Below are 69,357 nucleotides of genomic sequence, written 5' to 3'. Positions count from 1 at the left end.
CTCTCAATTTGGCTTCTTAAAATATGGGTGACAGCAAGCTGGCTTCTTGACCATTGACTGTGACAAAGGGAGTGGTTTCCTGGACAAAAGCTCAGGCTGTGGGGCAGAGTTCTACTTTACATATTGGGTTTTGTTTTTGTTTTTTTCAAGACAGGGTTTCTCTGGTAGCCCTGTCTGTCCTGAAACTCACTTTGTAGACCAGGCTGGCCTTGAACTTAGAAATCCGCCTGCCCCTGCCTCCAAAGTGCTGGGATTAAAGGCTTGTGCCACCACTGCCGGCTACATTTTGTTTTTTGTTCTCCCCAGAGCATTTTCAGAACCCCCCCCCAGGAAACACCCTGGGGCCTCCCATGCTCCCCTGACCTTGTCCCATTTCCCCTCCAGCCTCACCTACCACTTTCTGCCTCTTTCCAGTCTAACTCTGCATAGTCCCTGCTGCTCTGAAATGCACCAGGCCCTCTTCCAGGACACACTCAGCCTTTTTTTTTTTTTTTTTTTTTTGGTTTTAATGACAGGGTTTCTCTGTGTAGCCCTGGCTGTCCTGGAACTCACTCTGTAGACCAGGCTGGCCTCGAACGCAGAAATCTGCCTGCCTCTGCCTCCTGAGTGCTGGGATTAAAGGCGTGTGCCACCACGCCCGGCTACGCTCAGCCTTTAATACTATTCATGTCTACTTTTCCCAGCTACAAGGAAACTTCCACAGGATTTACATTTTAGTTGAGTTGGTTCACTGTTTTAACAGTGCCACCTAGAGCACTAAAACTGCCTTACCTAGCAAAAGTCAGTGCCTAGTAAAACATTTCATTTTTTAAAGTATAAACTAATTAAAAATAGTGAGTTTCGCTGGGTGTGGTGACGCAGGCCTTTAATCCCAGCACTTGGGAGGCAGAGGCAGGTGAATTTCTGAGTTCGAGGCCAGCCTGGTCTACAAAGTGACTTCCAGGACAGCCAGGGCTACACAGAGAAACCCTGTCTCGAAAAACCTAAATAAATAAATAAATAATCCCTGTCTTGAAAAAAAAAAACAAACAACCAAAAAAAAAAAACCTGAGTTTCACTATGACACTTTCATATATATAAATAGAGTACTTCAATCACAGTCACCCTCCATTACCCTCTTGTCCTGTTCCCACTTCCTCTAATCTTTCTGGTTTTCAGAACTAACACTCCTTTCACTTTCGTGTGTGTGTGTGTGTGTGTGTGTGTGTGTGTGTGTGTGTGTGCATGTGTGTGTGAGAGTATGTGTGTGAACAAACAGAGAATAAGGTTAGGTTACCTCAGAGTTATTTATAAGACGGTAAGTAAAAAGTAGGGTCCCATGAGTCCCTTCCTCTCCCATGACAGGGTGCTGACAGGTGATCATGCTGCTGTGTGTTCAAGCTTGCGAAGAAGCCCTGACACCACAACAAGTGATTGTCCCACGTCTCACTTTACCCCTCCTCCAGCACTCGCATCCTTCCAAGCCCTTCTTCCTGGAAGTTCCCTGAGCATTGAATAGGGATGATTTTTTTTTTTTTCGAGACATGGTTTCTCTGTGTAGCTCTGGCTGACCTGTAACTCACTCTGGAGACCAGGCTGGCCTCGAACTCAGAAATCCTCCTGCCTCTGCCTCCCAAGTGCTGGGATTAAAGGCGTGCGCCACCACTGCCCGGCAGAAGGGGGATGATTTTATTGTTCCATGTATGGCGGAGCGTTCAGCGGTCACTTTATTTTCTGCACTTTGACCAACCATCAGTCTGTACAGTCACTCCTGACCAGTGCACTCCTGACCAGTGTAAAGAGAGGTTTTCTGACCAAGCTGACAGCAGCACCATTCCGTGGACATCAGCAGAGTTCTTTGGAAGGGCATCTGACAGGCTCCTCGTATCCATTTAGCAAAATCACAGCAGTTTGCCCAGCCATCTGCCCAAACGGGTAGTGAACGACTGAGTGAATGAATGTGCCCTGGATATGTTTAATGAAACAACTGCTTTTTATGGGGTGCTTAAGAGTACACCAGGCACCAAGCTGTTCTCATCTGGTATCTACTTTTATTTTTTCTTATTTTTACCTTTAAAGATTTATTTATTTTTATGTGATGCTTATATGTGCACGTCTGTGGACATCAAATGCAGGCAGGAGCCCAGGAGGCTAGAGAGGGTGTCAGAGCCGCTGGGATAGGAGCTCATAGGCAGTTGTGTGTTGCCATGTGGTTGCTGGGGAACCAAACCAGGTTCTTTACAAGTTGTAAGCACTCTTAACTGCTCAGCCACTTTTATTCCCGAGACTTTTACTTAGACTGGGTCTCACCACATAGCTCTGGATAGCCTAGAACTTGCTATGTAAACCAGGCTGGCCTCACAAATCTGAGAATCATCTGCTTCTGTCTCCTGAGTGCTGGAATTAAAGGCATACACAACTATAATCTGCCTCACTTTTATTTTTCATGGCTTTCGGAAGGGATCCTCCCCCGGGGACATGCACAGAGCGCTTGGGGATGTCAGGGACACAAATAAATAGTTAAAACCTAAGATAAAGATTTGATTGTAAAATGGAAAAACTAAAGAATAATACAAGTTAATTAATATTTAATCAAGTGTTTATAAAATGTCATCCATTATTAATGTATGTCATTAATTTCATGTCAGCGTCTTTCATTATTAAATGTAGCAATCCCGAGTTGCGCTGTATTTGGAAATGATTTGTAGGATTAGAAGATTCTTTTAAAACTCTGTGAACACATCAGGAGAGGAGGGAGAACGTAAGGAGGCTGAGAACTGCTCTTAGCCTGATCACTCCCACAGAAAACCCTATGACAATCACATTGTATTGTCTTCTAGGTTGTTACATTTGGTGGAGAAATCCTCACAATACATAGGGATATGGTCTTTGTTATAAATAGCCCACTTCTCAGATTTAATCCACAACCTGCAGTTGTACTAGTCAGCAGTGCCCAATATCTCCTGGCTAGCCTCCTTCCTGGTCACTTCCCTTTTTACCCTCAGCCCCACCAAACCCATCCAGGTCCATGTATAGCAGGGAGGTTTGTTTGGTATTAAGATGGGAAGTAGCCGGGCGGTGGTGACGCACGCCTTTAATCCTAGCACTTGGGAGGCAGAGGCAGGCAGGCAGATTTCTGAGTTCGAGGTCAGCCTGGTCTACAAAGTGAATTCCATCACAGCCAGGGCTACACAGAGAAACCCTGTCTCAAAAAAAAAAAAAAAAAAAAAAAAAAGATGGGAAGGTTAACAGGTTAACTCTCCTGTGTTCCTACATCTTCCTGGCACAGGAGTGCCTCTTTATCCTTAAAACCTTGATCCTCCAAAGCCGATCGAAAAGAAAATATGTTGTTACCCAGGCACCACTAGATGGCGACACACACGAAGACTGGTTTCTTCAGGTTTCCTTTGGCAATCAGACCCTAAAGCAGAAGGCAGGGGGACCTCTGGGTGTCCCTCCCTAGTTTTTTCTCTTCTAGGTGACTCTAGTCCCTCCCAGAAACCACATGGTGGCTCACAACCACCTGTAATGAGATCTGGTGCCCTCTTCTGGTGTGTCTGAAGACAGCTACAGTGTACTCATATAAATAAAATAAATAAATCTTAAAAAAAAAAAAAAAAAAAGGAAGGAAGGAAGGAAGGCTGGTGAGATGGCTCAGTTCAGTGGGTAAGAGCACCCAACTGCTCTTCCGAAGGTCTGGAGTTCAAATCCCAGCAGCCACATGGTGGCTCACAACCATCCGTAACGAGATCTGAATGCTAGAATAAAGCACTAGAATGCTTTATTTTCATCTCCGTTGCAAGCCTAGTGGTTTGGGTACCCACAGGGTCTAAAGCCAGTTAGATGCTACAAGGCCAGTTTTCTCGTTCCCAGCTACAAAGTCAAAGGTAGGATACAGTCTGTGTGCGGACAGCTGTGCCTCTAGAGCAACTCTGAGAGCACCTGGCTCCTCCCACTTCTAGGCTCCTGCTCCTGTCCACAGTCTGCCCTTTCCTCCGCTGCCCTGTTCCTGTTCTCTTCCTCCTCCTTCATTTTTCTTCTGTGCTACCTCCGTACTTCTCTGTCCCCCTTTTTCTCTTCTCTTCTCTTCTCTTCTCTTCTCTTCTCTTCTCTTCTCTTCTCTTCTCTTCTCTTCTCTTCTCTTCTCTTCTCTTCTCTTTTCTGAGACAGGGTTTCTCTGTATAGCCCTGGCTGTCCTGGAACTAACTCTGTAGACCAGGCTGGCCTCGAACTCAGAAATCTGCCTGCCTCTGTCTCTGCCTCCAAAGTGCTGGGATTAAAAGTGTGCACCACCATCACCCAGCCCTTCCTTCCTTCCTTTTTTTTTTTAAGGATTTATTTATTTATATGTAAGTACACTGTAGCTGCCTTCAGACACTCCAAAATTGGGAGTCAGATCTCATTACGGATGGTTGTGAGCCACCATGTGGTTGCTGGGATTTGAACTCCAGACCTTCGGAAGCGCAGTCGGGTGCTCTTACCCACTGAGCCATCTCACCAGCCCCCTTCCTTACTTTTTTTTTTTTTTTTTAAGGATTTATTTATTTTATTTATATGAGTACACTGTAGCTGTCTTCAGACACACCAGAAGAGGGCGCCAGATCTCATTACAAGTGGTTGTGAGCCACCATGTGGTTGCAGGGAATTGAACTCAGGACCTTCGGAAGAGCAGTCAGTGCTCTTACCCCCTAAGACATCTCTCTAGCCCCTTCCTTCCTTTCTTAACGCATTCAAATTACTCTTTTGCATATGAATGTATGTGGGGGCAAATACTTGAGCATATGCATACACATGGAAGTCAACACTGGGTGTCTTCCTAAATCTTTATTTATTGAAGCAGGGATTCACGGAGCCCGAAATTTGCCAAATCTGGCTGGTCTAAGGATCCTGTTTCTATAATTATAGATGGTCTCCACCCATACTTGCCCAGTTTTTTTGTTTTTTGTTTGTTTGTTTGTTTGTTTGTTTCCTTGGTTTTTCGAATCAGCCCTGGCTGTCCTGGAGCTCACTCTGTAGACCAGGCTGGCCTCAAACTCAGAAATCTGCCTGCCTCTGCCTCCCAAGTGCGCCACCACCGCCCGGCTCTTGCCCAGTTTTTAAATGACTCTGGAGACTCAAATTCCTGTCCTCGTGATTGTATGACAGAAATTATCCACTAAGCCATCTCTCCAGTCACAAGACTTTTTTTCATTTTATTCAATAAGCTAACTTTCAAAGGCAGCTGCTGGTGTCCATTAATGATAGACAGTGGTCGTTGCTAGACATCCCATGAATGTGGGCTGAGTTCCAACTCCTACTAGCAGGAGACTGTGAGGGGTGACCCCTCAGTCTCTCTGCTCTTCAGTCTCCTTCCCCTCTATCCAGTCTCCCCTCTCTGCCTCAGTCTCTTTGTCTCTCCCTTGCTTCTCTTGTGCTATGGAGGGTCTGGGTCCAAAGGATGGGTCTCTGTCTGTCCCACCTCCAAGTCTTTATCCAGCCTTTACAATAGAGTCAGGCCAGACAGGACCAGAAACCTCAGGGTCTTGAAACACTCGGTTCTGAGATAACCCTTATCCCCTCGTGCATAGTAGCCAGGAGACACAGTAAAGCAGCTCTGTTACAAGCCCTCAGGGAAACAAGCACTCTGGGCCTACCTGCCTCGGTCTCCACATCTAGGAAGTGAGCTGGTAGGATCTATACTCCCTCCCCCACCCCCTTTCCTTGTTCAGCACCCTGAGGTTTTCTTTCTGTCCTCACCCTAGCCAGATACCAGGTGTCTCCTTCCAGCTTTGAAAATACTGAAAAAGAATTGCTGTTGTGGAGGGACTCCACTGGACTCTCAAAACAGGAACTGAGAAGTAGCCACAAGAAGCAGCTGGCACTGTCTCCCTGCAGTCTCCACCCATCTAAGAAATCTCCCCCCTCCCCCCGCTCCCCCCACTTTCCTGTATAAAGTTTGGTCTGGAGGCTGGGATGCAAATGACTCAGTGGCCAACTTAACCTGCTGCTGACAGGGTTAGAGCCTGGGAGAGGGGCTGCCTGCAAATATTTTCCAGCCTGCCCTCAAGCCCCCAGCCCCCAACTTCCTATATTTCCTCCCCCCCTTCTCTGTTCCTCCACTGTTCCTCCAACTACAGATTTTTTTTTTCTTTCTTTCTCTAGAAACTACCACCAATCCCAGGCTCTTTCTTCTGGGTACAGAAACCTCTTAAACTGCAGGATGGGGGGTTGAGGCTCAGTCTGGGATGCACATTGAGTTGTTAGTCAGTTGGGGCTATGAACCCAGTCTTACCATACAACACACACACACACACACACACACACACACACAGGCACACACAGGCACACACACAAAAACCTACACAGAAAGACCTACTTAAAAATGACACCAAAGTACCACATTATGTTTACATATCAATTATCAAGGAAGGTCCATTAGCATTTTTCTGGGTTATTTTGATAGGATAAACAGAAATGTCATGCCAGTGCACACCAGGATATAGAAGGCGCACAATAATAGCTATGATTTCTATCTGCTCGGAATCCCCACACACAGCCCTCACATTTCAATTCCATCTACTCAAATTAGAGGCTGTCTCTTCCACTTGCGCTCTAATGGGGTGTCTCCTTGTCCTGTCTTTCCCTCTTTAGAGCTCTACCCACTGGCAGTCTCAGGGAAGATTTCTGACTGACCCTTTAGGTACTTTTGTGCTCCCTCCCATGTGGACTGCCCATTTTGCCCTGTCTTCCTAGCCCAGGGATGCTAGAGCCTGTGAGGTATGCCTCTGGTGTGCTGACCACACCTAGAGAGGTGCCCACTTAGGTTACAATAATTGGTTGGTGTAGGCCTTACCTACATCTACACAGACACCCACTGAAGTTTCCATTTCCCAGAACAGGTAGACTAATCTGAAGTTCATAAAGAATAGGGGGTTTCAGTTCTTCTTAAGCTATGAGCTCATCTTTCCTGCAGACACCTTCCCAGGCTATTGTGCCAGCTACCACGGGACTGAGCATGAACACGGAAATAGACCTGGGTTCCTTGGGTAAAGCAGCCCTGCAGGGCACTGGCAGCTGAATGCTTAGTGGTAGCTCGTGGCCCAGTGGGAAAGTGGGGTAACATAGAAAAGAGATGTTCACTGTTGCTCTATTTATGATAGCCAGAAATTGGAAACAACCCAGATGTCCCTCAACAGCAGAACAGATAAGGAAAATGTGGTACATTTATACAATGGAGAATTATTCAGCTCTTTAAAAATATGACATTGTTGGCCTTTCATCCCAGAACTCAGGAGGCAAAGGTAGGAGGGTCTCTGTGAGTTTGAGGTCAACCTGGTCTTACCAAATGAGTTTCAGAGACAACAGGGCTGTTACAGAGACACCCTGTCTTGAAACCCATCCCTCAAATAAAATAAGTAAATACAACTTTTTAAATTACATCATGAAGTTTGCAGGCAAATGGAGGGAGCTAGAAAAAAATTATCCTCAGTGAGGTAACCAGACCCAGAAAGATAAATAAGGTATGAATCTACTTATATCTGGATACTAGTCATTAAATAAATGATAACCAAGTCACAATTCAGAGAGGTAAGGCATAGAGGAAGGGACCAGGGTGAACACACACATTCCCTGGGACGGGAAAATAGACTTTATGGGTGGACTGGAGTAGGGGGTTGAGGGGAAGAGAATGAGAGGATCAGGTGGGAAGGGGCAAGAGAGATGGTACTGAAGAAGAGAGCAAGGGGAGAGACAGCTAGAATTGAAGGCACCTGAGGAGTGGTATGGAAACACGTGCAGTGGAAACTTCCTATAATATATGAAGGCGACTCTAATGAAGTCTCTAGATAACAAGGAAGATGGAACCCATACTTGCCACCTCTTGTCACCAAGCAAACCTTCTAGTGACAGGACCAGGTTTCATCCAATTGAGTTGGCCAGAGGGGCTCCATGGTGTGGTGGTTTGAAGAGGAATGGCCCTCATAGATTCATGTGCTTGGCCATAGGGAGCGGCAAGGTTAGGGTGTGTGTGTGTGTGTTTGTGTGTGTGTGTGTGTGTGTGTGTGTGTGTGTGAGACGTTGTTGTAGGAAGTATCATTGTGAAGGAAAACTTTGAGGTCTTATTTATGCAAACTATGCCTATGGTTGTCTCCTTCTGTTACCTGCAGATCCAGATGTAGAACTCTAAGCTCCTTCTCCAGCATCATCTCTGCCTACATGCTGCCCTGCTTCTCACCATGACTATAATAGACTAAACCTCTGCACTGTAAGCCAGCCCCAATTAAATATTTTCCTTTATAAGAATTGTCATGATCGCTGGGTATGGTGGCGCATGCCTTTAATCCCAGCACTCGGGAGGCAGAGGCAGACAGATTTCTGAGTTCGAGGCCAGCCTGGTCTACAGAGTGAGTTCCAGGACAGCCAGGGCTACACAGAGAAACCCTGTCTCAAAAAAAAAAACAAAAAAACAAACAAACAAAAAATATATTGTCATGATCACGGTGTCTCTTCACAGCAATGAAACCCAAACCAAGACACATGGAAATCCCCAAATAATCCAAGCTGTTGCCAAGACAATAGGTTGCTCTCTACAAACTGATAACCAGCCCCCATTGCTGAAGACAATATCCACATTACTCCTTGAACATGGAGAGGACAAGCTGGTGCCTACATAGAACCTTCACCCCCTCCCCCACAAGTTCTAAAGTGTATTGTACTGGCTAGTTTTGAGTCAACTTGACACAGCTGGAGTTATCACAGAGAAAGGAGCTTCAGTTGAGGAAATGCCTCCATGAGATCCAACTGTAAAGCATTTTCTCAATTAGTGATCAAGGGGGAAAGGCCCCTTGTGGGTGGGACCATCTCTGGGCTGGTAGTCTTGGGTTCTATAAGAGAGCAGGCTGAACAAGCCAGAGGAAGCAAGCCAGTAAAGAACATCTTTCCATGGCCTTTGCATCAGCTCCTGCTTTCTGACCTGTTTGAGTTCCAGTCCAGACTTCCTTTAGTGATGAACAGCAATGTGGAAATGTAAGCTGAATAAACCCTTTCCTCCCCAACTGCTTCTTGGTCATGATATTTGTGCAGGAATAGAAACCCTGACTAAGGGCTGGTGAGATGGCTCAGTGTGTAAGAGTACCCGACTGCTCTTCCAAAGGTCCGGAGTTCAAATCCCAGCAACCACATGGGTGGCTCACAACCATCTGTAACGAGATCTGACGCCCTCTTCTGGTGTGTCTGAAGACAGCTACAGTGTACTTACATATAATAAATAAATAAATCAAAAAAATTAAAAAAAAAAAAAAAGAAATTAAAAAAAAAAAAAAAAAAAAAAAGAAACCCTGACTAAGACATGTATAATAACATGAAAGGGTGCCAACCAATTCACCAAACCATCGTGGGGCCCATACTGGCCCTGAAGGAAGTACCCAGGCTACAGCAATATGAGTCAGTACCTGGCATCAGAAAAGACAGAGGAACACACTATAGGCCTGGTACCAGTAAAAGGGCCCTGAAGAAAGCAGAATACAAGCCGAGGACTATGGGCTTGCCAGTCGGTTTGGATTTTCTGTACAAGCCTCTCTGGGATGGGAGATTCACTTTCTAGCCTTGAGTTGGGGTCTATAGGTAGAGCAGAAGCCAGCTGAGCCCAGCCTCAGGCTTCCAGCTGTCTCTCTCTCCTCATCTGAGAAGCAATAGTATCCGAGAGCAGCAAGAAGTTGCTTGCTCACAGTGGTTCTGACTCCTCTCTTGCACACGTTAAGAGCCCCCTCACCTTACTCTTCAGTAAGTTAGTATTTGTAGTCATGCCCTACTTCCCTGGAAAATCTGTTCCCCCACTATAAAAAGAAGCATAGAGCAGCCCACAGCTACCTCACCGTGACTTCCAGGGCTGTAAGACACCCCAGAGGAAGAGCTCCACACGCTCTGAGGGCCTGTGCCAGCCTCTAGCATTGGCCCTTGGCTGGGCAAGGTGCCTTGCAGACCCTCCATGGCCCACCATACCCCACAGCCAGCTGCACTTCTCCATTCCACACCGTAAATGTCACATTTATTTGTTGGAGGCTCCAAGCCTCTATAAGCACGGAACAGCAGGGCTCTCCCACATGCTGCCCTGAGCCCAGCTCCTTAAACATGCAGGATGGAGCCAGAGGATAGGACCCGGTGTCTTCAGGAGCAGACCCATAAGAAAAGCAAATTGTTCTATCACATGCCCTCCCCACCCAGCCTGTTCTGGCAGGGCCGCCTGGATCAGCTGCAGTAACCCTTTCTTGAGGGCCACCCTTCCTCACCTTCCCTTCCCTGTGATCTCCCTGAATGTCAGAGCCATGATCCATGTGCTTTGACCCTTCACATGCTGCCATTCAGAAGCTTCTGGGCTTCTCGTCTCTCCGGTCGGTCAGGTTATCAGCTGGGTAGGGCAGGCCAGGCTCTCTGTCTTCACTCTGTGTTCCGACTCAGCACTAAGCATTTGTTGGGGATTGAACGAGCAAAGGCCTGTCCAGAGGACTACCACAGGCTAAGGGGTGGTACACCCGACTCAGCTGTGACCAGCAGTAGATGTCTCCCAGCCTCCCGGGCTCCTCGTTGGGACTGAAACATCTTCAGGCCTCAGTTTTCCATGGCCCAAACCAACGCCTCCTATTCCAAGAGGCTTCTCTGGGTTGGCACCAGGTTCAGGGCTAGGTGTCTGATGGACAACCAACACGGCTACTTCAAGGCCTTGAGTACAGCCTCCAGCTTCATGACCACGGCCAGGTCACCCTTCACCTTCAGCCGCCCACTCATGTAGGCCCCTAAGGGCCGAAGTTCTTTGCTCAACAAGGCCTGCAAGTCTGCTTCAGCCATCTCCACCACCACGTCAGGGATGCCATCAGGCTCTCCATGTCCCACGCGGCCTTGTCCTGTTGAGAGGTAGTGTCAGCATCAGTAGGGGAATGCTATGTAGGGATGCCCCGGCACAGTAGGTGCGCCAGGTTATAGTGGCTTTAAGCCTAACTGACTGCCACTGCTTGTTGCTTCTGTTTGCAAATTTATGAATGACAAAGATATTAGGCCTGCCTTACAGGTTCACACTGGCAAGTAGGTAGTGTGCTCAGGGCAGAGCCCAGCATGTGACAGGTCCTGCTGTAAATGAGGGCTCCTGGCTATCAAACAGAGCTGTCTTAGTCGGTGTTAAGAGCACCGACTACTCTTCCGAAGGTCCTGAGTTCAAATCCCAGCAACCACATGGTGGCTCACAACCATCCGTAATGAGATCTGACGTCCTCTTCTGGTGCATCTGAAGACAGCTACAGTGTACTTAGATATAATAATAAATAAATCTTAAAAAAAAAAAAAAGACCATGGGGGAGGGCACAAGCAACCTGAGTGGGAAGGGAAAGGAAGGGAAGGGGAAGGGAAGGGAAGGGGAAGGGGAAGGGAAGGGAAGGGAAGGGAAGGGAAGGGAAGGGAAGGGAAGGGAAGGGAAGGGAAGGGAAGGGAAGGGAAGGGAAGGGAAGGGAAGGGAAGGGAAAGACAGAGAGGACAGCCACACCTGTAGTAAGGTCCAGGAAGTAGATACTCTGGGTGCCACTGGGCAAGATGACATTGAACTGGTAGCAGGCCCCAACCTGGCTGACCAGTGCCTCTGACAGGAAGGGTTGCAGGGCTGTGAGGAGCCCCTCAGCCACGGGCTGCTTCGGGCTGGGCTCAGGCCCGGCCCCAGCAAGAGAGGCAGGAGGTTCCACTTCATTTATCATCTCCAAGGTGTCTACACAGGAGGCCAACAGGGTTGGGAGTGGGGTGGAGGTGACAGAGACTAGGTCAGTGCTCTGCATGAGGTCGGGATCACTCTATCCCTTTGTGAAGTGTCTTCTTACAGCCCTTCATCCTCTGTGAAATTGCCTTCTCCCAAGAAGCTGCCTCTTGATTCCCAGCAAACAGCCCAAACCCATGTCGAACACACAGCCCTCCTTCCAGCTACCCTTCCAAGACTGTGGCTTCTTCTCACAGAGGCGACCTAGGGCCTCTACACACTTGCACACTTGGGCTCTTCTCTAAGCCCTCACTCTGGTCAGCTCTAGGCATGGGATAGACTGTATCAGCTAAGAAAAGCTGGAAGAAAAGAGCATGCCACACTCCTTACCTGGCCCTGGGGATGGAACATGTCCGACCGCTGAGTTCATACTTCCCCCTAGCAAGTGGAGGGCCAGCTGTTGGAGGGTGCTGTCCAGGCTGGGCACAGTCAGGCTGTCTTGCGGTGGCTGCAACACAGCCTCTACTGCCAGCTCTACACGGTCGACCTCCAGTCCCCAAGCTCTGGTCACGTCATTGATCTCCAGCTGAGGGCAGTGAGGGAAGAGGGGAGAGCACCCCCCTGAACATCTTCTCCGGACAACTCACTGTAGCCACACATGGACACGGAGGTCCCATATCCATGCTGGAGAAGCTTCCGGCTGAGGAGTCAGCAAGAAGCGCTGACCATTTGGCTAGGTGAGTGCAGGGTCAGGGAGGGAGGTGGGAACTCTTAATTAGAAGGAAATGGAACCTTCGCAGCAAATGCCAGACAGTAGGCTCTAGAACTTTCTACTTAGATTCTCAAGTATGGATTGGGGCACTGGGGAGAACTGAGGGTTCCGGGGAGCCTCTTCCTGCTCAGCTGGGTTTGTTCTAACAAGGAACCCCAGAGGGGAGTCTATAGACATGGTGGTGACCAACCAAGCAGACTCCCCTTTTGGAGAGAGATCCTGCTGGCTGCTGTGTAGAGACGGTGTTGGAGAAGGTTGGGAGTAGAGGAATGGTTTCACACTGCAGGCAAGAAGTGAGGAGGGACTGGGCAGAGGGCAGAGGGCAGAGGGCAGAGGACAGAGGGTGTGTGGTGAGGCAGATGCAGCAAGGGAGGCCTGCCTTGAAAACTCTTGTAAAAGTCACGGGAGGGGCTGGTGAGATGGCTCAGTGGGTAAGAGCACCCGACTGCTCTCCCGAAGGTCAGGAGTTCAAATCCCAGCAACCACATGGTGGCTCACAACCATCTGTAACAAGATCTGACGCCCTCTTCTGGAGTATCTGAAGACAGCTACAGTGTACTTACATATAATAAATAAATAAATCTTTAAAAAAAAAAAAGTCACGGGAGAAGGGAACAACAGGCTGTGCCATGGGTATGCATGGCACAGGGGTGGAGGAAGGCGGGCTCCTGGCATGGGCTTCTAGACATTCACCTGGAGAGGACACACAGGGGTGGACAGGGAAGGGGAACAGCTATTTTAAAACTGTTGGTTTAGTAAAGACGATTTACTAAGTTTCCAAAGGATAGAGGGGAGCAGGGTACATAAGCACCAGACTAGAGCAGTATTGCTGAGTGCCCTGGACTGAACTCTCCCGAGGCAGGGGACTGTCAAAAAATAGGAAGGCCAATGACAGAAACCTGGAGACTGGACAAACCTGGACAAAGCAGGGTTGGGAGGGAGGGAGGGAGGGGGCAGAGAGAGCCAAAGTAGAATGTTGTTACTAGACTGAAGTAAGGAGGGGCTGAGAAACACCCACTGCTCAGACCAGACAGGGGACACTGTGGTGACAGCAGAGCTACCTCATACATCGGAGGGAGAGGGCCAGAACCTTCTGGAAGATAGAGGAGAAGGGGTGAGAGCTTGAGTGAGGAGGTAGAGAGATTCCTTGGGATCCCTGGGGGAGAGGTGGACCAGGCACAGGCACAGGGAAGAGCTCCCAGGAGGGAAGCAGGAAGCGCAGTTAAATAGAGATGCAGAGGGTATGAAAGCTCTGCCTGGAGTCTCTTCTGACAGTGAAGAAGTAAGGCAGAGCACAGAGCAAGGGCTGGGGAGCCCGCAGAGGAGCAGTGGGGGGCCGAAAAGCTGTAGGCTGGAATGCAACTGGGGAGGAAGAGGGGAATTGCCTGCTAGGGATGCTCAAGTCCTGAGAATATAAAATAGAATACAGCTCCCGAGATTTCCTTTCTGCTCTGTTGGACCAGGAGCCAACTCATCCTGGCAACGGACCCTGGTGACTCTCATAGCCTAGATGGACTTTCTCCTCACTGACCGTTTCACACCAAAGCAACACAACTTCATTTAAGATCCATTTTATCAAAAAAAAAAAAAAAATCCATTTTATCTTCCTTTTTGGGGGTGGTGGTGGAGGGGAAATCTGAGACAGGGTTTCTCTGTGTAGCCCTGGCTGTCCTGAAACTTACTCTGTAGACCAGGCTGGCCTCAAACTCAGATATCTGCCTGCCTCTGCCTCCCAAGTGCTGGGATTAAAGGTATGCACCACCATTGCCCGGCGCATTTTTATCTTCCTAAAGATGAGTTAAAATGGGCTGTGCTTGTATGAAGGAAATTTGGTAGCACTGTCTTACCTGAGCTTGTACTGGCTAACACTGGATTAAAGGTAGGAGCCAATGTTGGGCTCTGGCCCAGCACTGTCCTTTCCCATGAATGGTTCTCAGAACCAAGTGGAATAATTTCTGAGCCTCAGTCCCCCTCCTCTACTAAAATGACAAATTTGGGCCCTCTCACAATGAAAATGGGAAGCTGAGCTGCCGCTGGGCAGGTACAGGGACTCCGTAAGGCATAAATCGCCAGCCTGGGACCAGAGGGCTCACTGATAGAATCTAGGATGCTCACAGCCTGGGGTTCCATCCCCAACTGCCATTGCCACAAAACAACAAAACAAAACAACCACTGTGCTATGAGGAGCACTGCTAAGGGCTGAACCCTGCTCAGGGCGGGTGCTCGCTGCAGGTGGATAAATGCTAGGCTATGCAGCAGACAGAACACAAGCTGGATATGGGCAGGACATACTACCACATGTGTAGCACACAGGAAAGATGAATTCCAGTGTACCTAATTTCTCATACACAGAGCAGGGACAGGAAAAAGACTCAAATGTTCCCATGTCTCTGTTCTGTTCCAAACAAGGAGAAGGAGAAGAAGAAGAAAAAAAAGCCAATCGAACCACATGTACAGGAATACCAAGCATTTGGCTGTACTCAGAGGGCTCTGTTCCTGCCACCCACCAGAACAGAAACTGTGGAGGGCTCAAGGCCCAGGGCGGTGATTGCAGTGGCAGTGTAGTGTAAAACAAAGCAGTCAGAGGCAGCGACCCAGGAGTTTCCACTAGAGACACATGCTCAAAATGTGCATGACCCAGGCCATCCTCTGCTCTTCAACTTGGGGTCTCACCTAGATTCTTTTCAGGTGGTTACAGTGTTGAGACGTAGTGAGCCAAGGCCCAGCTTAATCTGGCCCTCATTCAAAGAGACCTGGCAGAGAGAGCCAGGCCCTGCTGCCAGACCCTGGGCCCCACCTTGTGAGAAGCCACCTACCAGGAGCTGGTCACCGATCTTGAGCTTCTCCATCTGGATCTCCTGCAGTGGCCTTCTGAGCAGGGCCTTAGTCATGGCGTTGTGGGCTGTCATGCGAGTAGCTGTGTTCAGGTCCTTCACAGCCATCACGGATAGCACTGGGTCCCAGATGCGGAACTGGACATCAGCTCCCACCGACAGCACAGCCCCATCCTTAGAGGCCAGCTGTTTCAGAAGACCATGATAGAGATAACATTAAGAGGGCTGGAGGCTACTGGGAGGTCGTACACACCCAGACTATTCACCTCCCCCCCCCACCTGTCAGTCAGCTCCTCAAATGCAAAATGTTACCTCCAAGAAGGCAGAGCCAGGCACAGGTCAGTGCCCTGGTCTGCCCACAGTTCACTATGCACAGGCCTCATTTCTTTTGTGCAGTGCAGCTGAGAAGCCTCTCACCTTGCAAGGAGGAACGTTGAAGGCTCGGGTCCTCAAATCTACCCTCTGGAAGGAGTCAATAAAGGGCAGGAGAAGAACCATGCCAGGCCCCTGGGGGTTACGGATCCGGCCCAGTCGAAACACAATCATCCTCTCATAGGTGGGCACAATCTGGTCAGGACGGCAAAGGAAAGGGTTTGGAAGTGGTCAGCCTTGGCTGGCTGATGTCATTAGCCAGGTCTGCCCTCTCCACTCAGCCAGTCAAATGCCCTTCGGTGGGTGTGTGTAGTGTAGGCCAGAAGTCAACCCAGGCCACTTCCTATTTTTTTTTTTCCTCTGCCATGAGGTGAAGGACTTCCTGTGGTATACCCTCACCACTCTGATGCTCTGATGGAACACACTGGCTCAAGCCACCAAAGGCTGACACTCGTGAAGCTGAGAGCCAGACCAAGCTCACTCTCTAGACTCTCACAGTGACAAGAACACTAACACACTTAGCTGTGTTTAGATGAGAGACACCAAGCTCAGAGACAGACTTGCCCGTCAGTGAAAGGGGCGTGATCTGAAGACAGAGCTCAGTGATGGGCCAGCCATGTCTTAGTCCCCACAAGTACTGACTTGATCAGGGAAACTTCACCTCTGGGGCCTGAAGCTACACATGACTCATTCAACAGAACTGTTTGCTCTTGGATTGGCTGAGGAAAAGGCTAGGCTGCTCTAAGGAATGCCCTGAGGTTTCACTACTATCAGATCCCTGGATCGCTTTGATAAGAGGGGCCAGGTCTCACATCCCTGGTTACAGGACATTTGCTTCAGTGGCACTGTAGAGGTAGGACCTGGCTTCACCTCAGCGCTCCTTTCTAGACTCAACAAACACAGAGGCTTTCTAGGGACTTCACTGCCTAGGGCTATGCAAAGGGGAAAGCCTGCTTGGGCTTCACCTACCCTGAAGCAGTCAGATGTGTTGTTCAACTACATCTGTATCTTTCACCCTTACCTATTAAGCAACCGTTATGCAAAGCAAGACCTGAGTTTCATTATTCCATGCTTGCTGGGTATGCTGGGTGCTTTTCTTTTGATTGGATCTGAGCCAAAGGGAGGATGATTTTGCAAAGGAATATATATGTCCAGATTCCAGGACCTAGAAAACAATTTCTGCTCCTTCCTGGCTCCCGAGATGCCGTTGGTTCAGTCTGGGCTTCAGTTTATCCATCTGAAGGATGGGAACTGCCCTAGTTTCTCATGTTACTGGGAGAAACATCATGATCAAAAGAAACCTGGGGAGAAAAGAGTTTATTTGGCATCTAGGTTACAGACTATCACTGAGGGAAGAAACTAAAGCAGAAACTCAAGCAGGAAACTGGGGGCAGAAGTGAAGCAGAGACCACAAGAAGGATGATTAGTGCCACCACCCCCCACCTCCCCCATCCCCCCCCCCCCCACCTGACCTGCACCATCTGTGCATTTGCTCAGCTAGCTCAGGCCCAACTCTCTGCACCACAGGGGGTAGGGGTAGGCCCTCCTACACTAATCAAGCAATCAAAATGCCCCCAAAGACGTGGCCACAGGACTGAGCAATCCCTTAGTTGAAGTTCCCTCTTCACAGGCATGTCAAGTTGACAACCAGGATGAGCCATTATAAAATGAACAACCCTTGCCTTACCTATTTCCTAGAGGTGTGATAGCAGTTAGAGGCCAAATACGGGGAATCCACTCATCAACACCTTCGTTGTGCCTCCCCACTCCCCCACAGCATCCAGCCAGCCCTACCTTCAGAGCAAACCAGCCGGAAATGGGGAAGGTGAGCAGCAGCAGCAAGAACCCCAGGACACTGACGAGGCCATGGCAGAGACAGGAGGGCCAGCTCTCCGGCGCGTCTGGGGGCAAAAGAGCAGAAGCAACCACAGAACACCAGCTGGGCCTGGCAGGACAATTTCAGGCACCGTGTCCCAGAGTACAGTGGGCCATGTGTATGTTTTGCCTGTGTTCTGCCCCAAAAGCTCCCCATAGCGAGTTAGGGACCTCCACCATAACTAACCGGTACAACACCCTACAGGAGACTTTTCTCTCCCAGGTGAGAGCCACAGAATCTGAGAACATGATCCATTCGATTTCTCATTGCTGGACATAGCATGGACCAACAAGCCCTTGCCTAATGAGTACCGCCCACCCAAACCTGGAATAGAGAGCACTCATGCTGGGTGGAGTGGACACTGCTGGTGTTAACACATTCTACTGGCCACACCACAAGTATGCTTTCAAGGGGTCATTACAGAGGAAAGGCTTCAGCTACTAAGGATAAAACTAATGCTCACAAGTAACAGTCACAGTGGGACTAAAGTGCTAGTTTAGTATTTATTCCCACTTTAATGCCCTGAAAGAACTATATCTATATCTATATCTATATCTATCTATCTATCTATCTATATCTATAGTGTACTTCAATTCAAGCCTTTTGGCAGGAAGAACTAAGAATCCTGAATGGGTGTTGAGCAAACAGGCCCAGAATCTGGGGATGAGCTTGCTATCTGTTCTCTCCTCCCCAGCCCTAGACAGGAAGGTGACAAGAGACGTCTGTTCTATCCTTCAAGAAGCCCCTGCCTGCAGGACAGTCTAAGTCATAAACTAATTCCTGACCTCTTCAGGGAAGGAGGAATCCTAAGAACCGGGCAGAAGAGCCGGGCGTGGTGGTGCACGCTTTTAATCGCAGCACTTGGGAGGCAGAGGCAGGCAGATTTCTGAGTTCAAGGCCAGCCTGGTCTACAAAGTGAGTTCCAGGAGAGCCAGGGCTATACAGAGAAACCCTGTCTCAAAAAAAAAAAAAAAAAAAAAAAAAAAAAAAAAACCACAAACAAACAAAAACAACAACAACAAAAAAGAACGGGGCAGAAAATGGAGGATTCGTTCAGCATTGCCAAAGCTTTCAATGCACCGTCAATACAGGAGAACCACAGAGGACCAGAATACTCCAAGGACAGTCAGGCTTTGGAGAGAGGAAGCCAAAGCAAACAAGCCAGGCAGCTTGCAGGCCCAGCTTTCTGTTCTGTGCATCTTCACCAGGACACAGGAGACTCCTGCTCCCTGCGCTGCTACCCTAGGGCGACTCTTTTTCCATTTCTCTACAAATGCCTTGTGGGTTATGGCTCCCTCTGCCTAGGGCTCTGTTTTCTTTCTATGCATGATGGGCTATCCTGGAAATAGTAACGGGATGGGCTAAGATTAGGGAAGATGGGGCTGCGCGGCTTCCAAAGCTACAGCTGGTGCCGTAGGGAGAACAAATCGGTGGTAGCATCCCCACACCTTGTCTGGCACCCACTTCATATCCTATCCCCTTCACTCTCCTTCCTCCTAGAGGCAGAGAGTACAGGTCTTGGGGTGCCCCTCTGTCCGCGGTGCTGGGTAGCCACTCACCGGCCCCCGGCCCCACGCTGCCCGGCTCTGGGGACAAGCAGCCCTTCTGCGAACCCAGAAAGCCGAAGCTCGACTGCTGGAAACGATCAAAATCCCCTAAGGGCAGTGCCCGGTAGCCAGACCTTCCAAGCATGACTTCTAACCGGGACACGCCCCGATCCTCTGCTGGGAGACTGCCCTGCCCAGCCTGTGGCAGCTCCGCCCCTCCTCGTTCCCACTGCTTCCGGCTTTACTCCGTCACTAACAACAGTGGCTGAGTAGGATCAGGAATCAGGCCGGGTCCACCATGCCTGCCGCTCCACAGCACCCCCTGCGCTGGGAGGACCGAACGGCGGGAGCACAGTTTGGGGATGTGGCCTTGGTTCTAAGGTTGAGGCTTCCTGACCACCTCCTACCTGGCCTTAGGAAAGGAGGCAAGGAAGTTTGGCTTTAAAGGAGCATTGCAGGAGCGTTTTCTCCAGAAGCAGAGAAATGTTTTTGGCCTCAAACCATTCCTCCAAACTCAACACACTTATGAGTTATGGGTGTGCTTATCCAGATGTAGGATTTCTTCTGGTGTGGTCAGCAAACTGGTATTTTTTGTTTGTTTGTTTCCCCACAGCCAAGAAAACAGAGCCTGCCATACAGAGTCCTGTTCTTATTTGCTTAATGATGGCAGATCCAAGTCACTGTGGACAAGTTGAAGTCAGAAGGCCCCAACTTTGGTATAAAAGAAAAATTTCACATGCAGACACCCCAGGAATCCTGGCAGTGGATGGTGGTGGTGGTGGCTGCAGCAGCAGCAGCAAAGCATTACATGAGACTCCTTGATCCAGGCACTTGAGGTAACTTTGTCTTTCCGTGGCTTCAGAAAGCCCAAATGAAGGTAGAAAATATACCCCAGTAGGATGCTGGGAGGCTGGCAGGAGGCCATTTTACAAAGCAAGAAAAGACGAATCTTTCCCAGTCTTGCCTCCCTGGATCCTTGCCATAGCTCATTTCTAAGTTCCCCTGCCTATGACTGCTAGCCTGGCTAATTTTATGTCAACTTGACACAAGCTAGAATAATCTGAAAAGAGGGATCTCCAATTGAGAAAATGGTTGTGCTGTAGGCAAGCCTGAAGAGCATTTTCCTAATTTATGATTGACGTTGCAGGGCCCATTCCATTGTGGGTGGGGCCAACCCTGGGCTGCTGGTCCTGGGTTCATTAAGAAAGCAGGCTGAACAAGCCAGTAAGCAGCATCCTCCATGGCCTTTGCAGCAGCTCCTGCATCCAGGTTCCTGCCCTATTTGAGTCCTGGCTTCCCTCATTGATGGACCACCATATGGAAATGTAAGCAAAATAAAGCCTTTCCTACCCAACTTGCTCTTTACTCACGGTGTTTTGTCACAGCAATAAAAACCCTAAGATGAGTTGGTACCGGGAGTGAGGTTTTAATTAATTTCAAATGTAGTCAAGTTGACAACCCAGAATTGCCATACAAGTCCACCCCTTGCCAACTTGACACACAATCATATCTTCTTATCAATTTCCAAGTGAAAACATTAAGCAAATCATAATAATACCTAAACATGATATAACTATCTGACATACAATTACAAACACATTATATTTAACCATGTTATAATTACACCTAACCAGATAAAACTATCCCTCATACAACTGCAAATGCATTGCAAATTTAGAGTAGATGCCAGGCGTGACGGTGCACGCCTTTAATCCCAGCACTCGGAGGCAGAGGCAGGCAGATTTCTGAGTTTAAGACCAGGCTGGTCTACAAAGTGAGTTCCAGGACAGCCAGGGCTGTACAGGGAAACCCTGTCTTGAAAAACCAAAAAAAAAACAAAAAACAAAAAACAAACAAACCAAACCAAACAAACAAACAAAAACAAACGAACAAACAAAAAATTTAGAGTAGATGACAATGTCCCTTGAGGGACATTCTTTTTTTTTTTTTTTTGAATTAATTAATTTATTTCATGTATGTGAGTACACTGTCGATGTCTTCAGACACACCAGAAGAGGGCATCAGATCCCATTACAGATGGTTGTAGCCACCATGTGGTTGCTGGGAATTGAGCTCAGGACCTCTGGAAGAGCAGTCAGTGCTCTTAACCCCTGAGCCATCTCACCAGCCCCCTAGAAACATTCTATTAGTATCTCAGACTTCAATATGATAACCATTGACATTCTATTAATAGATGTTACATCACATAATTTAAAAAATTGAGGAAAGAAAACACAAATATTTGTACACAATATAACTGATCTTGGCCTAATTTTTTAAAATATTTACTCAAAATATTTATATGAGTACACTGTAGCTGTTTTCAGACACACCAGAAGAGGGAATCAGATTCTATTACAGATGCTTGTGAGCCACCATGTGGCTGCTGGGAATTGAACTCAGGACCTCAGGAAGAACAGTCAGTGCTCTTAACCGCTGAGCCATCTCTCCAGCCCTTGATGGGCTAATTTTAAAGGCCAAGGGATACTGGTCAGCTTAGATGTATGGCCTCCACAGTCTCCAGGATGTTGGGTCTCCCTTTAGAACCCATCTCACCACAACTCTAAGTTTACAAAAGCAGGAACCTGTTACCATCCCTTTTAATCAGTTTCACATAGGAACAGAGAATAGGCACATAGGGGCCAGAAAAGTGGGTGGGAACAGACTGAAGTTAGAAGCCAAAGGCACTGGCCAATGAGAGTGTCAGCAGGTGTGTGTTTTCCTCACCCACTAGTTTCTGGATTGCTTTTTCTTGGTCAAAAAGCTAACTTTGTATCTCTTGTTTTCTTCACCACTGCTGGCCAGCTCTCCCCTTGCCTCCCTGTTGTCTACCTCTGTACGATGCACAGTCATCAGACCCATTCAACGCTGTTCTGTCACCACGGTCCTTCCACTGACTCAGAACTAACTCTGTGTCCCACAGTTACTTCTCATAGGCCACCTGCCTCAAGGTCATTCAAGAGACGCAGCTGACACGCTGTAAGAAACCCTTCACCAACTCTCAGATCATATGTAGAATCGGTCCATTTCTCACCGTATGATTCATCTCATCTTCTCTGGTATCACTTCGCAGGAGCCCCATCTTAAATCTGAAAATGGCCCTGACTACTTCCCAAACTGGCTCTCCTGTTTCAGACCTCCACTCCTTTCCAAGTGTTTGTCTCTCTTTAAAATGTCTGAGCAGCTCTGAATTCCTGGTCATTTTCTATCTCATGCTCCATTCTCAGCTGAGGGATGCCTTTCCAGGCAAACCCATCCCAGTACTGAGTCGAAGTCTCCACTAGGGTGCACTTGGGAGGCTCTCTCAAAGAGGAGTTTATTTCTCTACCTGGCTTTTAACTAGAAAGACATATAGCTGTGGAATGAGTCCAATAGCTCACAGACAGGGAAAAGCCTGTCAGCTCTGTTTCTCTCCTGGTGTGCATGCTGCGTACGTGGCCGGATCTTTCCTTGTTCTGCTAATGAGCCATGCCCGCATGCCGGGCTTGTTTACTTGCTTGTTTGGTTAACCTTTCTGACTCTACCAGAGTTACTTCCATAGCTCCCTAGTCTTTCTCTTAACTTTGGAAGGGAGATTATAGAACCAGCCTCTCCGCCCCTAGACCCGCCCAGCCCTGTCTCACTTCCTCTCGGGAGGCGGGCTCTCCTCGGGCAATCTCTCGCTCAGTTTTCTGGCTCAGATCTGAGACCCATTTCCCGCCTTCACAGACCTAATCAAGAAATGGAAACTGAACCAGTTTCCGTGCAGAAGGTACCTGCACCCCCTGGATCTCCCTGTCGACAACAGGACTCTGCCCTGACCCCCACGCCCACCATGCCTCCCCCAGAGGAACCCTCCGAAGACTATGAACACAGCCAAAGCCCTGCAGAGGTACTACTGGGTTAGAAGGTGTAGGGCTATTAGGTTTTTTTATTCGTTTACTTTGGTCGAGGAGTTGAGGATGAAGAAGGTCGTTATAGAGAAGTAAGTTAATGGGTTAGTGTCCTAAAGAGACACCAAGGTCCTGACCCTCCTGGCTGGGCAGAGGTAGAACTGATAGCCTAGAGTAAAATAGGAACAGGGGCCCGGCGGTGTGGGGCACACCTCTAATCCCAACACTTGGGAGGCAGAGGCAGGTGGATTTCTGAGTTCAAGGCCAGCCTGGTCTCTACAGAGTGAGTTCCAGGACAGCCAGGGCTACACAGAGAAACCCTGTCTAAAAAAAAAAAAAAAAAAACCGGGATGAGTTGGATTGTAACTGGGGATAGTTGGATTGTAACTCCTACTCCCTGAAGCCTTGCCTGAAGCGCCTACCTCAGATGAAAGACTATAGTCCTGTGGAAGGCCTGGCCAGGAGTCTTATTTGCTCTGGCCTGGAGCTAAAGGCATGTCCCAGACTTGGCAAAACTATAGTCGCCCTCCCTGACCCCCACACCAACACTTCCCGTTTTTCAGCTGTGGTTGCACATCCCAGGAGCAATAGTGCTTGGGATGGTAGGGCTGGAGGGAGGATGACAAGTTCCAGGCCAGCCTAGGCCACAAAGAGAGTTCAAGACCGCTGAGGGCATCACAGCAAGACCTGTTTCAAAACAAAACAAACAAACAGACAGAACCTGGCTCAGACCAAAGTGCCTGCTAAGACCAACAGGATTCACACAGCTGCTTTCTCTTTTGATTTTCATCAATTTATTTTATGTGTATGAGGTTTAGGGATTTATTTTATTTTATCTTTTGGAACACAGGGTCTCACTCTGTAGCCTTGGCCGGGCTGGAGCTTGCTTTGTAAGCCAGGCTGGTCTCAAATTCATAGAAACCACCTGCCTGCCTTCTGAGCTCTGGGATTAATGTATGCGCCACCAAGCTCATTTTCCTAAGGAAGCCTAGTTCATGGCCTTCCTGGGAGTATTGCCTCAACCTTCCATACTCACCCTGGAAGGAACTACCTCCATCCCATTATTCTTCACTCATTTTTCCCTTCACAAAAAACACAAATAAGGTCACATTGCCCTAACTTTTTATTATTAGCATTATATAGCTAAGGATTAAAAATACTAGTTGACATTTATGGGTACTTCTCTCTCTCTCTCAATCTCTCTCTCTTTTTTTTTTTTTTTTTGGTTTTTCGAGACAGGGTTTCTCTGTATAGCCCTGGCTGTCCTGGAACTCACTTTGTGAACCAGGCTGGCCTCGAAATCGCCTGCCTCTGCCTCCTGAGTGCTGGGATTAGACTTATGGGTATTTCTCATGTGCCAGGCACCATGGTATTGAGCTCTTTGAACAGTAGCTCCACCTTCTATACCTATGAACTAACTATTATTATTTTATATGACATGACTGGAATTACACAATATTTCTAATTTTATGGCAGGCATATTATTTCACCATGTCTTCAAGGTTCATCCAGGTTGTTGAATGTATCAGGATTTCATTCCTCTTTCAGGGTGAATACTATTTTGTTACATTTGCAGACACATTTTGTTCATGCGTTCATGTGCTAAGGACACTTGGGTCACTGTGACTTTTGTGGGGGTGTTGCTAGGCACATTAGTATATAATTATATGCTTGGATATTTTTTCCAGTTCTTTTGAGTATATATATGGAAAGTGGAAGCTTGGTCATACGGTAGTTTAAGTCTAACTTTTTGAGGGTCATCCTGCCAATTGTGTTAAGCACTTTATATGAAGTTGATACTTTTCCAAACTTGAGTCCCTTAAATGCAAAGATGTATCTATCCTATCTTGTATCTCAGGACCTACTAGTGAGTCTAATGATAAGCAGATGGGTGCCCGGTAAATTGTGCAGTGAGAGCTGCAAGGCTCGAAGTAAATGAGGAACTGGGGTGCCGATAAGCCAGGACATGATCCAATGACTCCCAGGAATGGAATGTGAGGTCCTACCCTCTCCAATCTCCAGCTGAAGGGATGGGCGGCCAGTGGAGGGGACAAGACGTCTGGGCTTTCTGTAGGCCTCACTTCTCTCCTTGGTTCACTAGCAAGCCATACAGGAGGAATTTCAGTTTCTGCGCTGCCCGAGCTGCCAGGCCCAAGCCAAGTGCCCCAAACTGCTGCCTTGCCTGCACACGCTGTGCTCCGGATGCCTGGAGGCGCCTGGCCTGCAGTGCCCCATCTGCAAGGCTCCTGGGCAGGCCGATGCTAATGGGGAGGCCCTGGATAACGTGTTCTTCGAGAGCCTGCAGCGGCGCCTGGCGGTGTTCCGGCAGATCGTGGATGCTCAGGCTGCGTGCACCCGCTGCAAAGGCTTGGCCGACTTCTGGTGTTTCGAGTGTGAACAGCTCATTTGCAGCAAGTGCTTCGAAGCACACCAGTGGTACCTCAAGCATGAGGCCCGGCCCCTGGCTGATCTCCGCGACAATTCAGTGAGCAGCTTCCTCGACAGTACGCGCAAGTCCAATATCTTCTGCTCCAATACCAACCACCGCAACCCTGCGCTGACTGAGTAAGTGGAGCATCCTGGAGTCAGGGGGTGAAAGCTTCAGGGAATTGTCACTCAAAATGGGCTCCGCTGGTTTATAGTCGTTTCTAATGACCCTTTGAAATATTATATATAGCTTCAGAGTCATCTTTGCACCCATACCTAGTTTGTCTTTAGGATGAAAAAATTTCAGAGTGCCATTGCAAGTGATATGTGAAAACAGTAGGTTTTAGTATGTGTCACCACCGAACTTTAGATGTCTTAATAGTGGACATTTCCTTCGGAGGCCCCAGGGAATCTCAGTAAGGCTGGATGTTATTATTGGGGCAGGAAAATAGTGTTTGAAAAGTTGAAACTATGGCATCAGGGAGTGCTATCTGAAAATGACTATATGCAAAGAACAAAGAAAGTCACTTATAATTATTTTTGTTAAGCAACATATTTTCTATTTATGTAGGGAATATATTTATATGGCTCACAAACAAAATTTATACTAAAGAAAAGAGAGTGCCATCTCCATTCCATTCCTACCTGCTTAGTTTTCAACACTTTACCTCCATTCTCAGGGCAGCTGCCATGGCTAATTTGGAATGCTTCTTTTAAGTTTCTTTGTGAATAAAATGCAGGTCGGGTAACCTTATCAGGACTTGTATCCACCCTTTTAGCCAATATGGTAGTGTATGATAAAGGAACTTTTGACCACTCAGAAGCAGATTGCTTGAATAGGAACTAGTAGTTTTTGAGGAATCAATGGGAACCAAACCGCTTCCTCTTTTGGGGCACTCCTTGACCGACCGAGCTTCCTGCCAGCTTCATCAGAGGAGTCCTGCCCCCACCCCATTCCTCTGCAGCAGGTACAGCTGCTGAATTTGCATTTCATGGCACACTGTTAAGATCAAATGGCTTCTCTCTCTTTATTAGCCCTGGAGTTCTCAATCCTTTGTGAATTGTCTGTTTGGTGCCTTCTTTTCTTTTCCTTTGAGGAGTTCTTCCAGGTCCCTCTGTAAGAATCTATTGTGGTAATATTTCACTTAGTATGTGGTATCATATTTAAAATAACTCTTTAGTTTTAGGGGATCAAATGTGTCAGTTTTCTGTCTTACAGTGTATGACTTTGAATCAGTCCAAGAAAGAGCTCACACCTATGTATAAAATAATCTCTTATATGATCTTTGGTCTTTTAATATGATGAATTAAAATCAGTGTCTTTTCTTTGAACTAGATTTTGGTTCCTAGGAGGAAAAACTCAACTTGAATTATGAAAATTAATTAATTAATTATTAATTTTGTTCCTAGCTGGGTTATGTTTTGAAATATTTTAATTAGGCTACTCTCTGAAACAATAAGTACAATCAATTTCTAATGTAGTTTGTATGGGCTTTGCATTAGGTTTTCCTGTCTGCTTTATACTCTATATCTCTTTAATTTGAAATCTTCCATTTTTTTGAGCATGATAATGCAGTTCTCCATCTTAATAGAGGAGATGATTGACACCACCTCCCTCCCAACATCACCACAGAGAAGTGATCGGCTTTCCACAAATGCTAAGCCACTTCAAGATTACTCATAAGTCAGGATGCCTTCAATACTAGCATTGGGGTAGCAGAGGCAGGCAGATTTTTGTGAGTTTGAGGACACTCTAGTCTACACAGCAAGTTCTGGACCAGCCAGTACTATATAGTGAGACCCTGCCTTTAAACAAATTACTTATAATGCTAAAAAAATTAATGGGGGGGATGGGGGGCAGGGAAAAAAGAAAAAAAATTTGTAAATAGCTTTTGTTTGTTTGTTTTGTTTTTGTTTTTTTGTTTTTCGAGACAGGTTTTCTCAGTGTAGTCCTGGCTGTCCTGGAACTCACTTTGTAGACCAGGCTGGCCTCGAACTCAGAAATCCGTCTGCCTCTGCCTCCCTGTAAATAGTTTTTATACTTTAATATTTGGGAATACTGTCTGTACAGGTACAATATAGACTGTGTGTATGTGTGTGTGTGCATGTGTGCACTTGAGTGCACATACAAGTGCATGTGTGTGCTCATATGTAGAGGCCAAAGAACTATTTTGGCTGTTGTTCCTTTGTCACTATCTTGGGTTTTGTTAGTTTGTTTGTTTTGTTTTTAAACTGGTGGTTATGAAAAACGTTATTTTTTCCACCAACCTCAGTGCCATAAATAACCCACAATTTGGGCTGGAGAGATGGCTCAGCAGGTAAGAGCATTAACTGCTCTTCCAAAGGTCATGAGTTCAACTCCCAGCAACCACATGGTGGCTCACAACCACCCCAATGAGATCTGATGTCCTCTTCTGGTGTGTCTGAAGTCAGCTACAGTGTACTTATGAATAATAATAAATAAATCTTAAAAAAAAAAGACCCCACAATTTGCTTTTGGCCACAAGTCAAAATAAACCACTCTGGCCTTTGTCATTGAGCTGACATGCCGCTTATGCTGGAGAGTGGCACAAGAGCTGGTTTTAACCTGGGGTCTGCCTTCAGGTTCTTGGCATTTGATTACCATGCCTTTGGCATGGGTTGCTTCAGCCCACCATCCTGTCATACCTGTAGTGAGCAGTGTTCTCTATTAAGTGTTGGAATGTGAGAACTTATAGAACCAGCCTTGCCCTTTTGGGAACCCTGTGGCAGACCAGCAGGAAGCAGCTAAGGTCACAGAGTGACAAGGTAGGAGCCTGTCTTACTAACCACCCAACTGTGTTTTCACAGTGACTCTGATTACACTGCCTCTTTTGTTGTGTTTCCCTTGACACAGTCACCTGCTTAGGACACTGATAGCTACTGTGTGGGCAGAAGGAAGAAGGAAGGAAGGCACATAGGTCTAGATTTTAGAAAACCACCTTCCCAGCCTGGACAAACAGGGAGAAGCTTCTAAGAGGGTGTCATATTGACATAAAGTAGCAGTGCTCCGTGGAAGGAAAGGCGAGCTGAACAGGGACAGGAAAGGCGAACAGGGTTTGCAAGAAGTTACTATTTCTTTTTCCCTTTTATGATTTTTCTAGACAGTGTTTCTTCGTGTAGCCCTGGCTGTCCCGGAACTGGCTCAGATTGTTCAGGCTGACCTTGAACTCACAGAGATCCTCTGGCCTCTGCTGGGTTTAAAGGTGTGACCACCACGCCCAGTGAAGTGATGATTTTATTCCACTCTTTCTGGAGCACTGAACCTTTTCTCTGCTTGCTCCTTGTTTTCATGCACACACAGAGGTCTTGTCATTGAATAGCTATAGTGTGTTAATGAGACAGGGGACTACACTGTGCTTGAATTTATGGGTCCCTGTACTCTGATTCTTTGTCTAAAGTGGGCAATGCTGGCAGCTCCAAAGCCAATATTTATTCATTTAGCTGCATTCTTATCTCTATTTTACTCCTGTTCATAAAGATTTTGGCAGGACATAATACCATATGTTGGATATCTTCAGAAACTAAATAAAGTGTAGGATCTGGAGGGAAAAGGAAATCGCTTAGGAAATCAAGGTCTGTGAGAGGTGGCCGAGGGCTTGGGGGGACAGGACATGACTGGGTCTCACACTGTCAGAGCCCGAAGGAGCTGGAGGCTCACCTGAGAGACCTTCCACCCATGAGTGATAGGGATCTAGGGCTGTCTGGATATCAGAGCTTAAAGTTTGGGTGGGCTTGGGCGGGAATTCATTCAGGGCCATCAACGTCTATAGCCGTATGGAGAAAAATGAAAGACTTGCTAATCACATTAAAGAAGTGTGTGGGATGGAAGACCCAGGGGAAAGTCTTCCAGATGAGAACCTGAGATGGTTGGCAACAGGTGACAGACAACAAGCCAGCCCCCGGCAGGAACCAGTGACATACAGAAGCAAAGCTATGACAAAGCTGAGAAGAGTTGGTTGCTGTTGAAGGGAGATGTGCGGATGGTACTGCTTAGGGACTATAGTGCGGTAAGCAGGTGCCAGAGGTATGCCAGAGGTACGAACTTGAAGGAGACTCCCTTCCTTGCCTGGCCTGAATTAACCCTCTGGGAGAATCTACCCCAGCTTTGTACCCTGGGTACCTAGCAGCCACTTCCTTCCAGCCCTGCCTGTCCCCACCCTATGTCCCCACCCACTCACACCCTGTGCAATTTTTAGTGCGTTGCAGCTCAGTGGTGTTACTAAGTTTGGTTTCAGGCAACATAACAGAAAAGATAGGAAAATGATTCCTTTCTCGGGTTTTATATGCAGTTACCCAGGAGACTTGTTTCAGACCCAGTAATAACCATGGTCCATTTGGTAGGATGCGATGTGTATAAGAGAGATCCCCCTGCACATCTGGCCCTTGTGGTGTTTCAGAGAAGAAACAAGGATTTTAAAATAACTCAAGGAAGATCAGGGTTGGCTTGTAAGCCCCTGGGGAGGCTGCTCTCTCCCCTCCAGCAGCGGTATTGGACTTAGCTGCTCAGCAGAGATGGGACGTGAGACCTTGGCCAGTGTAGAAGGGTGGTTAACAGTGAGACTTACTGTTAATTAAGTTTATGAGTTAGGAATCAATGTTGAACCATAAAGTGAAACTAACTGGAACCATATCTGTCTCTCTGTCTATGCAACCAGTAAACAATCAATTAGGGAGGCATCAGTTTACTTTGCGCTAGGCACGGAAACTGCTATTGCGGAGCAAATGAGAACTGGTGTCTGAACACACAGCTTTTGATCCAAAGGTTGTGCTAGGTCCACACTGTGCAGGGCTCCCTGGCAAGGAACCTAGGCTCCGGAGATAGCTTTTCAGATACTGTGCTGGGCAGTTTGAAGTGGGGAGGCAGGGGTTCCTTGTATCTCTTTGTGAGGAGGATTAAGGAAGCCTTGATAAAAGAGTCTGTCTTTAAATGGTACTTTGGAGAAGTATGTTGAGTTCTATGAGTTTCATGAAAAACAATTTGTAAAAATGAGCGAGAACTGTTTACTTAGCTTCTGGAGTGTAAAATGGCTAATAGCCCACTTAAGCCAGGAAGGTGGTCTGGCTCAGGCCTGATCTGGGCCTGGTTATACACACATAGATCTGCCACCAGGACGGCTTTGTATTCCTGTGGGCTGGCTTTCTGCCAAGGCCACTCCATTTACAGAAGGCTCACTCCTCAGGGTTGCCCGGGGATTGCAGGTGCTGAGAAAGTTACACATAGCCTCGAGTCCTGGGGGTGGGGGTGGGGGTGGAGCGGGATGGACAAGAAACTGTTGTGCAAATTCAAAGCTGAGTCTGAGTGTTATCTCCTGTGGGTCCAATTCTCTCCTTGAAAAGCTGCTATGCTAAGTCGTTCTTACTCAAAGCTTGAAGCTGTTTCCTCCTCAAAAGGAAGTCTGATTCCATCCTTTTCTCAGAAGGAGAAACACCTTAAATGTGTCTCAGGAAAATGGCTACTGCAAAGAAATCAAAGAAAATAAAGTGCCAGATATGATCAGAAATGAGGGCAAAGGAATGAGGGCAGAATGGGGTGTTGTGATTCGATTCCACCTTCTTCCCTTCCTCATTAGAGCACCCGCCCATCTTCTGAATCCCTGACCCTCAGCTAAGACTGTTTCCACTGCCCAAAGGAGATTGAAATGGGAGGTTATAGGAGCTAACTTAGATGGAGGCCAATCCCACCCAGGCACAGACCAGGATGAAAGGTTCCTGACTGCAGAGGTTGGGCTCTCCTGCCCTGCCAGCCTGCAGCTAGCCGAAGGATCCTGCAGGTTGCTTGTTTAGAACTCAGACTGGTTTCCCTTTAGAACTGAACTGTAAAAAGGAAGCCTGCTGCTAAAGCAACGTAGAGTTTCATTTTCCCTGAATTTAACAGAAAAGCAAATTAGAGTTGCCAACTTCAAAGTATGTATGTTTAGGGGCTGGGGACATAGCTCAGTAGTAGAGTGAGTAGCTACTGAGTTGCATGAGCCTTGGTTTCAATTCCCAGTAACCAGAAAGGGGAGAAAGGATGGATGGAAGGAGGGAGGGAGGGAGGCCACCCTTCCATAAAGATTCCTCCAAGATCACCTATTTTAAACTTCAATGCCTAGATTTTAAAAAATTATTGGAGAGGCTTTGAAGATGGCCCAGTGGGTCAGAGCACTTGCTCCCAAGCCTAATGATCTGAGCTGATCCAGAGGCCTCAAGGCACAGAGAAGTGGGTCCTGCACATTGTCTTTTGATCTCCACACACAAAGTGTGTCCTCTGACCTACACACACACACACAGACACACACAGACACACACACACACACACAGACACACAGACACACACACACACACACTGGAGATGGATGGAACTCAGGGCAGGTGATCTCTGCCTCTGAGCTACAGGCCGTCCACGCCCAGATTCTTTGTTTCAGTTGGGCTCCCCAATGAAGGGATGCTGTCAGTAAATATTTTCTTACAAGGAGGACTTTTGTGTTCCTAGTTGTTTGAGTTTCTTGATTTTGAGAATATTGATAGCCGCTCTTAGACTTGAGCGTTGTCTAGATGTGGTGTTCACGGGTCACACTCTCTTTCCTTGTGAATGTACACACTGCTGCATTTTATGCGTCAAAGAAAGCAGAAGTCTAAGGGAAAATCGATTTTCTTTTTCTGTTTTTGTGCGTGTAAGCGTGTGTGCAAATGTATGTGTGTTGGGGGTGAGTGTGCTCAGACGTGTACACGTGGAGGCCAGAGGTTAGCGCTGGCTGGCTCCCCTCGATCTTCACCTTACTTTTTGGGGCGTGGAGCTCAGCCTCTGCATAACTTGTTCTGAGCTTTTCCCACAGGTGCTGGGGGAAACTCAGGTCCTCATGCAGCAGCAAGTTCCAAGCCATCTCCCCAGCACCCCCTTTTCTGTCCTAGTGCCCAAAGGTGTTTCTTATTCTTGGAAGTTATTAGTTAACGAATGTGCTGGCTAGTATGTTGACTTGACGTAAGCACTCATTGCTGGAGAGGAGGGAGCCTCAATTGAGAAAATGCCTTTATAACACTGGGCTGTAGGCAAGCCTGTAGGACATTTTCTTGTTTAGTGGTTGATGCAGGAGGGCCCCGTCCATTGCAGATGGTTCCATCCCTGGGCTGGTGGGCCTGGATTCTATAAGAAAGCAGGCTGAGCAAGCCACAGGAACAAGCTGTAGGCAGCATCCCTCCATGGCTTTTGCATCAGCTCTGGCCTCCAGGTTCCTATCCTGTTTGAGTTCCTGCCCTGACTTCCTTCAGTGAGGAAAGTGCTGTGGAAGTGTAAGCCGAATAAACCCTTTCCTCCCCGAGTTACTTTGGTCATGGAGGTTCATCGCAGCAATAGAGTCCTGGCTAAGACATCCAAGATGTCTTGTATCAAATTATTCTAGAACGTGACAGACTCCATGTGTCTAAAACTTTCTGCTTATTTCAGTGACATTACCCTCCATTACTGGATTTCCTCCGTTTCTTCCCTACCTTTTTTTTTTTTTTTTTTTTTTTGCTTTGCTGCCACAAATACCACACCTCTTACTTTATTATTTTTAAGTGTTTTCTTATTAATAACCTAACAATATCATCACTATGCTTTGAAGGGAATTTTCTTAACATCATTTGCATGGGTAACAAAGATTAGAACTACCATATATAGGTAAAGCCACATAATAATCATTTTTCTATCTTATTTGATAATTCCAGACTTGCTTCTGTCACAGGGAACCACTGACTATTTTGTATATCACCAGATTCTGTTAACGTTTAATGATAAATTTTGGTCATTGAATTTTGTAACAAATTCCTGGCATAACATACCTTATATTTTGGACATATTTTGCCAAAGCTGTTAAGATTAGCATGATAATTCAAGATGGGCATAAATAAATGGCGATACATGCTATCATTATTATCTTAGTCTCTTACTGAATATCCATCCAGCTTTTTTTAAGAAAACAAAAACTTGGGCTGGGGAGCCATTTTACTATGGCTCAGCAGGTAAGAGCACTCACTAACTGCTTTTCTGGAGGTTCTGAGTTCAAATCCCAGCAACCACATGGTGGCTCACAACCACCCATAATGAGATCTGATGCCCTCTTCTGGTGCGTCTGAAGACAGCTACAGTGTACGTATTTATAATAATAAATAAATCTTTTGGCCAGAGCCAGCTGGGACTGAGCGAGCGGGGCCGACCAGAGTGAGCAGGGTTGACCAGAGTAAGCAGAGGTCCAAAATTCAATTCCCAATAGCCAGATGAAGGCTCACAACCATCCAGTGTGTACTCATATACATAAAATAAATAAATAAATCTTAAAAAGAAAGAAAAAAAAAAACTCATGGCCTTAACTAATTATTTGGATATTCTATTTTGCTATCTTTGTTTAGTGGGAATAGAATAGATTTAAGAAAAACAATTTAAGCCGGACGTGGTGGCGCACGCCTTTAATCCCAGCACTCGGGAGGCAGAGGCAGGTGGATTTCTGAGTTCAAGGCCAGCCTGGTCTACAAAGTGAGTTCCAGGACAGCCAGGGCTACACAGAGAAACCCTGTCTCGAAAAACCAAAAAAAAAAAAAAAAAAAAAGAAAGAAAAAAAGAAAAAATTTAATCACTATTATTGTCTATAGAGTAAAACGTGTCTTATCTTTTGTGTGTATGACCATGTGAGTGTATACATGATTGTGTGTGTGTATGTGTGTGACTGTGTGTGTGTGCATGACTTTGTATGTGTATGTGTGTGTGACTGTGTGTGTATGACTGTGTGTGTGTACATGATTCTGTGTGTGAATGACTCCGTATGTGTATGTGTGTGTGACTGTGTGTGTGTGTGTGTGTGTGTGTGTGTGTGTACATGATTCTGTGTGTGTGCATGACTCGGTATGTGTATGTGTGTGTGACTGTGTGTGTGTGTGTGTGTGTGTGTGTGTGTGCATGACTCGGTATGTGTATGTGTGTGTGACTATGTGGTTGCATGACTGTGTATGTTTTTGTTGGCTGGAAGTTGATGTTACTGTCTTCTCAGTAGCTTATTGTTTGAGACAGAGCTCACTAATTCAGCCAGCCTGACAGGCTGCAAACTCCAGAAATCCGTTTGTCTCTGCCTCCTCAGCACTGGGATTACTGCTGTGGACCATCATGATCATGTTCTTCCCCCCTCCCCAAACCCCTCCTGGATCCTCCTCTTCTCCCTAGGCACCTGATAGCTTGTTCTCTCTCTCTCTCCCTCTCTCGCTCTCTCTCTCTCTATCCCTCCCTCTCCCTCCTTTTGTCCTACCCCTCTCCCTCTGCTTTCTCAATTCTGGGGTAATTTAGTCATTTTTGCTGAACAATTTCTTGTTGGCTCAGTAGTGTTTTAGTTCATTCTTTTGCATATTTGGGGAGCAAATAACTGTCCTTTTGCCCTTCTGGAGACCCAGCACTCTGCCTTGACTGAATCTAGATTCTTGGCACAGGCCTCCCCGGGTAGGTGCCCATCTCACCTCTGCCTTTTTCATGGTGCCAAGCACATAGTATGTGCTCAATGAGTGTCCCCCCCCCCCTCCAGCCCCAGGAAGAGAACATCACTCTAGCCTGTGCTCCCAGGTCCTCTCTCAACCCCCACCTCTCTTCTTTCTCCTTCTACAACTCTTGATAACACCCAGATAACTCAGAACAATCTCTCAATCGTAAAATTCTTTTAAAACATTTTTAAAGACTTGCTTATTTATTTATTTATTTATTTAATGTGTTTCACCTGCATGCATATATGTATGTATACCACATGTGTACTTGGGGCCCACAGAGATAAGAAGAGAACATCAGGTCTTCTGGAACTGGAGTTACAGACCATTGTGAGCCACAGTGTAGGTGCTGGAAATCAAACTGGGGACCTGTACGAGAGTACCAAGTGCTCTAAACTGTGGAGCCATCTCTGCAGCTCCTACAATCTCATGATCCTTAATTAATCACACATGTATAGTCCCTTGACCTTGTAACATATTTAAAAACTAGATAGAATGATTACAATAGATGCTGTTAGCCTATATGTATACTAAATTGACTAGTAAAAATTACATATATTTATCATGTACATTATGATGTTGTGAAATACATTGTAGAACTAGAAAAAAAATCAAACTAATTAGCATATTCACGACTTCACATTATTAATATTTTACATGCATAAAATATTAAGAGATACATTCATTGATCTAGCAGTCTATTATTTGTACTATATTTCATAGAGAGAAAGGCATCCATATATTAGGCTGCCTACCATGGATGTTAAGTTATTAAATGACTGTTCATATCAGTCAAAAAATAAGAGAGGAAAGAAATTTCACAAACAGAAAGTTACGTGAGTGTTTAAAGGAAGCCTGTTGAACTAAACAGTTGTCTATGTAGCTGTAATGGAGCTCTTAAAAAGAATACATTAGGGCTGGAGAGATGGCTCAGCAGTTAAGAGCATTGACTGCTCTTCCAGAGGTCCTGAGTTCAATTCCCAGCAACCACATGGTGGCTCACAGTCATCTGTAATGGAATCCAATGCCCTCTTCTGGTGTGTCTGAAGACCGCTACAGTGTACTCATATAAATAAAATAAATAACTCTTTAAAAAAAAAAAAGAGGGGGCTGGCAAGATGGCTCAGTGGTTAAGAGTGCCGACTGCTCTTCCGAAGGTCCCAAGTTCAAATCCCAGCAAACCACATGGTGGCTCACAACCATCCGTAATGAAATCTGATGCCCTCTTCTCGAGTGCCTGAAGACAGCTACAGTGTACTTACATATAATAAATAAATAAATCTTAAAAAAAAAAAAGAATTCTTAAAAAAGGAAAAAGTACACTGTAACTGTCTTCAGACACACCAGAAGAGGACATCAGATCTTATTACAGCTGGTTGTGAGCTACCATGTGGTTGCTGGGAATTGATCTCACAACCTCTGGAAGAGCAGTCAGTGCTCTTTTTGTTTGTTTCTCATTAAGGATGGTTGTAGCCACCATATGGTTGCTAGGATTTGAACTCATGACCTCCAGAAGAGCAGTCAGTGCTCTTAACTGCTGAGCCATCTCTCCAACCCCTACAGAGTACTTAAAATAAATAAATAAATAAATAAATAAATCTTTTAAAAGAAAAAAGAAAAAAAAGAATACATTAAGTTTGTCCCTGTGGACCTAAAGGGATGTCCTGAATGAAAGATTAGAGAGGGAAGTTACCTGGTGATTGTACTTTGATTTTTATTTATTCATTCATTCATTTTATTTTATTTTATTTTATTTATTTTGTTTTTTGATACAGGGTTTCTCTGTATAGCCCTGGCTGTCCTGGAACTCACTCTGTAGACCAGGCTGGTCTTGAACTCAGAAATCTACCTGCCTCTGCCTCCCAAGTGCTGGGATTAAAGGCATGTGCTACCACTGCCTGGTCATTTATTTATTTTAAATATTATTTATTTAATGTATATGAGTACACTGTAGCTGTCTTCAGACAGACCAGAAGAGGGCATCAGATCCCATTACAGATGGTCATGAGCCACCAGTGGTTGCTGGGAATTGAATTCAGGACCTCTGGACAAGCAGTCAGTGCTCTTAAATACTAGGCCATCTCTCCAGCCCTAATTTTATTTTTTAAGATCAAACATTAGCCCTTCGTATTTTTGAGCTGTAAGTCTTAGCTTCTTCATCTGTGAAAGAGAATGATAAAAGTATTCGACCAGTGTGACATGTACGTCAGGTACTTGAGAGTTTGGATGTGGACAAAGCCACACCATACTCATCCAGGGCCTAAGTGGGCAGAGTAGGATCAGAGCTGGGGTTAAGGGATGTTGAGAAGTGGTTATCTCTCTTGTATGTGTCTGCATTGCTGCAGCGGTGGAGGAATCGTTAACTGTAGTAGTTTTTTCTAACGTGTATTTTTTTTTTAATGTATGTATGTGTGTGTGTGTAGGTGCACATGTGCTGTGGCACACTTGTAGGGCTCGGAGGACAGCTTGCAGAAGTTTGTTGTCTCCTTCCACCATATAGGTTTTGGAGATCCAACTCAGGTTGTCAGACTTGGCTGTGAGCATCTTTACTTGTTGAACCATCTCTTTGTACTGTCTGGTATTTTATGGATAGATCTGGTACTATAACCAAATCTATAGACACTGAATGGGGGAAAGCAACAACTGAGAAACAGTCTATTGGCCTTATGTCTCCGCAGCATCTACTGCCGAGGCTGCGCCAAGCCTCTGTGTTGCACATGCGCGCTCCTGGACCGCAACCACAGCCATCTCCATTGCGATATTGGTGAGGAGATTCAGCAGTGGCATGAGGAACTAGGCACCATGACACAGACTCTGGAGGAGCAGGGCAGAACCTTCGACAGTGCCCATGCACAGATGTGCTCAGCTATAGGACAGCTGGACCACGCACGCGCAGACATTGAGAAGCAGATCCGCGCACGCGTGCGCCAGGTGGTAGACTACGTGCAGGCTCAGGAGCGCGAGCTGCTCGAGGCGGTGAATGACCGCTACCAGCGCGACTACCAGGAAATAGCTGGCCAGCTGAGCTGCCTGGAAGCTGTGCTGCAGCGCATCCGCACTAGTGGGGCGCTGGTCAAGAGGATGAAGCTCTATGCCTCCGACCAGGAGGTGCTGGATATGCACAGCTTTCTGCGCAAGGCACTCTGTAGCTTGCGCCAGGAGGAGCCCCAGAACCAGAAAGTCCAGCTGCTCACCAGAGGTTTCGAGGAGTTCAAGCTGTGCCTGCAGGACTTCATCTCCTGCATCACCCAGAGGATAAGTAAGGGTTGAGGCCATGCTCATAGGCAGCTAGTTTGCCATTTAAAGGCCCCATGCTTCACTGCTGCCCCCAAGAAGGCAAAGCTGAAAAGATGATCTCTATTTGATAGATGAAAGTGTCAGGTCTGAGGATCCAGGGGACAGAATAAGAGGGTATGCTGATCTGGTGTGGCAGGCACCTGGAGGAGGCACTTTGCAAACTTATAGGACTATGGAGTAGATGTGACTTTGTGAGCCTTGGGGAACAGGTGGAAACTGAGAAGCTGAGAACCAGATGTGGTATCATTGCAGCCCACTCTTGGCATCAGCCTTCTATGCCCAGGAAAAGAGAACTCAACCAGTCTGTAGGGTTAGGAGAGGAGGAAGCACAGAAAACCTAACTGTGAGGTATTTGGTCAGACACTGAAAGGAAGAGTTCCCCTAGAAGAAAGTAGCCATCTGCCAGCCTCTAGGTCCTAGAGCCTCCTTTACTGGGCTTTTATGATGTACAGAAGTGGTGGGCCAGTTCCTGACCACAAGTTCTGTCTTGCCCAACTGGAAGAGGATCCTGGGCCACATCGCATATCCAGAGACATGCTTGGATCTGAATCAAAATCCAGGAGCTGTGTCCCGAATGAGTGGGTGGTATCAAGTGGCTTTCCAGACAAAGACCATGAGTGCACATTTATTCCTTCAGAGTTTTTGTTTAAATCTTTAAGCTGAGACGTCATTTCTGAGCAGCTGTTGAGGGATGCCCCTTTTGACTCTAGGCAGGCTCCAAGGATAGGAGGACTCCCCCACTGGACCACATGAGCCATGGGCTTATAAAGATATGGTCCTAGAATGGAGATGGACTTCTATCTTCTCCATGTAGGCAGTGAATGATTCCCCAGAGATGCAAAGATGTGCATTTGGGGTTTAGAGCCAAAGGTAGAACCCAGTGCTACTGCCCCCCGCCCCCCATTCTATTTGGGTTCATGCCTTCAGCAGTCAACTCCAGCCCCTCTTGGAGGTGTGTTCAATAATAAATAGCCAAGAAAAGCATCAAGGACCTCCTCCCTGTCACTGTCCCAGCTAAGAGTTCTTAGTAGAGTGCTCTTGTGTTCTCCGTTGTGTTTTCCTCCCAGATGCAGCTGTAGCCAGCCCAGAGGCAGCCAGCAATCAACCAGAGGCAGCCAGCACTCACCCAGTGACAACCAGCACGCCTGAGGACCTTGAGCAGGTGAGAAGGGTTTGATGTGGGAGGAGAGGTGGCAGGGCACAGCAGGTAAATGCCTGGGAGTTTTGATATCCTGATGGAGGGAGAGTAGAGTGCCTGAAAGAGGACAGCAGGTCTGGAGCTCGAAAGAGGAGAGGGTCAGGGAAGGGTTGGCTGTCTGGTGCAAGGTTCCTAAATGCCCAACTAGCTCTTGATGGGCCACTAGCCAGTTCAGGAGGGGTCAGACCCAGGGGTGGGCAGGCGGTGAATGTAAAGAGTATAAGCAGTGGCCCTGTTGGATGTGACACAGGATGTACCTGATGCTCACACGGACTGCCAGAGCTGTTTTCTGGGGCTGGCATAGGTGGATCTCCACTCCCATGCACATAATTCTTGGACTTAACACTAAGAGTCAGAGCTCAACCCCACAGATTCCAGGGCCATCATATACCTAATAAACTAGTTGCTTAGGGTTGGAAAACACCCTTAGATAATCTCATGCTGGCATTACTTCTGCCGTATCCTTAGCTCAGCAGCTTTCATATCCAGGCCGTTGGGAACAGGAAGTGCATTGGTTCCTGTTTTGATTGCTCTGACTGAGCACTTCTCAGAGGAGAAACACACGGGTATCCTTTTCATTCTCCTTCATCCACGCTCATAGGCATGGCTCCCCTGCAACAGGATAAGCTCTCTCAGTTCCTTTCTGTGCCTGGCATCTTTCCCTCCCCAGCTTGGTCACTCTGTTACGTGTGACTGCATGTCAAGATGTGGGCCCAGAACCAGGCAGATCTTCTGGTGGGGAGCAAGGGTATTAAACCTTTTCTAGCTTTGCCTTGGGGCAAGCCATGGAAAAGAGATTGCTGTGGGTTACAGCAGTGGGGAAAGGCTTCATGGGGGAGGCAGGACTTTTGAGAATTTTAGAGCTACAAGAGAGCGTGGAGTGTAAAGCCTCTTGCAGGGATGTAGTTAAGACCCAGAGAGACTCAGATGTGAGGAAGTTTAACTTGGGCAGGGTCTTTTTCCATAAAAGTTCCTCGTTTTTACTGTGGTCGTCACCTGGGGGCTGAAGCTAGGACTCGGGAAAGACGTGGGTAGCAGTGTGTGGGAGCAAAGGTCCTGTGAGGCTAAACTATAGCTGCATAGCCAGTGCTGACAGGAGAGGCAGCTCAGGCTGACACAGCACTGCCCCATCCCCCACCTTAATGTCTCCTGCTTCTTCAACGCTAGTGAGAGTTGTATTGAGGAAACAGAAGTAGAGGCACCCAGCCTTGCCTGCAGGGATTTCCTGGCCTAAGTAGAACAAGAGCCTTTTATACGCCAGCAACTGCAGAGCCATAAAGGCAAAGATAAAATGGTGAAAATTCCTGCTCCTGCTCTGAGGATTGAATATATGGGGCTTGGAACATGGCAGGCAGGTGCCTAACCACTGGGCTTCCTGCCCAGCCCCATGCATAGTTTGCAGTTGAATATCTACCTTCAGTGCTTTTGAGGTAGTACCTAGGAGTGTAGAGTTGGTAAGCCATGTGGTGATTCTTCCATTAAAAGAGATTTATTTACTTATTTTATGTATATGAATGTTTTGCTTGCATGTGAGTGTACCATATGTGTACAGTACCTGCAGAAAGGTCAGCTGTCGTGTGGGTTCTGGGAACTGAACAACTGAACCCGGCTGCTTTGCAAGAGCAGCCATCTCTCTCTCTCTCTCTCTCTTTTTAAAGATCTATTTATTTATTTATTATATGTAAGTACACTGTAGCTGTCTTCAGACACACCAGAAGAGGGCGTCAGATCTCATTACGGATGGTTGTGAACCACCATGTGGTTGCTGGGATTTGAACTCAGGACCTTTGGAAGAGCAGTCAGTGCTCTTACCCACTGAGCCATCTCGCCAGCCCAGAGCTGCCATCTCTTGAGCTCCCTTTTCACTATTTGAGGAGTTGTTCCTGCTTCATTTAGCAGGACCCTGAACACCAACTCGGACATGGAATAGTAATCAAACTAGTATTATATTCATTAGCCATCCTTGTCACCCTCACTACTGGGTACTAGATACTCTTCAAGACATTTTGATGGCGTTCAGCAAGTGTCATTATTCCATTTTATGGAGGGAGACTGAGACCCAGTGAGTTTTAAGTAATTCCAATGCATGCAGTAGCTACTAGAGTTTAAGACTCGGGTAAGGCAAGCTCCCAGGAGGCTGGCCTCCAAGTTCCCGACTGCTGCAACTCTGTTGCTGCTGAGGGAAGTGTTGCTTTCAGCAGCAAGCAACCTGTCTGTAGAGGCAGGCAAGCTAGGCTGGTTGTCAAGCATATTCTGAGGATAGGCACCATGGTCCCGGAGGTGTCGTCCTGCCCTGTCAGGACACACACAGATTGAAGCAGTGCCTGGGTGCCAGCAGCCCAAGGTCAGAGGAGGTGACATCATGGAGACTTTTGGGAGAAATTACTTGTCCCAGTGAGCTCTTTGATTGGGACCAAGCTTACACCTGAGGCAGGTTGTAGGCCCAGGGTCATTGCATTTCTAACTTTTCTGTTACCTGCTTTTACAGCCCAAAGAAGTGCAGAGTGTACAGGCTCAGGCCCTAGAGCTGTCTAAGACCCAACCTGTGGCTATGGTAAAAACAGTGCCTGGAGCACACCCTGTACCAGTGTATGCCTTTTCAATGCAAGGCCCCACCTACAGAGAGGTAAGCCCCCACTATTCAGCACTGCCTCAATCTAAAAGGCTTAGACTCCAGCCAACAGTGAGGTGTAATTGGAGAATCTGGGCTTTCTCAGGCCTATATTTGCTCCGTATTCTCCATTGCTCTCAGATGCTCCCCATGGAAGCTCGAAATAATCTTAAGCCACTCTCAGCCCAGCTGGGATGCTGAGACAGCCAAAGCTATGAGATCAACCGAGACTGTTGGTCAGTGGCCATGACCAGTGCACATGGCGACCTGAGAGAGCCTCCTGTTTGCAGAGATATGCTCAGCATGGCCAAAAGAAGGAGAGTGAAAACATGCCACAAACCCCCTGTCACTCAGCTCAGTGTCTCAGCCCAGCACCACTAGAGGCACCCCAGTCACCCCTCTAACTTCCCACTCTTCAGGAGGCTTCTCAGACAGTCGGCTCCATGAAGAGGAAGTGCTCCCACGAAGATTGCTCCAGGAAGATCATCAAGATGGAGTCCACAGAGGAGAACGAGGACAGGTTGGCCACAAGCTCCCCCGAGCAGTCCTGGCCCAGCACTTTCAAGGCCACCTCCCCTCCCCATCTGGATGGGACTTCCAACCCTGAGAGCACCGTCCCTGAAAAAAAGATCCTCCTGCCCAACAACAATCATGTTACCAGTGACACAGGGGAAACAGGTAGGAGGATTAGGCAGGGAACACCTGTGTAAGACTGTCATGCCCTCAGATATCTGGAACACCCCAGGCCCCACCTCCACATTCTAATCCCACCTGGGCACTCAGAGCCATCAGGACTCCCATGCCCGAGCTGCTCTGAGCAGCCATTGAATATGGCACTGGTGGTTTACCCTGTGCTTGCTATGATTTCAGTGTGGGACACTGGAGGGGCTATGCCTTAGCCCTGCCTCCTTCCCTCCGAAAACTGCTAGTGCCAATCTCTGTGCTCTGGGGACATAAACACTCCATCTCCTCCTAGCACACACAGGACAGGGTATCTGTCATCCCCAGCCCATTGGACAAGGATTCTCCTGGATGTCTCACCCTAGCCAGTGGCCATTCCAGGAAGGATTTAATGCTGCCACCCCCTCTCCTTTTCAGAGGAGCGAGTTGTGGTGATCAGCAGCTCAGAGGATTCGGACACCGAGAATCTGGTGAGTAACACGGACTTCAGCCTAGGACTTCTGCCTCCCCTTGTTCAAGGTCCCAAAGGCCACAGCCACAGCAGGTGACTCTCAGGCTCACCTGGCACCTGGAAAATTTCCCAGCCAGGCAATAAAACCTAAGTCATACCAAGGACAGTCTGCAGGCACTAGCTGCATGCTTATTGCGTTCTGACCCTCTTTCTGCATCAGGCAAGAACACCTCTACAATGCTTGCTAGGCTGCTTTCTCCAGGCCATGTCCATCCTCTGTAATATCTTCTAGATCTGGAAGCGTCTCTAGAGTTTCTCTAGAGCTTCCTTGTGTACTTTCTATCTGCTAAGTACTCATGAGGAAAGGTAGACAAGAGTTCATTCCCTGGTTAATCAGTGAGCCGGGCATTGTGGTGACACACACCTTTAATTCCCACACTTGGAGGCAGAGGCGGATATAGATCTCTGTGAGTTCAAGGCCAACCTGGTCTACAGAGTGAGTTCCAGGACAGCCAGGGCTATGTAGAAGATTCTGACTGAAAAACAACAAAGTCAGTCGATGAAGGTTGGTGATAGGTAGAATGTGCCCATGGGTGACAAATAGTGGACATCTTAGAGTAGAAAGAGCTTATTTGGATTTGTAGTTTCAGAGGGTCAGTCCATGATCATCATGGTAGGGAGCTAGGCAGCAGGCAGCAGGCAGCAGGCATGGTGCTGCAGCTGGAGCTGAGAACTCACATCTGATCCACAAACACAAGTTATAGAGAGAGATGGCTAACTGGGAATGACATAGACTTTTTTTTCTAAAGATTTATTTATTTTATATATATGTGAACACTCTGTAGCTACCTTCAGACACACCAGAAGAGGCCAGCCATCAGATCCCATTACAGATGGTTGTGAGCTACCATGTGGTTGCTGGGAATTGAACTCAGTACCTCTGGAAGAGCAGTCAGTGCTCTTAACCTCTGAGCCACCTCTCCAGCCCCAACATAGACTTTTGAAACTTCAAAGTCCACTCTCAGTGACCCACCTACTCCAATAAGGCCACGCCTCCTAATTCTTCCCAAATAGTTCCACCAACCGGGGTCCAAGGATTCAAACATATGAACTTATGAGGAGTGTTCTCAGTCAAACCATCTCAGAAGCCCTATGCAAGAGTCTAGTTCATGTTAGAAACCTTTAAAGGCATCTGGTAATGAAACCCGTGACTCTTCTGTACCTGGAGGCATGTCATCAGAGACTAGGCTGTTACGTGTCCAGAGGAAGCAAAGCATGAGGAGAGTAAGAGGTTAGACTGGAGGTCTCTGTGGTCCCCAAGCTCACAGTCCACGATTCTATACTGGAGAGTGTACAGAACCCTCATTACCAGCAGTCACCTCCCTGCTGAGTACCTGAAGAACCTCCCACCTATGTTGGACCCCAGCAGGACCAGCAGTCTACACCACAGTGCCTGCCACCCACGGAGTTGGTCTTCCCATCATCCCACTGAGCAAGCTCTGACTCTTAAGTCTAGTCTTCCAGTCAGCCTTCCACTTGCCAGAAGTATGCTGCTGTCCTCTCTCAGATCTGCATTTTCCCACACAAAGCAAGGAGAGCCACCTTCCTTCATCACCCTTGGTAGCCTGTCCTCCAGGGGTACTGTACCTCGACATAGGGCTCCTCCTATTGCTCAGGCCACCACTCTGGCCACCACAGGGCTTCCCAGGCATCTGCTGATGCGCACACACAGAGAGAGGGCCATCACCACACTCTGCTGCATGCCCAGAACCTTCCAGTCCCTTGGACACTCCCTCCAGGGCTCCCTCAGGTTTCACCAGTGGCTTCTCCATGGCTTTTCAGCCAAATGCTTCTTCCATGGGTGGTGCTCAGGAATTAGGTCCCCCACCCCAGAGATTCTAACAGAGCCCCACGGGGGAATTTCCAAGTTCAAGGCCCTCCTTGAAGTCTTTGAAATTTCATTAGCACCACCAAGAAGCCACATCTCTACCAGTCCAGGCCTGGGTCCTCTATCAGACCGGCCTCTGAGAACCTGACTTCTTTCCTCTTCCGTGGCTGCTTGCCACCCCATCTCACTCTGCAGTCTTATGGCCAGATATCCCTGCCTATGAATGCAGAGATTCTGTCCATCCCAAAGCCTGACAGGTATGACTGCTCAATAAATACTATTTTTTTTTTTTTTTTTGAGACGGTTTCTCTGTATAGCCTGGCTGTCCTGGAACTCACTTTGTAGACCAGGCTGGCCTCAAACTCAGAAATCTGCCTGCTTCTGCCTCCCGAGTGCTGGGATTAAAGGCATGCACCACCACGCCCGGCTTTTTTTTTGTTTGTTTGTTTCAATAAATACTTCCACATAATCTCTGTTGTGAACCCTTTTCCCCATGGCCATCAGATCCTGTGCAGGATCTTCCCTGTGGTGCCGTTTAGCTTTCTTCCCGCCACACTGTGAACATCCAAAGTGGAAAGCAGGGCAAGGCCTCTACTATAATATATTCCATCACTGGTGGCTTTGAGGTCCAGCTCTTAGAGTGCAACCCTATCTCCCCAGTTTGTCTCAGACATCTCCCCGCCTCCCCTCTCATGGAGGAAAGATAGGACCATCTGCCCCACCCCACCCCTAGATTTCTTCTTCCCCTTCATGTCTTGCTTTCTTTCTGGTTGATTTCAACACCCACCATCTGACCTCCACTCCTTGACAACTCAAGGATCTTCAGCCTGTCAGTCACTTCAGCTGGCAACCATCAGCATGGCCACACTTCGTGCTTTGACACCATCTCAAAATGGACTGACTGCTCTGACTCAGACCACAGCCTCAAATCTGTCACCTCCTACCAGCTCTCCCTTTTTCAATCATTATCTCATGGAGCTCTGCTGGCAGAAACAACCACAGGAAGATTCCCCGGGGCCCCATTGACTCTCTGCTGCCCCCTGGAGACATGTTAGAGAAAAGCCACAAAGGAAGGCAAAGAACTAAGGACTTCTGGTCATGCCCTCCCGTTCTCATTTGGCTCCTCAGGGACACTTCTCTGAGCTTCATCCTGACCCTGACCCTAGCCTGTTGACTATACCTTCTGCTCCTGGTAAGAAACTGAAGCCCTTTTGGCGGTGTGGGAATTGTCAGCATCTGCTACCTAATTACAGATTTGTCTGCTGTTGGCACTTCCCTTCATCTGCCACTTCTGCCTGGTTGGAGGGGAAGTCTGTCTTCCTCTAAGACCCACACCTGAGTCCTGCTCCCCTGCTCCCCTGCCCCCACCCTGTGAGGAGGCTCACTCTATCTCCTGCTCCCCCGCCCTTGTGTCTTCTGATTCATCTACTTCCTTCTTGCCAGTCACTGCCCGCTCCCTGCTTCCCCCTTGGCCTAGGCTTCTCATCCTACTTTCTGCATCTCCACACCATGCCTACACCCTCTACCCATTTGTTGGCACGAGGGAAGCTCCAGGCCTCTCAGCACCGTGGTCCTAGATAGTCCCTAGCATTCCTGACTGGGTCAGCCTCTCCCAGAAGTCCATCTCTCTTTGCATTTCTGGGTGCTTCGTTCCAGGTCTCTTTGCTCTTGTAAAGGTTGTTTTTCTGGCTTTGATTCTGGCTTCCTTTCCCCTGTACTGGGTACAGTCTCTGGGTTAGGGCAGCCTGCTCTGACTAGTTGTTGCTCCTGCCTGCTAGACCAGAATGCCAGGGTGTACTGGCAGCTTTGCCTAAAGCCTTGTGTGTGTACTGTGCACATTCTCTCTGTCCCTCCCCCTGGATTACCACTCTACCCTCTGCAGAGGTGCATTGCTGAGGGCAGGGCACCTCTTGTAACTGTTTCTCACCTGTAGCCAAAATTTGGTCCTTGCCTTTCCGTTGTTGCCTATATTCTTCTGTTAGCTGGACATTACTTTCTATCTCATCATCTTTGATAACGTTCAAGCTACTGGCCCCGGGATGGAACTGGAAACCTAGGAAGGAACAGTGGAGAAAAGTATTCCAGAGGTTTCCCTGGGCATTGTATATGGTTGAGCTCAGGAGATGTCACAAGCACTATAGCAGGTGGGGAGAGGACAGTGAGATCCAACCATCCGTGGGTTATCAGGATCACCAAGGGAGGAGGGAGATACACAATTCAGGTTAGGAAGAGGTGATCATTGCTCACTGTGCAGAGCAAGCCTGGGGGTAGAAGAGTCCATTGCTTTTATGTGTATATATGTATATATATATATATGTGTGTGTGTGTGTGTGTGTGTATTTACAAATACAAATTTGCACTTTGCAGTTTGGAGGGACAGATAGTGCTTCAGGGTACCCATCCCTATCTTCCCTATCTCCTTTCTTGTAGGGCCTTTGTTTTACTTTATAATGAGGGGCTGTTCTATAAGTATTGGCCTGCTGAAGTGCCATCTTTTTCAAATGAGACAGTAGGGGTAGGCAGGCCTCAGAATGGCCTGCCCTGCATTTATGTCCATTACAAGACTTCCCTGTCCCAGGGGAGAGACCGTGCAAGGAGGAATGTTTCAGAAGAGCTCATCTTGCTGGATGAGGCAGCTGGGTCTCAGATGTGGAGAGAAGTCAGGTCCTAGTCTCTTGTAGAGCCCATGGGAGGAAAGCTGTGCTTAAGCTCTGGAAAGATGGGTGGGGCCCTGCACCTAGCCAGGGCCACTGTTTGAAGAGTCTTGCAGCAGAAGAGATAGGTAGTCTCACCCATTTTTTGTGACAGATGACTAGAGACCTTGACAGTATCAGAGCAAGCAGGAACTGGAGCAGCCTGTGGCAGACCCAGCAAGGATGACTGGCAGAGGAAGGGAGGCTCATGAGCAACAGCTGGTGTAGAGATGCCACCATGGTACTGATATGAGAGGCAGGTGCTTGACTGAGAATGTGGGAACCGTGTGTGTGTGTAAGAGCAGAGCTGCCTGCAGAAGGGCTGGAGCCGCAGGCACAAGGGTCCTAGCAGCTAATTACATGGCCTAGTTTGCTAATATCTGTGCCTTGTCTCCAAGGCCTTTAAGAGCCTTGGAGCTAGGAGTTAGGAGTTTGTGTCTGTGAACCCCAGAGACACACGTGTCTCACTAAACTGAGCCCAGCTGTAGCTGAAGCTTAGGCGTGAGAAAGTTCTTCAGGATCGAGACTTTTGCTGAGCATCAGTGGAAGATTCTAGATGGCTCCCTAAGCTAAACACTGGCTTCCCAAAAGGAGTTGACTTTTGTCTGTTCAGCTTGTCATCAAACAAGGCATGAATGTCCGTGTAGACCGGAGCTTCTCAAGCCTGGCTGTGCACCGAGGACTTTAAGCAACTGCACATTGCTGGATCCCACCCCCATAGATTCTATGTCCCATGAACAGCCTGGACTTCCTATGCTACTAAGGCCTAGCCAAAATCAGGCATTGCTGAACGGGGGCATTCGGTGTGTGGAAGAGAGGAATGTTCCTTTATTTGGAAGGGGGTGACATTTAAGTTAGTGGGTGTGATACAGAAAGGACAAGAAAGACTGGCTCTCACCTCCATCGGAGAACAGGGAAGGGAAGAGAGCTTATGGCCCATGGTGACACTTAAGTCTCCCATCCCGGTCCTTGGTCTCTCATCATCTCACTCCAGTGTTGTTGTTGTTTAATTCTTTGGCCTTCTCTCAGTTGGTCTTACCCCTGCCTGCATGAGAACTCTCTTTTCTCAGCCCTATTCTCTCCTGCCTCCACTTCTCTTTCCCCCACAAGCAAGTTTCCTGATTTTTTTTCCATCTCTCTTCCTCCTTTCTTCCCTCCCTCCACACTCAGCTATTCTGATATTTGGAATAAGATGGATGAGTGAGGGCTTCTGATGTGCCCAGAGACTCCCTTGCTGAGCTAGGAGGGAGAGATGCTGGTCCAGATGCTGTGTGTTCCCTTCCTATAGACCCTTGTTTTTAGAGATGTCTTGCTTAAATGGTCCATTTAAGCCAAGTTGGTTTGAGATTTAAGAGAAGAGGCGAATAAGGAGTTTTTAGCCACCTAGCTCAAGTACATGGTGTACCAGTGAGACCAGCCTCTGCCATTAGTGCATGGCAATTCCTGGGGGTTTGGGGGAGTGTGGGGGCTGTGCCTGGGCTAAAAAGACAGATCCTGCCTTTCCTTTAGCCACAGCTCAGAGGAGGGAAAGGGGGGCATCCTGTTAGTGAGATACCTACAGGTTCCCTCAGAGAAGGCAGATCTAGAAATGAGGTTTCCTACCATAAGTGATGAGGCATGAAGATGAAGGCAGTAACCAGAAGGTAGAGCTGTGGAGCGCTCCAGGTGTTCTGCTCTGAAGACTGCCTTCAAGGCCTGAAGGGACATCGTCAGGAGGAAAGAGTCAGGTGGGCGCACCTGGGGCCCAAAGGGGCTTTTGGTGTAAATGCTTGAGGTCAGAAGGAAGATCTAGGAAGAGGCAGTCCGTGTGCGATGTCACTGAAGACCTAGGAAGAGGCAGCCCGTGCATAGACGAATTGACTGGGCCAGTGAGGCAGCTCTTCAGCATCTGGAGAGGGTGAACCCAGACCAGAGAAGGGCATAACCAGGGTGGCTCAGCTCTGCCTACCAATCCAAGTGTGAGGATAGACACTGGGAGTCTAAGGACAGAAACCCGGAGCAAGAGTGCAAACTCTGGAGGCCACTCCAGAAAATGACGTAATTTTTCCGTGGGGAAGAGAACAGTCTCCTGCTCTCAGCTCGAAACTAGGAAGATGCCTCCAGAAAGGCCCTCACAGGGATGGCAAAGCAATGTGGGGTGTCTGGGTGTAAGGCGGGCTGGGAGGAAGTTGGGGTGCCTGATGCAGGACTACAAAATATAAGTTGAATGAAAAGCAACTTCCTTTAGGAGAGCCCAGCCCTGGTTCGCTTTCTAGTGAGCACCACAACTTCTCTTGGCTGAAGGTTTGTGAAAAGCAAGTGTTTTGGAAGGGTGGGTGATAACCGCCACGGCCAAAGGTACTTATTTCAGGTCACAGCTTGTAGTCCATCATCCAGGGAAGTCATGACAGGAACCCAAGACAGGCACTGACTCAGAATCTGTGGAAGAATGCTTTTTACTGGCTGCTGTTCTTCCTGGCTAGCTCAGCCTGATCTCTTATACACCCAAAGACCGTGTGCCCAGGGATGGCACCGCTCTCAGTGGGCTTTGCCCCTCCATATCAATCACTACTTACGAAGGGAGGCATTCTCCCCACATTGTAGCTCCCCCATCTCAGATGACTCTAGCTTGTGTCAAGTTAACAAAAACAACAACTAGGGCAGCAGGCATGTTAACTCTCTCTGCAGCCAGAGGTGTTCTCCAGAAGCCACAGCCCTGGCTCATGTGTGCAATCCTTACATGAGACACATCCGGTTCACACCTGCATACACATTTGTGCGTCCCCACTACTCCACCCTCTCCTGCGCACAGAGAGGCTCTTACTGTGCAGGCGGGTATCATCCCTACAGTTTCCTGTGCGCACACTTGCTCCAGAGCGCAGACTTAACCTCGCCTTGGACCTTCAAGGCCTCTGAACTCCTGACCTGTTGGCTTCTTTGTGTTGCAGTCCTCCCACGAGTTGGACGATAGCAGCAGTGAGTCCAGCAGCCTGCAGCTGGAGGGCCCCAATTCCCTCAAGGCCTTGGATGAGAGCCTCGCCGAACCCCACTTAGAAGACAGGACCCTGGTTTTCTTTGACCTCAAGATTGACAATGAAAGTGGGTTTCCCAAGACCTACCTTACCTCTTTTTAGCTTAGTCTCTGAGTCCCCAGGGAAAATGCAGGTAGAGCCACTTCTAAGGCTCCTGCCAGCCCCTAACCAGCCACGACAGCCAGGTGGACAGAGGACTCTGACACACCTGAGATACCAAGTGCTGCCATATCTGCCTGGAGTAGAACCAGGACGTGAGAGGGAGATGTGTAACTCCACAGATTCACTTCTGACAAAACCTCTGTGGAGAGATTGGGAACAGTGTATAGGCCATAGTTGACCTTTTAGAGACAGGGTTTCTCTGTGTATCCGGGGCTGTCCTGGAACTCACTCTGTAGACCAGGCTGGCCTTGAACTCAGAAATCCGCCTGCCTCTGCTTCCCAAGTGCTGGGATTAAAGGTGTGAGCCACCACTGACTGGCAGTAATCTACTCTTGACCTTTGGCTGTGACCACACGTTTCCTAGAACAGGGCCCAGATACATGAGGAAACCTGCAGAACCCAGGTTACAGAGAGTTGCGACTCCTTGTCCTGGAAGCCCCTAGTCTTCCTCTCTGTCATCCTTGCCCTGGTTCCTCAGCTCTGACCCTTTACTCAGCCAATAGTTATGGGCCCTGTATTGGGGCTAGCCCAGCCATCCAGAATCATCAGGTATTTCCATAGCACACACACACAAAAAAAAAAAAAACCCAAAAAAAAAAAAACAAAAAAAAACAAAACCCAAACAAACAAACAAAAAACCTATCTTTGGGCTTCAGGAGGAGTCTCTGGGCAATGCTCTTAAGGGATGCAGCCCAGAGCTCTGATCCAGCAGGGACTGATGGGGTTGGAGGTAGGAACAGAATAGAAGGCGGATAAGAAACACGCGGGGTCTCTGTTGTAGGTGGAGGCTGAGAAAATACAAAATGGGCAGAATTCTAAGGGTTGGGCAAACTGCAGGGCAGGAGGCATAGGAAGAGCCAGCTTCAGGACGGGTGAGCCATCCCCGCCCCCTATCGGAGCCAGGTAAGAACTACATATGGAAGATACTTGGTTCCTGCCAGCAGGCTTCAAAGTGGGATTTCTAGACAGTGGGTCAACAGCCCGATCCCTTGCACTCAACCCAGTGCCTCCTGAACCCTGAACCTCACCGTGACCTTCTTTCCTGCCTAGCCCAGAAAATTAGCCAGCTGGCCGCGGTGAACCGGGAAAGCAAGTTCCGTGTGCTCATCCAGCCCGAGGCCTTCAGTGTCTACTCCAAAGCTGTCTCCCTGGAGGCGGGGCTCCGGCACTTCCTCAGCTTCCTCACCACCATGCACCGTCCCATCTTGGCGTGTTCTAGGCTGTGGGGGCCGGGACTCCCCATCTTCTTCCAGACCCTGAGTGATATTAACAAGCTGTGGGAATTCCAGGACACCATCTCAGGTTTCTTGGCCGTGCTGCCCCTCATCCGGGAACGCATACCCGGCGCTAGCAGCTTCAAACTTGGGAACCTAGCCAAGACCTACCTGGCGAGAAACATGAGCGAACGCAGCGCTCTGGCTTCTGTGCTGGCCATGAGGGACTTGTGCTGCCTCCTTGAGATCTCCCCAGGACTGCCGCTGGCCCAGCATATCTACTCCTTTAGTAGCTTGCAGTGTTTTGCTTCCCTGCAGCCCCTAATTCAGGCCAGCGTCCTGCCACAGTCCGAGGCCCGCCTCTTGGCCCTCCACAATGTGAGCTTTGTAGAGTTACTGAATGCATATCGCACCAACAGGCAAGAAGGCTTGAAGAAGTATGTCCACTATCTGAGCCTGCAGACCACCCCGTTGTCATCGTCGGCTTCCACCCAAGTTGCCCAATTCCTGCAGGCTCTTAGCACCCACATGGAAGGACTGTTGGAAGGCCATGCCCCTGCTGGGGCAGAAGGCAAAGCTGAAAGTAAGGGATGCCTGGCCTAGCGGCTCGGCACAGAGGGAGGGGCATCCCTGAGCTAATCCCCACCCTCCAGTACATTCCTAGGTCCTGGTCATTTAGTTCAGAACAGGTGTCCTTTCTCTGTGACCAAACTTACTTTCTCTAAAATTCCTGCAGCAGACACCAGAGGCACCCCAGACCTAGACCTCCCTTCTAAAAGCCAGAACCAGGAAGGCTTGCATAAAGAAGGTGTGGCCTCTGAGCTCTCAAGGGCCCCAGTTGCCACCAACCACCACCACAGGTGGCCTTATGGCTCTTCCTGGATGTTCGATTCATGTAAGTGACCTACCTGCTGATGATCCACAAATAATACTTTAGGGTGGCACTGACCGCTATACCAGCAGCCCCATGAGCACTCAAAGTGCCTTTCGAACCATAATGCCATCTTGAATTTGGGTCCTCTCGGCCCCAACTGACCAGAGGCCAACTGTGTTCACATTTATTTTTCTTAAAGTACTTTTGTTCCAAAGGGGCCTTGTGGCGCCAGAGAGCTAGGAACTGTGGCTCCGTCCATACCCGTTTCCACACACTGACCCTTCAGAGTTGGTTCTTTGTTTATCAGGCCTCCTGACCCTCCCTGCACTTAGCCCTTCCAAGGGACATCCAGTGGAGCACTGGCATCTCGAGCTTGGGAAGGTCTTTAGAATTAGGCTCTCTGGAGCAGGGCCTGTAGTGTTAACAAGTTCTCTGGGTGGTTCTATTCTGAGCACCCCTGTTGCCTCTGACGACCCCCCCCCCACCAAAGGGAAGCAGAGAAGCCCCTGGCCATGCACATTGAGTATGATGAGCAAAAGGCCAGAACTCCAGTGTCCTGTGAGATTGGCTGACCCGAGCGAGGTATTATCTCGGTCTTCAGCCGCTGGAGTTTCAGGGCTGGGCAGCAGGTTACTGGAGAGGCAGGCAAGAAGCGTCCTTACCTTCTCTCATTCCCCAGCTCTCATTCTGAGCCTTTGGTCCCTGACCTTATGGCCATCTTGGAGGTCAGTTGTTCCCTGTGGTTGACTGAACTGCTGTTGCTGTCCACATTCCACCCTGACCCATTCCCTGCTTGCGCCTAGGGTGTTTTCCAGATAGCCCAGAGTTCCAGCTTTGACAGCCTGATGACCTCCATTTTCATATGAATGATGCCTGCACCCCCACACCTCTGACTCATCCTATGGGTGTTCCAAGGCACCCAATGCTCCACCCTTTAATACAGTTTCTTATGGTTGTTGTGACCCCCAACCATAAAATCATTTTGTTGCTATTTCATGTCTGTAATTTTGCTAGTTCATGAACTGTAATGTAAACATCTGGTATGAAGAATATCTGATATGCGACTCCTATGAAAGGGTCGTTTGACCCCACCCCCAACCCCAATTGGGTCACGAACAACAGGTTGAGAACTGCTGCTCTAAGGCCTTCTGTAGAAGTCCATTCCTATCACAGTAAGGCTGAACTCTGAAAACTATCCATTAGAGCTCTGGTTCTGGGTGGGGATAAGGATGGGAGGAGAAAGGTTGAGACCTTGGTCTGGCTGTACTGGCAACGCGGTGCTGGGCCCATGTCTCATACCTTGCCCTCAGCCTATCCCTGAACTAAACAGGACCCACTGAGTCCCAGCCTCAGCAGGCTGCTTGTCTTCAGTTGATGGTGGATTAATGACAGAAGGAAGCCCCGCCCCTCACTGCTGTCAAAGCCTTCAGTAAACATGTGAATCCTGAAACCCTAACATTCTGATTGCAATCTCTACTCATCCCTCCTTCCCTAGAGGAGCCTTTGAGGAGCCTCTTTCCTGGGGACAAAAGGCTCTCCTAGACATGAGTGAGCAGGTAATCGCCCAACTTGGCTTTGGGGAAAGTCAGAGTCTGACAGAGCTGAGCATTGTCTCATCCAGAGCTAAGGACATGAGTCCTCTATTTCAAGTAGGGAAACCCAGGTGGACTTTGCTCAAGATGGTTCCCAAAATGAGAGGCACCAACTTCAAGAATTGCCTCCTAGGGGGAGGCACGAGCCAGAGACCAGGACCTGCAGGTCCTTTGCTGCTGGGAACTCTCCCATTTTCAGGTTTCTAGAGCTGTCGATAAAATCCTGTGAACTGAGAGCGAGGAGCAGTGTAGGAAATTGCAATGTGTGGTTCATGCATTGTCTTTGATATCCTAGACGGAGCTCAGCTTAGAACTTTCCAAGCGCCAGTGCACAGCGTTCTAGGGAATGGTGCTCCTTGGCTGGGTGAGCTGCCAGGCAAGTTTAAATATGCTGTGTGTGCCACATTTTTAAATTTTGTCAAGGTTTACCCACACACACACCAATCAAAACCTTATTGGTCTGGAAGTTGGGATTCCGTTTTTGGTAGATCGTGGTAGATCTGGTACTCCTAACTCCCTGGTCCTCAGGCGGCTCCTCTGTAAAATGAGAAAATGTATATTTTTTTACTTCATGAGATCTTTGCTGGAAATTAATGAGAAGGGTCAGTGTTTGTGACTTATGGGCTTATTTTACAGACAAGATGAGAGTTACCACTCTAAGAAAACAAACAGCAAGTCTCAGCAACATAACAAGAATACACATTGTGAGGCAGATGTATATGCAGCAGCACACTCATACATTAAATAAATAAAATTGGAAAAAAAAAGAATACACACTGTGTTCGGGGGAGAGGCTGGGAGGGAGCCAAGAAGAGGCACCACCGTGTCTTAGCAAGTGAGCAGTAGTTGGCTCTGTGTTCCTGATGCTCCAAATGGGAGAAGGACCTGGAATAATACAGATCGGGCTTCTTGGGGCTGCTTGGCTCGTTTCTGCCCTAACCCCTCTTTTGAGAACAAAGGCTAGCTCATGCCCTTGTGAATGTCCCTTGAAAGTCTGCTTTAGCCTAGCCCCAACCTGCACAACACCCAAAGGCTACCCAGGTGCCTGCTGTTCTGCTACCCTGGACCCTACTCCATTTCACCTTCAAAGTCTAACCTTGGGCCTGCCCCTCTCAGCAGATCTCCTTGGTCTTCTGAGACTCCCTGCCAACACCCTAGGTTTGTCAAGCTCCCCTGCATTTGGGTTTCTGCCTCATTTGTTCTCTATTAAGGGCACAGCTAGTTAGCATAGGCTCCCGGGTGTGGTACATTAACCATTAAGTCAGGACTGAACCGTCCCAGGTAGAAGAGGATCCAAGCTTACACTACCCCCAGCTTCTGTCAGCAGAGGGCACCACAGCCCACATGTCTGAGCAGAGGTTTGCTGGACCATTGTGCACAGCTTTGTTGGGGTTGGTAGCCTAGGCATAATGTGTCCCAGCCCTTTGTAATGTGTTGGGCATTGTGGGACAAAAGACGGCTTTAGGTAGCTGGCTCACGGAGGACAATTTTCAAACATCTAAGTCTTTATTTGAACACCTATCGAGAACGATTTTGCCAGTCTTGCTGATTTCTGAGGTACAGTTGCTCAGAATGCCACTAAGTTGGAATTCTTTAAAGGTATGCATATCATTAATATTAAGTAACTGTAAGCCCAGCAGAAACACAGGCACAGCAAACCTGTAAATGTGGAAGCGTTTGGAAAATGTTGAATCATCGGTGAAATTAGGACAGGGACCACAGGAGAGTGAGAGAGAGCTGAGCCAGGTAAGGCCGAAGTCGGAGTTGGGGGTGGGGTGAGTGGGTTAAGGTTGTCAGTGAGGAGACCATGACCTGCAGTCTACCTGGGGGTAAATGGTAAGATGTGGGGTTAGACCGGACTCAGGGTCACATCTGGAGCACAGGTCATGAACCCAGGGGAAATCTGAGCCACCATTCACTGGTCTCCAGGCATGGCTTTAGTAATGGAGGAATCCCCGAAGCTACTGAGGAACTGCTCACGTGGCACCCCAAGGCATGCTCTATCCCTTTCTGGAACCATCTTTTAGAAGCATCTCGAAGGCCCTCTGCTGCAGCTCCCCAGGGGGGCCAAGTCCACCAATCATGGGAACGACTGAGCCATGCACAGTTCTAAGGGCAAGAGCCCAGGACATCAGGTGTGTTCTTGGTTCAGTCTCCCAGCTGTCATACTAGGACTTAGCCACCAATGTCAAGTAGCTGCAACCCCTCCTCTCAGCTACACCGTTTCCTTACACCTTGGTTGCCTTCTTCCTATCAGTGAACACAGGGACCAGCAAAGCCAATATCTTGCAGGAGGTCAGCTCTCTTGCCTATGCAGGCAGAAGTAGAATTGACCCCAGAGGGAGCCCATGCCTAGGCCACTGCACCAGGTGTCTGGCCTTGAACTTGGGCGGAAGTTTCCTGTCTCCTTTCAGTGTCATCCTGATTGCCCAGTCTTGGGTGATGGGAAATGAAGGCCCCTGAAGCTCCCGTCTCCCTCAGCCTGGTACCACTACTGCTCAAGCTTATCCTAATTTCTTTTTAAATTTTAGGGCAGTGTCTCTCTACCTCTTTTTGTCATATTACTGCCACCCCCTAAGGAATCTTTTAAGGTAATTTTGTCCTATTTTCACATTCCTCCAACTTATGTGCTAATACCAGTTATGACAGGCCTTCTCTGGTACTTTTTCGATTTGCGACCTCTAAAAAGAGTGTTTTCTTTCATCCACAGCTGCTTGGACAGTGAGAACTCAGAGGCATGATTTCTGTAAGGTTGTCAGCTGCCTGCCAGGGATCAGTTTCCCTCTCCTGGGGGGTGGGGGTGCTGCCTTTGCTGAGGATGTACAGTTTCTGGAGAGACCCCATCTCCAGTTACAGTGCAAGTCGGAGCTGGTCATGGAGTGCTGTAGGGATGGGTATATGTGGAGAGCAATGACAGAAGATATGGGTGAGATCTGTGAGGACACGCCCCTTAGAGTATCGGAGGCCTAGTACAAGGAGGGCCAAGCCTGAGGCTAGGACTAGAGAATGGTAGGCAGGACCGTCATTAGCATTTGTCTCTGAACCCAGATGTCAGCTCCAGATCCACTGGGCTTAAATGAAAAAGATGCCTGTGGAGAGAAGGATCTAGAATTTCCACTCACTCTTCCCATCATACACACACACACACACACACACAAACCCAGGAAGTTTGAAAGTCCCTATCTAACCATAAAACATGTTTGTTGTCAAGTGAGGGGAAAAAATTCCTTCAGTCTTGGCTCAGGGAACTTCCTTAAACTCAGCTCAAAGGAATTCTGTCCTGGACCAGAGGGCAATGCGATTCATACATATTATAAATATCCTCAACTTGATAGCCAGATTGATTGCAAAAACCAGCTAGCTCACCGCAGAAAATTTCCGAAGAGCCAGCCAGTAAGACCAGGGGGGAAAAAGCGTTGTTTGCCTGATTATCTAAAACTGCACTCATATGCAAATTAAGGATGATAATAAATATTATATAATTCCTAAGAATTAAGCAAATACTAACCTTTAGCAATCAGCTAAAGAACACAATGAGAATCCACTTCTCAATAGAGAAGCCTGTGTGCTGACCGCCCCCCCAGAACAGGCTTTAGTCCCCCAATACCCTCCACTCTCTCATCCCCCACTTCTCTCCTTATTGTCCCCTCTTGCTGGATTCCATTCAGAATTTAGGTTCTGTCCCACCTTCCCAAGCTTCCTCGACAATGTCCTTTGCCTTAATGGGGTCACCACCTTGGTGGCAGGCTGGAGGGATTTATAGCAGCCCCCCCCCTCCCTCTGGCCCCCGCCTGGCTGGTAGACAGACATCTGCAGGAAGGTCACTTTCTCACAGTGCTGCAGACTTGTGGGTTGGATAGAGCCCCACCCCCTTACACACATCAGAGCAAATAAATACATCAAGTTTGCAGCTGGGTCTGGAGATAAGGAGGGAGGGAGATGAGGCACGAGAGCTCACACGATGGCTACACAGGAGCTTCCAGCCCTTTGCTGTCTTTCCAGCAAAGCTTATTTGGGGAGTTTGAAAATGGGTAGTGCCTGGGGGCGGGTTGTCTCTTGGGGAAGGGACTAGGCTGAGGGACTCTCCTCAGCTTGGATTTTTTCGGGACTGACATGAGGAAAGAGTGACTTTATCTGTTCAGGTGAAAAGATAGGAGGAATACTTAGCACAGGAGGGGAAACTGAGTCCAAAAAGGGAGAGAGGTTTTTTTCCCAAAGCTTCACAGGAGTTCAGCAGGGCTTTCAACCTATGAAGCCCTAATCTTCCCTAATGGTGGGCCATGCTTAGCCGACCCCAGGGTAAAACCACTGGGACTGACCTTGCCTGGCTGCAGAACTGGGCTGGTCTGTAACACACCCGTTCTCATCCAGGAAGCCTTTCCTTCATATCACATATCGTTCTCCCAGGCAGCAGCCTGACCGGAGTGCTCCTCTGTGAGGTCCAACGCTGGAGACCCCTCTAGATCTCCAGTGGGAGAGTTTAGCTGGTTTTCCTGGTAGATGTGGTCATGGCTCCAGTTCTGATGCCCCTGAACTCTGGAGGGGGGAAGTGGGGACCTTAAGAAAAGGCTACCAGTCACCCTTTCAGAGGCAGCCTCCCTTACCCCTGGAGAGACCTCATCTGCATAGGGTCTCCCAAGTAGAAGGCTTACCCTTGGTCACCAGGCTCAGCATACCTCTGCCATGGACTGGTCCTGGAGAGGGAGTGACTCAGAGCCACCATATTGCTGTTCCTTTCCCCAGCCTCCTCTGTTCCCCTGTGTCTTCTCTCCTATGTCTCCCTCTATTATAGAACCAGGGACAGGGGAGTGCAGGCCTCTGATGATGCTTGGTGACACTGGGACTCTTTCAGCCTGTCATCACAGCTCCATGGCACCCTTCTTTTTGACCTCTCTCTCCTGATCCCCTAAGGTGGCACAGGCTTTACCCAGACTTTCCAAGCTACTAGAACTGTGTACAGGCACAGAGAGAAAGATGCATAGGTGTTTCCAACCCCTGGCAGTCCTCAGCCCATGTCGGGTGCCATACTCCATCGAAGCCAGGCTCCCTTGACTGGAGGTGGGAGGAGCTCTGAGGGGTTGCTCTGCCTGGAAGCCCCCTGGGATGCAGACCCTGAAACCACACCATGGTCTGGCTCCCTCCTCCTCCTCCTCCTCCTCCTCCTCCTTCTCCTCCTCCTCCTCCTCCTCTTCCTCCTCGATTGCTCTCCCCTCTTCCCCTTCACTGCTTTCTTCTGGAGTATCCCTTAAGCAACCATCTGCACACAGAACATCAACGGTGCTTCTAGAAAACCAGGTCCAACGATAACGAAAACAGCAAGAGCCTATGGGAACCAAGAGGAAATGTGATTTTTTGTCCCACTCACTCTTGTGCTCCGCTGTACACTGCTCTGAGCTTCGGTGGGGCGGTGGATAGGAAAGAGCTCTGAGGCTGAGGAATAGAGGAGAGGGAGACCTCGGGGAATTCACTGTTGAAGAACTCTGAGCCCCTGTGTACTGTGGCCCCTCTGTGTGCCGTGAAGATCCAGATGACAGCGAGCTGCTGAGCAGGAGGAGGCCTCCCTGTGTCCCCTGCCTTGGTGGATATCACTGATCAGATTCTGACCTCTAGGAGAGGTTCCCCCACTGCCTGTGGACTCTGTGTCCACAGAGCAGTGTGTAGTATTTGGGGGGAAGGAATTAGCTCCCCAGGTCCAAGTGTTCTGACGACCTTGAGAGAAAAAGCATGCTCCAAGGAGAAGTCAAGAGAAAGGCTGGCCCTGCTGAGAGCATGAGGGAAGGGATTAGAGACTTCAGAGACTTTGGGCTTGCTCAGGACAACCTCCTTGCTATCACAGCTTGCCTAAGAAGTTCAACTCAATCTGAAAACCAGTTGCTCTTAAGGCTACAGCACCCTCCAGAGACAGGTCTTGGTAACCGTGGTGCTTGAAAGACCCTGGGTGCATCCAGTCCACTTTCCTTGTAAGATTTCTGAGGTAGCATAAAAAGACAGAAGGCTGACACCATTGCATACACTAGCAAGATTTTGCTGAAAGGTCCCAGATATAGCTGTCTCATGTGAGACTATGCCGGGGCCTAGCAAACACAGAAGTGGATGCTCACAGTCAGCTATTGGATGGATCACAGGGCTCCCAATGGAGGAGCTAGAGAAAGTACCCAAGGAGCTAAAGGGATCTGCAACCCTATAGGTGGAACAACATTATGAACTAACCAGTACCCCGGAGCTCTGGACTCTAGAGCATATGTATCAAAAGATGGCCTAGTCGGCCATCACTGGAAAGAGAGTCCCATTGGACACACAAACTTTATATGCCCCAGTACAGGGGAACGGCCGGGCCAAAAAAATGGGAATGGGTGGGTAGGGAAGTGGGGGGGGGAGGGTATGGGGGACTTTTGGGATAGCATTGGAAATGTAATTGAGGAAAATACGTAATAAAAAAAAAAAGACAGAAGGTAGAGAAGAGACCAGTCTGACGTCTAAGAAGAGACTGCTTACTTCAAAACAGTGAAGGACAGACACTCTTCTGGAGGGCGGGGGGACAGGAGGGCCTCCAAAAGGATAGGGGACACTTGGAGTTTATATAAGAAAATTGGGCAATGAGAAGTTAAGGCAGTGGCTGGGCCGCTATACAGGCGTACAGTTTGCTCTCCTGTTACTGTGCACTCCATTGAGACTATCTCAGTCTATCTCAGCAATACAATGCAATACAATACAATACAATACAATACAATACAATACAATAAAAAATTCCTCTCTAGGGCCCACTGATGACAGTTTTGAGCAGAGCTGTGACATTCTATCTCTCCTGAGAAGAGTAAGTGACCAGGGACTGGGAGTGTAGTTCCCTTGGTAGTGTTTGCCTAGCAGGCACAAAGTTCCAGGTTTGATCCCCAGCACATATCTAGATAGGCATAATCCTGTCTCTCCAGGAAGCAGAGGGAGGGAATCAGAAATCCAGTGTCATCCTTAACTTAGTATAAAATTTGCCAGGTGGTGTTGTCTTTAATCCCAGCACTTAAGGAGGGAGAAGCAGGCAGATCATGAGTTCGAGGCCAGTCTGGTTTCCTGAATGAGTTCCAGGATAGCCAGGGCTACACAGAGAAACCTTATGAAAGGAAAGTTAAATGGAGAGGCCACATGCCCATCCCAACCACAGCCTCTGCTTCCTGGAGCTATGTGTCCAGACAAGGCTGAGCTATCTTTAGAAACTGTCTCGCCTTGGCTATCAGGATGCTGGTGATAGTGGGTGACGGAGCTAGGCGTGAGGTGAAAATGGCTGAATTTCCAACATGGGGGTGGAGGTGGGGGGGTTTCAGCAGTTTTCAGGGGACCAGAAAGTCCCTTGGTCAGGGTCTAGCATGTGTCCAAGGTTTATTCTGACCATCAGGATCCACGGTGGCCGACTGGAGGTGGCAGAGGAATAAGTGGAAGCCCAGAGTTCACACCTTAAAATGCAAGCAGGGAACAGAGAGGACCCTGGGAATGGTGTAAGTCCTTTGAAACCTCAAAGCATAGCCCCCAAATGATATACTTCCTCCAGGAAGGCCTCACTTCCTAATTTTCCCCCAAATAGCCACCAACTGGGGACCAAACAATCAAATGCCTGAGACTTGGAGGTGAGGCAGGCATCTGATTCAAACCACTACAGCCAGCCTGGACAGCATGAGACTCCTTCAAACAGAAACAAAGGTCAGCCAAACAAACAGAACAATGGAAACCCAGAAGCAGCAGAAGCTAGGAGTGGCAAGCCATGGGCTCCAAACCCAGTGACATCTCCACAACTTTCTACTTCCTCTAGATTATTCTTCTTCTTCTCCTTTTTTTTTTTTTTTTTTTTTTTTTTTTTTTGGTTTTTCTGGAACTCACTCTGTAGACCAAGCTGGCCTTGAACTCAGAAATCAATCCACTTGCCTCTTCCTCCTGAGTGCTGGGATTAAAGGCGTGCGCCACCATGCTCAGCTCTCTACATTCTTCTGTGCCTTCTTCCTCTTGTTTGTCAGCCAATGGTGTCATGCCTCTGTTCTCTACCATGGATGGGTGACAAGCCCAGGATGTAAAGTCATGCAGGAACATCTTTGAGCTCATAAACATATCCTGCTCATAAATATACAGCGTCTGCTGCTACCAAAATAGCTTTGGATCCCAGCACAGGCTTTTCCGAGAACAGACTCATCCTTTCAGGAATTCTGTGAAAGCAGAGGATCCCAGCAAAGAGAGTTCCTCAAACCGGGTTACGCACACTGCCCCAGTTGAGACCACTAAGTCCTGACGCAGGTCACAGAAAGGACAGACCAGCCTCATCTCCATGTAAATACTGACTCTAGCTCATACTGGCTGTAGTCAGACACTGCAAATTCAGCCTGACCCCATCTTAGCTTTCTTTGAAAATGAAAACCCCCAGCTTCTCTAATGAAAGGGGATCCTGCGTGTGGAGAAATTTGGGACTGACTCAAGACTAGATTACTCTAAATTGACCACCCCATCTCCTTGGTCAGGATTGTTTTAGAGATGGGGAATCCTGAACCTCTGTGTGCCAGTATAATCCAAAGAAAGGCATGGTTTTGGGATAGAAAACTGGTCTTCTATCCACTAGCCCAAGGCTTCTGAAACTTTCTAGTCATGATAGAAGTACAAACGAAACATCATCCTGATAGCTCCAGAAAGAAATTTATTTTAAAACAATTCATATATACAATAATTATTATTAAAGATGGAAGCAAATTGACTTTCATGCAGATGAGATGTGTGTGCCTATTTATTTTTACATAAAAAGTTAAATTTTCACCAAATATTTGACACTGCAGATAATAAAACATCTTCAGTATCTGTCAGAGTTGATTGTCATTTTGATTTATAATCACTAATGCTGAGAACTTCACTTCGCATACTAGTGGCAGAAGTATTTTCAGGGACATTTTCTAATTTGTTAGAGGTGCTGTCTTAATACCAAGCTGAAATTCATTGAAATTCATTTAGCTTTTTTTTTAAAAGATTTACTTATTTATTTTACATATATGATACACTATAGCTGTCTTCAGACACACCACAAGAGGGCATCCTCTTAACTGCTGAGCCATCTCTCCAGCCCCTACTTACCTTTTCTTTCTTTCTTTCTTTTTTTTTTTTTTTTACTTTATCTGCATTTATTTTATGCTGAATTTATTCCCAGGCCATGAGTTTTTGTTTCCTCAGTTTCTTTTTCTTTTTTGTAAAGATTTATTATTATGCATAAGTTCACTGTAGCTGACTTCAGGCACACCAGAAGAGGGCATCAGATCTCATTATTTGGATGGTTGTGAGCCACCATGTGGTTGCTGGGATTTGAACTCAGGACCTTTGGAAGAGCAGTCAGTGCCCTTACCCACAGAGCCATCTCTCCAGCCCATTTCCTCAGTTTCTTCTGGGATATGTTTTTCTTCGGTGCAGCCTTCTCTTCTGGCTTTGGAAAGGTCTGTTCCTTCTCAGTGAGGATCATCTCAATGTGGCAGGGGGAGCTCACGTATGGGTTAATCCGGCCATGAGCTCTGTAGGTTCGTCGGCGCAGCTTAAGTGCCTCGTTCACCTGGATGTGTCCAATGACTAGAGAATCCACATCTAAACCCCTAAGTTCAGCATTCCTCTCTGCATTTTTAAGCATGTACAGCAAAGATTCAGCATTCTTTCTTGGCCACCATCCCTGTGTCCAGCCCCACTGTTTTGGCCTGGGTGCATTATACCGCCAGAATGGCACACATTGCTTCTTTAAAGTGACATCCTTCAGATACTTGGCGGCTTTGCGGATATGCATACCCTTGATGGCCTGGGCAGTTTTCCGGGTCTTCTTGAAGTGAACAGGAAGGTTTGAACCTCTTGATTTGCATGATTTGGGGGGGGGGTTCTGGGTCAAGAGAGTAGCAAGCCATCTTCACAGGCCACCTCTGGCTGCTTACAGGAAGAGGAAGTACCTCCTTATCATTTTAAAAATACCATTCAAGTTAAGAATTTACACAGCAATTGTGGAAGTCAAACAGCCTAATTCAATACAATTCAAAGATATACTAATTTGATATGTATACACTGTATAGGATGTAAATGACTATAGAAAGATATTGTCATTGTCTCCCTGATTAAAATATTATGTTTCTATGAGAGCAGGAAACTTTGTATGGACAGTAAACCCCCTGCCATTCACGACATAAAACAGTCCTCAGTGTGAACCAAGGCATTTCTCGGGGCTTTTGTTCCTGTTGGGTGTCATGGCGGTCTGCACAGAGCAAAGTGTTCATGGTGTGTATTCAGAACCAAGCCGGCAGTGATGTTGCAAGCTACAACACGGGCAAGCACTGCTCGAAACACCTCTTCTGGTAGAGTGCTATTTTGAATTAACTTTGATCATTGTTCATTCAGAAGTCTTTTACTGTTGCCAGAGTCTTCACAGCTCACACATCCAGCTATACAACCCCATGTGACGTCACAACCTACAGCTTCAGAAAACGAGCACTGGTCTGGTGGGCACTGGTCTGTGCTGCTGTTGAAATCCTCTAACAGCCTCAGTGAGCACAGCCAGCTATCCTATGAAGGGTAAGAGAAGAGAAAGGGCCCAGGGGCTGCTGATATGGCACAGAGTCCACCAGCCCTGCAGCCTGCTTTGCAAGATGACAAGGTTACTGGTCTCTCCCCTTTAAGGTGGGACTTTTACCATTGGCAAATGGATCTTGCATGACACCCCAGCACCCTGCCCCTGATTTCTCTTTCAGAAAATCTATCTTCTAAGATATGAGTCACGATACCCCTGAAGAACCCAAAGCCATCGGATCTACCTGGAGCTGGAATTATATGTGGTTGGTTGTGACCTGTCCAATGTGGGTGCTGGAAATTGAACTCAGATCCTGCTCTTAACCTCTGAGCCATCTTTTCAGCCCTTAAATTCTTTAAGATGTTTAAATCTTTGTGTATATGTGTGTGTGCACGCCAATCACTGGTGCATGTAGAGGTTAGGGGACAACTTACAGGAATTCATCCTGTCCTTCCATTGTGTGGCTCCTGAGGCCCAGGTCATCTAGCTCGGTGAAAAATGCCGTTACTAATTGCTGGACCATGCTCCTCCATCACCCTTCCTACCTTTCCCTACTCTTGATCACATTGAGTCTTGCCATGGGGAAGCTGGCCACTCAGGGCCCTCTCCTTGGGGAGCCAGCCCTGCATTGGTGGAGTGGGGCACCATGCATGAAGAGTGCCATGCCTTCCAAGAAGTCCCGAGAATCGGCAAAACAAAAGCACACCCAGACAGAGTACACAAGCTACCGCCAGAAGAGCCGCCTAATGCTCACAGCAATGCCAGTATGTTAAGCTAATTTAATGAAAGCTCTGGAAGGAAGGTCGTGGGCTAGACCTGGGTTTGTTAATAATGTCAGGCTTCATTTGAACCGCTCCAGAAATCCCTCCCCACTGCCTCCAGCTACCTGCCACAGGTTGCTGTTTTCCTCAGAAATCAACAGTCTTCTCATACAAAAAATGTGGGCTTGCTTTTGTTTTTCTCTAGAAAAATAATTAAAGTCCCGGAGCTCAATAAATACTTAAAGAGAATGCAGTTTTAATTAAAAACCTTCTGCCGATGCTGTGGTGGCAAGTGTTGCTTCCCAGGCAGGCATGCTGGTGACAGCCACATGCATCGCAATCTGCTGAGGATATGAAACCAAAAAACCTGCACAGATAATAGCGGGTAATTCTGACTCTTCACAGAAGGGGCAGGTGGTGAAGAAAGATGTCTACGGGCAGAGCCAAGCTCTTCTCCCTGTGGGATAAGCAGGACATAAGCACCAGGAACACACGTGCCAGCGTGTTCATCTCATCTAGACCCAAGGCTTTAAGACAACAATGGTGGCTGATTCTATCCAGCAACTGGTGAGGAAAATGTGCTTCACTAAGCACCAAGTACCATAGACTGAGTGCTTGACAATGTCTTGGCTCGTTTAATACTCATGAGGAAATTCATTCATATTCGTTCTAAAGATTTATTTATTTTTATTTCACCAGGAGGGGGGAATGGCTGCATGGGTAGATATATCTGTGTGCCACCTCTACATCTGATGCCTGGGGAGGGGTCCAACTCAGGTCTGCTGCAAGAGCAGCCAGTGCTCTTAACCACTGTACCATCTCTGCAGCCTCTGTCCTTTATTTCTTAGAGATGTAGAGAGGCTAAGCCAGGGCCTCATAACTGGTGTGTGATAGAGTCTGGTGCTGGAAAGAAAAATGATGGCTTAGAAACAGGGAGTGTTTCTTCTCTGGGGAGTGACCTTTCTGATAGAAATTAGGTTAGGAAAGAAAAGTGGAAATGCTTGCTGGAATCTCCTGCCCGCCGTGTGTGTGTGTGTGTGTGTGTGTGTGTGTGTGTGTGTGTGTGTGTGTGTGAACTTGTTAACTTGCAGGCACTGTAAAGTGTGAGACAGTGTGTTCCACAGCTTCTGGATGTAGGGCAGCTGGAGGGAAGGTCTCCCGAGCAGGCTACTGATGCCAGGCCATCTTGTTCTTGGAAGCTCTTCCTACACCCTTTGGCCAGTTCATCAGATCACCCACGCACCACATTAAAATACAAGGGCGCATGACAGAGCAGTTGCTGCAGAATCATGCACACATTACCTGGCCTAAACTTTTAGTCAAACACCCATTCCTTCCGTTTTCTTCCCCCACTCTAGCCCAGCTTAAGGCCAATAAGTTTCCTTTGTCAGCTCAGAGACATTTTAGAAGCCTCGGGCAAAGTAAGGAGAGGCAGGGACAGGCCTGCAAGAGAAGGCGCTCCTGGTCAGGGTCAGGGAGGTATGATGGGAGTTCTCTTGCCAGTGCAACTATGCACACCAATTAACTCGCAGGAGAATGGTGCACTGTTGGATTCTGGGCACTGGGAACCCAGTGGGCCACGAACTGGCCAAACCTGTTAGAGTAAGGAGGGCCGATTGTGTTTTCATGGAGGCACAGACTGGGTATACCTAGAGAAAACTCGAGGATTTTGGTCAAGCATGCCCCGGCGATAGCATTTCCCAACAGCACTGCAAAGCCACAGGCAGGGCTCTTTGGTGCCCAGGCCTGCTCGTGCCATCCCTTCAAGGTCAAGGCCTTGTTTCTGCACAGTTCAGGCAGTATCCAGCAGGGGGAGCGCGGGTACCAGGGTTGAACTCCAGATCTCCGCGGACCTAGCCCGGGGAGCAAGTCCGAGGAGCCTTCGGTTTCAGCGATCCCACCACTTGGACAACCTGGGACCTCAAAGGTTGAAGTTTGTGGAGGTCAATCCACAAAGAAGTCTAGGGGCGTTAGCTCTTGGTCTCTGCGTCTGTCTGGAGTCAGGACTGCAGCTTGGTAAAAAGCTTGTCCCTGAACTGAACAGATTCTGAATCGGAAGCCCTCTGTTTTCCAGCTTGACAACTTTTCTGTCGCTCATTCCCCCCCCCCCCCTTTACTGCACTCGCCTGATTAAATACTTGTTCCTTTAAGATCAAAGACGTAGGGCAGGGGTGGGAGGTGGGAAGTGTTTCTATGCCGTCTCTCCTTCCCTAGGTATTATTAACCGTAAAAGCAATCGACGGCAATTCTGGGCGGCGCCAGGGCTCTGCCTGCCGTCTTCTAGCAGAGCTCAGTGGTTGAATCAGGAATTGCAGCTCCTACCCAAGACCCTGCGGACGCTGCTAGCGGCGACTCCGGCTGGCCTTGTCTGGACCGGCACTGGGTTCTGCAGGGTTGAAGACGGGGTAAGGGATGTCTTCTCCCTGGTGCAAATTCGGGCAACAGAAGCATTTTTCGGGAGAGTGGGTGGGAAGCTGGGTTCCACGGGAATCAGTACCCCAGCCAGCGTGGTCGCCACGCCCTTAAACTATTCTGTAGACGCTGGAACCGCCCTCTCTACAGGGAGTCCCCTGGTTTCAACCTCTTTAGGGAAGAAAGCCAGAGTTGGGAGAGCTTACCCCAGACACTCCTGCACGTCCGTGCGATCGAGAGAGCTCATGAGCCCATTCTTCCTTCCAGCCCTCGGCCCTTCGCTCCTCCTAAGTTATCCCTCTGCAGGCTTGCGTCCCTCCAAACTCAAAAAAAGAGAGCTGACTAGAAGTAAAAATCGGATGAGTGGATGTTCACTGGCGGAGGAACGCCCACGCCTTGCGTCTTTCTCTCCCCCACCAGGAAAGTCCTCAGGATTCTCCATCCCAGAACACTAAGAACAGCAGAACGTCCCTCTGCTGCCACACCCTCTTCTGGTGCGAGGCACCCCCCACCCCCTCAAGGTTGCTAGAACATGAACAATACGACAGACATTCCTCTTACTTTGCAGACAAAGAAGTCGGTATCGGGCGGCTATTCCAAATCTCTGAGGCCTTGTCCCAGGTTAGAGCCTTGTGCTGGACGGCCTCAGACGTACAGGATTCCAGGCAGGGAGGAGTCAGAGTTCTCATCTCCTCTCCCTTCTCAAAGACATCTTCCCTGGATCGCTCAAGCACCCTCTCCTGGTTCGGTCTGTGGGGTTTCCAGGCCCGAGCAGGTGTGAAGTTCTAGATTCCGAACTTGGCTGAGTTTGTGGGGGTCCCATCAGCCCGTAGCCAGGAGTAGGAAAGAGGGAGGGACCAAAGTGAGCACACACCAGTGTGTTCATATTTAATTTACAAAGGAGCCTCAGAAACCCTGCCGGGTGGTCCCTTTAGATGCAGCGTTCTTCCTGCATCTCTCTGCGCCCCCCTCCCTAGCTCATTAAAATGCTTAACACTCAAATCGGGGTATTGATCTCTGCAGAGGCCCCAAACACACTGCCATCCAACCAAGACAGAAGACTGACT

At 48.1% G+C, this 69,357-nt stretch overlaps 3 protein-coding genes, 1 non-coding gene and 1 pseudogene across 19 annotated transcripts in view; 2 read left to right on the top strand and 3 right to left on the bottom strand.

Moving 5' to 3' along the window:
- Nucleotides 1-9,977: 9,977 nt before the first annotated feature.
- Stoml1 (stomatin-like 1) lies at nt 9,978-19,342 on the bottom strand. 5 transcript variants are annotated; one of them, NR_028146.1, is made up of 8 exons: nt 19,103-19,338; nt 17,462-17,568; nt 16,689-16,968; nt 15,713-15,862; nt 15,278-15,481; nt 12,080-12,275; nt 11,489-11,704; nt 9,978-10,856 (listed from the first exon to the last, which is right to left on the bottom strand). NR_028146.1 is itself a non-coding variant. In XM_006511404.3 (8 exons), exons 4-8 carry the CDS (start codon nt 15,839-15,841, stop codon nt 10,663-10,665), a joined length of 939 nt encoding a protein of 312 aa, XP_006511467.1. In that variant the 5' UTR covers nt 15,842-15,862; nt 16,689-16,968; nt 17,462-17,568; nt 19,225-19,336; the 3' UTR covers nt 9,982-10,662. The 5 variants fall into 5 exon arrangements, 4 of the variants coding, with proteins under 4 accessions (NP_081218.3, XP_006511467.1, XP_006511465.1 ...); XM_006511404.3 differs by having other exon boundaries at nt 9,982-10,856; nt 19,225-19,336; NM_026942.3 differs by lacking the exon at nt 16,689-16,968.
- Nucleotides 19,343-22,705: 3,363 nt separating this feature from the next.
- Nucleotides 22,706-55,323, top strand: Pml (promyelocytic leukemia). 11 transcript variants are annotated; one of them, XR_003947814.1, is made up of 11 exons: nt 22,706-22,961; nt 25,064-25,527; nt 37,569-38,149; nt 39,255-39,349; nt 41,874-42,011; nt 42,416-42,674; nt 43,095-43,147; nt 50,637-50,787; nt 51,938-52,679; nt 52,833-52,991; nt 53,774-54,426. XR_003947814.1 is itself a non-coding variant. In XM_006510860.2 (11 exons), exons 1-11 carry the CDS (start codon nt 22,812-22,814, stop codon nt 53,806-53,808), a joined length of 2,832 nt encoding a protein of 943 aa, XP_006510923.1. In that variant the 5' UTR covers nt 22,706-22,811; the 3' UTR covers nt 53,809-54,426. The 11 variants fall into 11 exon arrangements, 9 of the variants coding, with proteins under 9 accessions (XP_006510923.1, XP_006510924.1, XP_030099988.1 ...); XM_006510860.2 differs by having other exon boundaries at nt 51,933-52,679; XR_003947816.1 differs by lacking the exon at nt 50,637-50,787 and having other exon boundaries at nt 51,933-52,679.
- On the bottom strand, nt 51,248-51,352 carry Mir6385 (microRNA 6385). Its single transcript, NR_105806.1, has one exon. It is a non-coding gene; the product is annotated as a microRNA 6385 (primary transcript).
- Nucleotides 55,324-63,693: 8,370 nt separating the features above from the next.
- 1600029O15Rik (RIKEN cDNA 1600029O15 gene) overlaps nt 63,694-69,357 on the bottom strand; it is a 5,912-nt pseudogene continuing 248 nt past the window's right edge. Inside the window, exons 2-3 of the transcript NR_033522.1 lie at nt 68,852-69,092; nt 63,694-65,113 (exon numbers count right to left, since the gene is read on the bottom strand). The product of NR_033522.1 is annotated as an RIKEN cDNA 1600029O15 gene (transcript). The remainder of the gene's footprint in view (nt 65,114-68,851; nt 69,093-69,357) is intronic.
- The window catches only part of Islr2 (immunoglobulin superfamily containing leucine-rich repeat 2), an 8,023-nt gene continuing 6,848 nt past the window's right edge, over nt 68,183-69,357 (top strand). The window contains exon 1 of the mRNA NM_001161541.1: nt 68,183-68,283. The gene's annotated coding sequence lies outside the window, so the exon portion shown is untranslated. The remainder of the gene's footprint in view (nt 68,284-69,357) is intronic.

The sequence above is a fragment of the Mus musculus genome, chromosome 9, assembly GCF_000001635.26.
Source record: "Mus musculus strain C57BL/6J chromosome 9, GRCm38.p6 C57BL/6J".
Lineage (NCBI taxonomy): Eukaryota > Metazoa > Chordata > Mammalia > Rodentia > Muridae > Mus > Mus musculus.
The sequence above is the reverse complement of the archived record's forward strand: the minus strand, read 5'-3'. Positions and strand labels throughout refer to the sequence as shown.

Excerpts from the sequence above, each read along its gene's own strand:
- Stoml1 (NM_026942.3), bottom strand. The coding sequence starts at position 19,235 with ATGCTTGGAAGGTCTGGCTACCGGGCACTGCCCTTAGGGGATTTTGAT. Across the intron at positions 15,482-15,712 it reads TCAACGTTCCTCCTTGCAAG|CTGGCCTCTAAGGATGGGGC; the intron begins GTGAGAGGCTTC and ends CTTCTGAAACAG. Across the intron at positions 11,705-12,079 it reads TGTTCCATCCCCAGGGCCAG|ACACCTTGGAGATGATAAAT; the intron begins GTAAGGAGTGTG and ends CCTCCTGTGTAG.
- Pml (XM_006510860.2), top strand. The coding sequence starts at position 22,812 with ATGGAAACTGAACCAGTTTCCGTGCAGAAGGTACCTGCACCCCCTGGA. Across the intron at positions 39,350-41,873 it reads CGCCTGAGGACCTTGAGCAG|CCCAAAGAAGTGCAGAGTGT; the intron begins GTGAGAAGGGTT and ends CTGCTTTTACAG. Across the intron at positions 42,675-43,094 it reads CAGTGACACAGGGGAAACAG|AGGAGCGAGTTGTGGTGATC; the intron begins GTAGGAGGATTA and ends TCTCCTTTTCAG.